Raw genomic sequence first — 62,429 nt, 5'->3', positions numbered from 1 at the left:
ACCGAATAGTCTGGCCTATTCTTGACACATTCTCCTCTGTCCTCATACACCTGACAACATTGAGATTACCGAACAATTCTTCTTCACCCAAGGGGTTAACTACTGCACTGTAATTGTTCAGTGGCTACTTTCTCTTGGTGAGTGTAGAAGAAACTCTTTGGCTAATATCAGCAGCTCTTCTAGGAGAAAGACACTCCAAAATCAAACCATTGTTCTCTAGTCTTGGGTAGTGCCATAACCTCTGTACTATGGTCTTCCACTGTCTCGGATTAGAGTTCTCTTGCTTGAGGGTACACTCAGGTACACTAATAATAATAATAATAATAATAATAATAATAATAATAATAATAATAATAATAATAATAATTTGTAGCCTGGATGAAAATAAGCAAATATTAAGAATGTTTTAGTTTACCATAAACCGTTTTCTTTAATTAGCTTATCAAAGAAAACGTTATAAATGAGTTATCTGCTATGGAATTTTGTATACACCAGCAATCTAGAGATTTTAAACATCAACTATTGTTTGTTTTAACTCTATTACTTTTCAAATGCTACAATCAATTAGATTTTATGTTATCAAAATGGTGACAATCTTAGATTAAATGCTACAAACGTACGTAAATTTCGCTAAAGGCAGTATTGAAAAACCTTGACCCAATGAAAAGATAATAATAGATAATTATGTTTGAATGTAACATTGGTTATATATTAACTAACATTGTAAGTTTCATATGAAAAAAATAACGATAATTAACAAGTTATATTAAAAGGTAAATTGTTCAAGATATCACAGCGTTTATGCAGGATGTTGACATTATTTGACAGCGTTGCCAACGTCGCTTTGTTTTGTTAGCAAGTTTTACTGCTCGTGCTTCCAACCAGTATTCAATTAGGTTTTGTCTCTCAACTGGTGGCGGTAATAACCGGTATTTTATTTATGGAATATACTTAGCATTTACTCGATAGACACTCAGGAGTATGTATTTATTGTATCGGCTAAGTTTTACCGGTAAAAGTAAACATACTATAAGTTTTCATCATAATATATGATACGCTAATCTTTTTTTCTAGTTTCTATCTTCCTGGTTAACGTCTCTTATAGATGTAAGACTCGATTCAAAAGTTCCAAATTATTTATGTATCACAAATTAAAACCAATTGCTCTACTGGGAAAAACAAAAAGCCAATGACTTGACTGACAATAAACAGAAAATACTCGTTAATGCCTTCAAAAGCATAACGGTTTACCCATTGAAAATGCTGATATCTGCCTATGGAACTTGCAACATTCTTAGGGAATCTTGTGCGAGCATGAAGATGACACAATGGGGCCCAATGAGCCAAAACATTGAACTAGTAAACAGATATGTTAATAGGAATGATTTTAATTGCTTAGTGTGTGTGTGTGTGTGTGTTTGTTTGTGTGTGTGTGTGTGTGTGTGTGTGTGTGTGTGTGTGTGTATTCAAAATCTCTATGAATTTATTCTAAAATCCAATTTCTTAGCATCTTTTTGTTCTACACTTACTAACATGTGAAGAATCGATTATTATTATTATTATTATTATTATTATTATTATTATTATTATTATTATTATTATTATTATTATTATTCATTGACTTGTGTATGGTATTGCCAAAATGCCACAAAACGCAAGAGAGGGAGACCAAATTCAAATAGGTAGTTAGTGTTTAATGGTTGTTATGTAGCGAGTTATTAAGACTAGACTTTTCTCGATAGTTAAAGACGTTAGCGAAAACATTGAGCCGGGTTTTTAAACTTTTTAATTCTGACTGCAGCAGTAAGAGGTTAATATTATTTTTTAATGCTGGATTTATCTAACGGCCTTGGAAGTGTTTTATTATTTTATCAGTGAGTATTAATTCATCTTTTCTTGGTGTGTTTGTTAATAATAGACTTAGTTTATTAGTTTTAAATGTTAGAGGAGCATAGTTGAGACTAGTGCAAGTCCATTTGTAAGATAGACAATTTGTATTGCAGAGAATATTTGCCAAAAAGGAAGATTTAATTTGTATGGAGTTTATTTTTACATCATGACACCCTTTGGTACATTTATATATTACTTCCTGGTGTAGCTTAGGCCTACGTGTATAGAACCACCAAATGGAATTTTCCAAATTTTCTCTTGGACTTTAAAGAGTTGATCTGTTGAGTGAAAGCTAAAATGGAGTCACTGAAAATTGGTGCAAGAGTGAGAGAGATTAATGTAAGATTGGAAAGACCCAGGATAGAGATGTGGAAATAACTCATGTAAGTATAATGATTAAATGCAGTATGTGATCACAGGAGGAGAGAATATGTAAATAACATAAAAAAACTGTTTGTGTGTGTGTGTGTGTGTGTGTGTGTGTTTGTGTGTGTGTGCAGAAGGTTAGGTTAAGATCAAGGTATAGTAATGTAGTAGAAGACTGTTGAGCCAACTTCTCTATACGGAAGTGAAGTGTTGAAACTAAATTAGAAAGAAGAAAAGGCAGAAATTGCCGAGATATTTGGAGGAGGTTAAAAGATTATTGTTGGAGAGAAGATGGTTAATATTATTTTAGGACTATTGTTGGTGACGTGAAAAGAATTACAATGATAGATTGATGAATAAATTGTATAATTCATAAGTGTTCTGGGAAAGTAGGAGAGGAAGACTTGAAATAGTTGGAAATAGGGGAAGAGAGAATAGTATCTAGTGCCTTGATATTCAAGAAACACAAGTATTCGAGAGAGAGAGAGAGAGAGAGAGAGAGAGAGAGAGAGAGAGAGAGAGAGAGAGAGAGAGAGAGAGAGAGTACCGCACACTATAGGGTTACTCTCGTACTTCTTGGTCTGAATAATAATCAGTTCATTTCTATAGGCCAGCTTCTGTTTTAGAATAGCCTGCAATTTAGTCTTCAATATATTTCTAGTTAAATCTGCTCTGTTTTGTCATTCTCTATACAAAAATCTCTCATTTTCTAATAAATCTAACATCGATATTTGAAAAAAAAAAAAACCTTTTCGTAGCTTATCTGACGCAAAAATTTACAAGGACCGATTTTTGTTTTAATATGCAGTATATGGTGTTCGTTTTACGTAGGTCCTACTGTTAAAAATTCCAAAAGGTCCATGATTCTTTGTACGCATTTTTTTCTAACTATTTACCCTATCTTTCTGTTAAAAAAAAAAGGAACACGGATATCCAAAACACTGTTTTCTGTTTCAGACCACCGTGGTTTTATTTCGACATAATGAACAGTTTGAGCAAATACATAGATTTCTTTGTAAAGTCATCTCTACGTGGTACAGAACCTCACGGGTGAGTATAGTCTGTGTAGAAGGTTTGTTCTGATTTTCTTCATGTATTATGGTATCTTTTATTTGATTTCAAATGCTGAGCAAGACCCAGGATCTATTATGTGAAATCTACTGAAAGGCAACGAATGTCAGCATATGGAGGTATTTGTTTTGTGGTTTAATTTTAAATGCTACGAGAAAGAGCCGGGGCTTTATTAACCCAGGGTTTTATTATATAAAAGATACTCAAAGAAAATATGCTGTCAGACACTGAATAAAAGAATGGTTGAGCCACATGCCCTAATGGAGTTTCGCTACAGTTGAGCGACCTAGTTCAAAGGTATTTTTTATTTCTATTTTAAAAGCTATGAGCAAGAACCATGAGTTTATAAACTCAGGGTTTTATTATATAGAAAATACCCATACAATGTGCACAATCAGACAACGAATAAAGAAATTACCTACATAAACTATTCAAGTTTCGCTACAGTTGAGCGACTGAGCACAGGGGTATTTTGTTTTGCGGTTAATTTTAAATACTGTGTGCAATACCCAGGATTTTTTTAACAACTTAGGGTTTTATTATATAATAGATATTCTTATAATGTGTATAGTTAGATATTGGATAAGGAAATGACATAAATATAAAGTAATCAAGTATCGCTACACTCGAGCGACCTAGCAATCAAAACTCTCTCAGGTAGCTTGAAGAAGGCTCAATACCGAGGATTTTATTAAATGAGGGTTTTATTACATAATAGATATTCATATAATGTGTATAGTTAGATATTGGATAAGGAAATGACATAAATATAAAGTAATCAAGTCTCGCTACACTCGAGTGACCTAGCAAACAGGACTCGCTCAGGTAACTCGAAGAAGGCTCAATACCGAGGATTTTATTAAATGAGGGTTTTATTACATAATAGATATTCATATAATGTGCACAGTCAGACATTGGCCAAGGAAATTACATAAATATAAAGTAATTAGGTTTCGCTACACTCGAGTGACCTAGCAAATACGACTCGTTCAGGTAGCTTGAAGAAGGCACTGACGCTGGCAAAAACTGCAAGAGCCATTAAGTAATGGTTTTATTACATAATAGATACCCATGCAATGTGGACAGTCAGATATTAGCTAAGGAAATTACATGAATATAAAGTAATCAAGTTTCGCTACACTCGAGCGACCTAGCAAACAGGACTCGCTCAGGTAACTCGAAGAAAGCGCTGACGTTGGCAAAGCTGCAAGAGCCATTTCCGAGGGAGGTCTGGCACATCACATGACCTTCTGTGGCAGGTCCCGTGACCAAACAAACGCTCGCCCGCCACCCACAAACTCCTCTCGCCCATGGACATGATAGAAACCGTCCTCGACAGCAGGTGAGTACTCACCTGAGGCTGGTGATTGCTCCTCCAGGAGGAATTGGAGGCGGAGGTGTTCCTCCCGACGGGGGGAACGTCAAGAGGTAAACATTGCTCCTGACGCAGAGCTTAAAAAGAACGATCCTTAGTAGGAGTTATTTTCGGGAAATGTGTCCTTTTCTTAGTTGTGGTTTAGTAGGATGTTATTAGTCTTGAATAATGATGATGCTATTTAGGTCAAGATCTCTCTTATCTCTTTCATCTATGCCGACGGTGGCGTAGCCTTGTCTAGAGCTAAACTGACGTCATGGATAAGGCTTCGTACCCTAGAGGTATAAACGGGTATAAATCGCTGCTAAACTTTGACTGTGATAAACAAATGTAACTTTTAGAATTTATCCACTATGGGAAATTAACCCTTTCTTTGTAATATCACTCGCAGAAATATTATACAGTAGGAAGCTGGCGAAGGGAACTTCCATCAGGACGAGTAACGAATGAAATATTGAAACCTTTGTAATATATTGGGACAGACTAAAAAATTTCAAAAGTTGTGACTGAAAAACAACACTTAAAGGGAAACAAACACGAGCATCAACTAACTTAAGGTTCTCCACCTAGTGTAAGCTTGGAGCTTTGTCCTTGCCTACCAGAGGACTGCGACCCACCCCTAAGATGGCCATATCCGTAGCCTACCCTAAGACCAAGTCACAACCCTGTGTTTCTTGCCCACGTATTTCACTTATGGCATGGTAGCTCTATATCATATTTCGAAGCCTTTGCATAATAGCGGCCAGTTCCTCCCTCATGCATAGAAAATGGGAATTTTTGAGCATTTGTATATCAGCGGCCAGTTCTTTGGAGCCTTTGTATGTCAGCGGCCAGTTCCTCCTTTGTGGATTAAAAATGGACGTCAACTAACCTACTTTCCCCCCTAACCTAACCTACAAGCCGTGTCCTTACCTATTTACTTAATGGGGGGCTAACACCTCGCTGCGACCCCCCTTACACTACCGTATTCTAAGTTAGCCCTAATCATACATGCAGGTGGCCGCTATCATACATACAACCCAGTTCTTTCAACAAGCATGAAATACAGCCGTGTCGTTACCTACTTACCTAACGGGTGGGGCTAATGCCCCATTGCAACCCCCTTACACTGCTGTATTCTTAGTCAGTCGTCGTCATACATACAGGTGGCCGCTATGATACATACACCCCAGAATTTTCTTCACATTTTATTGTCGTTCGTTAGACATGGGCGCCGTACTACAAAAACTGTCTGTTCTACAAAACCTCTACACAAGAACACCACCTAACCTAACCCACAAGCCATGGCCTTACCTACTTACCAATTCGGTGGGTTAACACCCCTTGCGACTCCCCTAAAGAAAATATATGGTTCAAGTATGTGGCTGGAAATTAAAGAATCATACTTGCCTATAATTTATATCGCGTTCCGCAGATGGTTTTTGGTCTGCCATGGCTCGCTTTGTTAACAAAAATAAACGTAACGTCACTGCTTCTCTGTTCTGGCAGGGGTATGTGGATGACTTGCACAAGCCAATCACGTGGGTCATTATTTAAAGAATTTTTTCGCCTTTCAAATGAGCAACAATAGCTATATGCTGTACTGTACTTAACGGAGAACGGCTACATTATCTATTACCAAAATAGATGAAAATACTTAAATTTTAAATAGATTGTATGTACTACTATCTGATGATGGTAGTCATGTTTGAACTGAAAGGAAGGGTAGGAAAAAAAAGTTGTTGTAGAACAATATTCTCGAACTTGTACGTTAATATTTGGAAGCTCTTAATTAGTTGAAAAATCCTAGTAATGATACATCGTCATCATCATCTCCTCCTACGCCTATTGCCGCAAAGGACCTCGATTTAATTTCACCCGTCTTCTCTATCTCGAGCTTTTAGTTTGATACTTCTCCATTCATCATCTCCGACTTCACGTTTCATAGTCCATAGCCATGTAGGCTTGAGTCTTCCAACTCATCTAGTACCCTGATAATGATTGTTATTCAATAAACAAAATAGTCCCCATGAATCATAGAGAAAAATGCCTTAATAGTCAGAACTCTTCCATTTCCTATAGCAAGTTCCAGTTTCCTTAGAAATTAATTTATCATGTATTAACCCAATTAGATCATTTTTGCCCGGGAACTCTTACTTTTTAAGTTTTAAAAACTTTGACTTGTTAGATGTTGCCGCTGGAAAAAACTAATTTTGAAATGGAAATGGATATAACCTAACCTTACACTTTCCACTTAACCTAACCTAACACCCACTTCCTTACATACCATAAGGTTGACCTTATCTCTATTGTTTTTGTAATCTGCTTCCTTTCTGAAACATGTTTTGTTCCTTCAAGATATAAACCTTCGTCTTATACTATAGAAGATAGTAAACAACAACGCTCCCTTGCCCTGGGCTTGTTCAAGTGTTAATATGCCGCTACTCTTACTCTACGAACTCCCGATAAACCACTAGAAAAGAGTTGGAGTTAAGAGTTCTGGGAGAACAGTACTTGAATTCACCTGGTTAGAATTTTTATTTAGACCATCTTAATCTTATGGATCTAGTTCCTTCCTTACAATTTTTTTTTAATTTGCTCCATTTTCACAAAGTTAATTGAGTATTTTTTTTTTAATGTTAACCTAACGGTGAAGGATTATTAAGTTTATGGACAAGGTAATTCAATTCAGGTTAGGCAGGGATATTTTAAGTGTATTATCAAGCTGTATTAAAAATGTTCGGATTTTTAATTTAGCGTACAACTTTTTATGCTTAGAAGTGTCCTTTTGTAAAGTATTTGAAATTTTGATGTTAGATTTTGCCACCAAAGTTATTAACAGCATTTTATTCCACCTATTATATTAACATGATATTTTGCTGACTTCATTATTCAATTTTTTTACAGTGGGGACAAGGATTGTGAAATTGAGATAGAGGACGACAAGGTGGCACTCAGCCAGCGATTAGCAATTGTAGAGAACGATACTTCTGGCAGAGACTGCCCATCCCCTATTCTAACACAGGCTGGGTTTGCGCTTAAGCCTGAGAGTGAACACACGGGTAAGTTTATTACGTTAATGCCCTCCTTTAGTTGCGATGTAATGATTGTCAGGAAATTTTGACCAATATCCATATTTCTATGTTTCAGGCACTAGATTTTCTCAAGAAAAAGTAAAAATGAGTGATTCTCTCTAGATTTAAATAACTCGCCTTTGAGATGACACTCGCTTAAATCAAGATGTCGGTAATGTGACAATGCTCGGATATATTTCATCATCATCATCATCTCCTTCTACGCCTATTGACACAAAGGGTCTCTTGTTAGATTTCGCCAGTCGTTTCTTTCTTGAGTTTTTAATTCAATATTTCTCCATTCATGATCTCATACTTCCTGCTTCATAGTCCTCAGCCATGTAGGCTTCGATCTTCTAACTCTTCTAGCACCTTGTGGAGCCCAGCTGATATATTTACATTCTCATTTTGTTTTTTGCCATGAGTTGATAAACTATTTAATCAGCTTTCAGTTCTAGAATTTTAAGGGATTGTTTTACGGTCAAGTATTTACTGATGTTTGGTGTTTTGATCATATCTTGTTTGTAGTCATATTAAGAATTTTAGCAGCTTTGAACTTATCCTTGCAAGATCCAGCTGTAAAGGCAAAAATGTGACCCTCATTTTTAATGTGTTAATATGGAGTGAAGCTTGTATGTAGAGAATAGGTGTGAACAAGCTGTTTTTTTTTAGGTGAGTTTTGAGCTTTTAATAAACAAAGAGTAAAGAGAGAAGAATGATGTTTCTGAAAGAACTAGGTAATTTTGTCTTGACAACCATTTGGTTTCTAAGGTTATAATCACATATCCTAACCCTCTTCACCCATACCAATTTCCATCATGGAATCCCCAGAGGTTCAAGCTGATATAGATATTGATAATATCTTGAAGCAGTAGGGATTCATCTAGTGCTGCTTGTACGAACCAAAAAAAGCTCTTTGGTGAACGAGGATGGTGATTTTCAGCCATTTGGCAAGCATCAGCCTGAACTTTGTCGACGGCTAGAGTGAAGTCTGAAACCAGAGAATCAGAGGTGAAGGAAGAATCCTTGGCATCATGTTGGTCAGGAAAATCTACATCCTTGAAATCCGTAGTAAAAACAGTCGCCATCCTCTGTTACCTTGTCATTGTTAAATCCTGATAACAAAGGACTCGGGAGTGGAATATATGGATTTTAAAGAGAAGCTTAAAGTAATTACTCTCCAAAAGCAAAACAAAAAAGGAGAGCGATAACATTTAGACTTCTGTCGACCATGGAACTTCTCCCACTGGGAGGGTGACTACTCCCTACACACGACACAAAGGAACTCCGATAAGCATCTCTGTCTGTGGCATGTAGTACATAACAGATGAGGATCTGTGTCAAGGCGGCTTATGAAGGTCCCACAAGGGTGTCCCTTGGTACTAGGACACGTTCACATAACGCTCGCTTGTTAGGGTGAGCATTGCTTCTACCTTCCTTAATCCTGATGTATTGTAAGAGGAACAGACTGGCCCTGAGGTAATTTTGCTCCCTCTTCCAGGTGAAGTATATGTTCTCATCCTTTCACCAGTATTTTAGGGGTTGGTAAAACAGATATGAGGCCGGTATGAAGGTTTTCTCCTTGAATTGGAAGCAGAAAAGCGGTCTTGGCCGAGATGCAACACTGATTCTATATGCCAGGCAAAGGTGAGATGTTTTGCACACCTTCCCAGTTCCTGCCATGAATAGGAGGAAGGTCCCTCTCAAGAGTAGCTATCCTGTCAGGAGTGAGCAGTGGTTCTCTCCCGCTGATTAATTCCCTCAGGGTTCATCAAGTTGAGTGTGAGCCTGGTGTGACAGTTACTGTTGTAGCACAGGTTGTAGGTGAGCAGTCCCTCATGCACCAGTCGTCATTGCCATAGGCCAGGTAAGGGTAGGGTATACCCCAGGAATCGGTCAGCCTTGCTGTGAGCCCGGTATGGTAGATACTTCTGACATATGGTAATGATATTATTACTAGCTAAGCTAAAACCCTAATTGGAAAACCAGGATGCTATAAGCCGAGGAGCTCCTACAGGGAAAAAAATAGCTCTGAGGAAATATATAAACTATAAGAGAAGTAATGAACAAATAAAATAAAATATATTAGGAACAGTAACATTAAAACAGATCTTTTATATATAGACTATAAAAAGAGAATTATGTCATTCTGTTCAACATAAAAGCCTTTGCTGCAAGTTTGAACCTTAGAAGTTCCACTGATTCAACTACAGTACCTCATAAGGAAGATCATTCCAAAGCTGGAATAAAACTTCTAGAATACTGTGTAGTATTGAGCCATTCATGATGAAGGCATGACTATTAGAATTAACTGCCTACCTAGTTGTTCCTCTCTCAAGGGGATGCTGCATTTACATCCATTACACGGTCTAATTTCTGATGCTTGTGAGTCACATGATTGGGCACCCTTGTTGCAGACATTTACCAAGAAGCAACTCCTCCATCCTCCTGGCAAGGGGTAGTATACGTAGGTGTCTTGCAGGACATTTCTCATGATGCTCGTGGCTTGACGTTGCTGATGTTTCTACCCAGTTAGGAAGGTAGGTTTTCCAGGTCGTAGTACTAGTTTCCTTTTAAGTCAGTACTAGCTGAGGCCCTAACAGCTTCTACATCCCTAAGGAGGTTTTTTGGAGTCACCTTCCTTGCGCTCATACAGAATGAGGTTGAAAAAGCCTTCCTGATTGGTTCTAGGGGTCTGCTGCCAATAAGCAAATATCCCTATTATGAAGGACAAAATATTTGTATACGCATAGGAACAAATAACTAAATACTGTATAAAAGTAATTTTTTGTTATCTGTACTCACTTGAGTCCTGTGAATTAAATTTCCCACCTCATCCATCCCTCTCATCCCTAGAACTACGAAAAGTGGCTATTCCTTACCTCCCCCTCGCACAACAACTTATCAACCAGCTACCTTGTTCACGATTTAATGACTGTTCTAGGGCTGCTGAAAAAAATATCCCTTTAAAAGACTTAAGTTTGTGTAGGTAGGAAAAATACATATTACTGTACTTTAAAAATGTTATATGGAGTGCTTGAAATAAATATACCCTTAGAATAATTTTCTAGATTACATGAAACCCTATTTTGGAATATTAAGAAAGCTGCAAAAAGAAAAGCATAGACAAGACTATACTAAGATTTTCATAATTTAAAAATTTATTTTCTTTCAGGCTCATTATCGTATAGAGTCGTGGAGTTCGGGTCTGACTCGAGTGTAGACGCACTGCCCCAAGAAGGAGTGCAAGGTTCAGTGCCAAGTATTTTGACAACAACACAAATGAACGGTTCCCCTGGCGAACCTGAAACTCGCTTGGCTCTAATAACGTCGAGTGATATGCCAGCTGATGGAAACAGTGCTGTCGTAGTTTCTGGTGGTAAGTCTTCTTTGTTGTGTATGAAATTATTTCTGTGATGGTAAATGTATATATATTCTATGTAAATTGCCAATTGTCTGCATGAGGTGCTGTACAGTATAGCAATGCCCCTGTATACGAAGCTTCGATGAACGAATTTTGGGGGATGCAAATAAAAGCTTCGATGTACAGTCTTGAAAATTTTAAGTTATGAATATTTTGATTAATAATTTGTAGCTTTATAATTTGATTTTAAAGTAATAGATAATATAAAAGTATCATTATTAATGTTATAGATGTTAAACGTGCACAGCCACACTATAAACTGAACAAAAATAGCTATTTTATTACAACAATCGAATCTAATAACAGCTTTTACGCTTATAATAATTCAATCATTGAACAATGGTAAATACAGTAATTGCTGTAATTATTTTAACAAAGTAGAATAATATATTTTTACTTTATAGCACTTTTGGTAAATTGTAATAGATAGAGTTGCAATAGTCAATCCTGGTAATAACACGGTTTATCACAAGTTTCTATACAGAATTTTCGTCTAGGTACTTTTTTTATAAACGCAATACTTCTTAGATGATAACCAGCAGTTTTTATTACATTATTTATTTGGGTATTTAGAGATAGGTTGCAGTCAAGAAATACACCTAGATCTCGAACTCTACTAGATAGCGGCACCGAGTCATTGTTTATGTTCATTTGAATATCACCTAAGTTTCTCACGCTGTTTCTCTTGCCCACCACCACGAATTCTGTTTTGTTCTCATTTGATTTTAGTTGTTTATATGTCATCCATTCTCTAACACTATCAAGGATTCGGTTTAGAGTTTCAGTAGGGTCATCTATATCTTTTATGGAGAAGTAAAATTGTGTGTCATCTGCAAATAGTTTAAACTTCCTTTGTAGTATTTTTGATAGACCAATAGTATAGATGCAGAATAAGATTGGGCCAAGTACATTCCCCTGGGGTACCCCTCTGTTTAAGGGTTCATATGATGAATAGAGTTTCCAATTTGTACACAGTAATTTCTACCAACTAAGCAGTCTTTTAGGTGTTCGAAGGCTTGATCTTCAACACCGATGGACTGTAGATCTTTTAGTAGCAGTTCATGTACCACTGTATCAAAAGCAACACTGAGATCGAGCAGAATTAAGATTCCATATTTTATTTTTCATCCATTATTTCTAGCATATCATTTACAACAGAGCAGATGGCTGTCTCTGTAGATTATAGTTTTCTGTAAGCAGATTGGTTGTCAGGCAAAGCTTCTATTACTTCTAAGTGGCTGACTAGTTGTTCAAGAATTACATAATATTTCAAATGTATAAGTTCATATCAAATACAATTGTTTGTCATCATAGAGTTCATAAGTTCATATCAAATACAATTGTTTGTTTGTCATCATTGAGTAAATACTCTATAGCCCCACCGTATGTGGAACACTTGAATGACCAGCTTTGATATAAACAAGTTTTTGTAACGGTCTGTGGGCAAAAGTTTCGTTATGTAATTACATTTGTTTTGTAGACAAGTACTCTATGAACAAGACTGCCTTGTGATGTGCAGAAATTTCTTAAATTACAGTAATACGATTTCAATGTTTGATATGAGCTGAGATGTGTTTATAAACAATATGATTTTTACATTATCAACCTTTTATGTGTACAATCAGTTTTTAAACTTGGCATGTATATAAAAATATCGGGCATGAGTCCAGGTAACAGTATTTCATTTATTTTCTTAGAGGAGGGGACAGATGGAAGCTGTAAGGTATATTGTAGAAGGTTTTTAAGAAGGAAAGTTAAAATTGACATTGTTAAGGTAATAAACTTCATGTACGGGTATGGTATTATACCAGCAGGAAAGACCAGTTAAAAAGTATAGAGTGGCAGCCTTATCAGATGGCTGCACTATCAGGTAGGGTTATTGCATTCTCAGTGGCCGTTCCGCAATGTAATAATCTCTTCTCAGTGTGCCAAACTGGAAATCTCCACAAACAGGGTGTCATTGATCTAGACAGTCATAACCACAGCGACAACAGCTCGTAGGTGGTACATCGCATGAATTTAAGAAATGATGCGGACGCCCTTCTCGGCTTTGCATGAGACCAGTTAAATCGTTTTAGCGTATTTCTAGTTTTCATTCATTTTTAAATTATCAATTTGTATTAATTTCTAATTGTTCCGTAACTGAAATACAAACCACGCTATTTACATGGGGTAATGAGTTCGGCGTAGCTGAAATGACGAGCCATAAGAATTTTAACGAGGGTTTACTACACCTCCGCTAGTTAGCGGGGGGGGGGGTAGGGAGGGGTAGCTTGCTACCCCTCCCCCCTCACACGCACAGTGAGTGCTTCACTTTACTTTTGGCTCAGAGAGACGACAGACCTGTTTGCGCTCTCCTCCGTTTTTGACTGCCATAATCTGTTTTGCTTTTTCTTTCATTGTGTATTTGAAGTTGGCCTCTATTCTTTCATCATGCGTACATGGCCTGGACAAGCCGGCCGCCCTTGTGGTACCTTTATGTCGGCCTTGGACACCGATCCTCATTCCTTATGCCCTCAGTGTAGGGGCCAACGGTGTGATAGGTCTTAACGTATGTATCGAGTGTAGGGAGTGGTCTACCTCCCAGTGGGAGAGGTTTGCCCGGCGATGCAAGAAGAAGGCTAAAAGGGATATTTCTCCTTCAGAGGCTTCTTTGAAGAGAGAAAATCCCAAGACTTCTTCCGTAGCCCTTTCCTCCTCCGAAGCTCCCACTCGAGCGGTCTCTCCCGAGAGGCCGGCGAGTGGTAGCGTAGACCGTATTGCTGTTGACCGATCCCGGGGTGCGGGAGAGGTAGTTGCCTCCCATAGCGAGGCAGCTGCCCCTCCTCCCCCGGAGGAGGATTTAAATATTGATTTTCCTGTTAATAATAATTATTTATTACAGCTTTGGGCTTCCTTGGGGCTTCAGGGTTCACCCTCCAGGGAAGCCCTGTTTGACATGATCAAACTGGGTGCGGCTGTTAAACAATCGCCGACGACCACAGGGATAGATCCTCTGTCGGTCGTTGACGTTGTTGTAACAAAGGCATCGAGTGGTTCTGCTCAAACTCCTGTGCCTGTTGTTGCTGAGGTAGCTGAAGGCTTAGGTTCCCCCTCCGAACATCCTTCGAGGGAGGAACTAAGTCCTACGGTCTCTTCTGCCGGTGATTCTCCCCCCCGGGGGAGTTCACTAATAGAGACTCCTCTGCGGAGGCCCTACGAAGGTCAGAGTTCTGATCCAACGGCCCCTCGTGGGCGTATAAGGCGGAAGGCTCGTCCTCCCCTTCGCCGTAGAGGCCTTCCTTCTTCTCACAAGGGAGTTAGGAGGCCCCTCTTCGGCTCGTCATCCCCGCAGTCCTCTGCAGAGGAGACAACTCGCCGATCACCGTCCCTGCCAGCTACCACCTTAGACCTCTCCAGTTCGCAATCCCCGTCGGAGGATGGTCGTCCTTCGGGACTTTGTATCCAGTCACCCTCCAGACATGCTGTCCTGCCATCTCCTTTCAAGGAGGATGCGCGCTATGTGCCATCTAAACCTGTCATTGCGCTGGCACCTATCCCTTCGGGGCAAAAGGGCAATGAGCGCAAAACTGCGCATCATACCCTTGCGCGCCAGGTTATACCTGCGCGCCCTCCTGCTGTTGCCGCTGATCCTGATTTAGCGCCACGGCGCTCACCTGCGCGCGCGCAAATGTTCCAGTTACAAGCCAGGGTTCCCCTGCGCGCCCACAACCATCGGGGCGCCCGCGCCCATCAGCTGTTCCTGAGATAGCGCACCTGCGCACACGCGCTCACCTGCCCACACGCGCCCGGCAGTTCCTGACAAACGCGCTGTCCAAGAAGCACCTAAGTTAGCACATAGGCGCTCACAGGTGTCTCTAGACCCCCAACACTCTTATACTACTAAGGGTGATGCGCGCCAATCTCGCGCTTTTCCGGTTACAGCGCAAACGCGCTCGCCAACGCACCAGCGCGCTTCTACATCACAGCGCGCAGTCCAGGAGGTTACCAAGATAGCACACGGGCACTCACGGGTTCCCCTGGACTCTCTGCTAACGGCGCGCAATATAAAAACTGCGCACAATGTTCCAGTAGCGCGCGAGGTTCCAGCTGCGCGCCCAGTTCCAGTTGCGCACGACACACGCCCATCCCAACAGCGCACACCTACATGGTCAGTTCCTGCTGCGTGCCCGGCTATCTCACGATCGCCTAAGGCAACTGCACAACCTGCGCACCTCTCGCCTGCGCGCGAACTCTCCCTCGCGCTAACTCTCCCTCGCGCTAACACCAGGCGGCGCAATCGCGCCCATGCCCGGTCGTGACTGACACGCGCCAGCATGCTACCGCGCACTCGCGCTCATCAGTAGCCCATCTGCCCACTGCGCGCCCTCGCATCCAGCCTTCTACCCCTCCTCATAAGATAGCTCCTGTGTGCCAAATGCCCTCGCCATCTCCTACGCGCACCCACGCGCCCGCACCCTCAACCTCGCACGTGCGCGAATATCCTTCTACGCATGATTCATTTACGCACGATCCAGAGCAGGGCTTTTCACGCGACCACCAGCGTGATCGGCGCAGCGATCCCCAACGCGATCACGCCCGAGTTACATCAGGGGTACAGGCGGGCAGGTCAACATTGCGCTCCCCTCCCCGCAAGCGCAGAACAGCGCGCTCGCCGGAGGAGGGGAGGTTTCCGGACAGGTCTAAGGATCTATCTTTCTTCCTTCATTGCAGATTCTCAACAGGCGAACCCTCATGTGTCGACTCCTCCAAGGGATCGAACGATCCCCTTCCCTCCTGAGGGAGTATCTGACAGCGCGACTGTCAGCCAGCAGCTCTGGTTTGGTACCATTGTCAGAGCGCTTATGCAGGCAATGAAGCCTGTGCTTTCTGACTTGGGTCACAAATCAGTGGCAACTTCCTCCCCCCTGAAGAGGAAGAGAGGAGTCCCAGACGTGGTAACTTCTCCAAGGACTATCCTGTCTCCTCGCAAGTCCTTACGTAAGGCTCCTACCCCACCTCGGACTTTCTCTCCCTTCTCTGTGGATGAGTATTACCCATCCTCAGGAGAGCCGGAAGATCCGGTCCGTTCCCCCATCGCACCAATGGGGGAAACTCCGCCGCTTCCTGAGAAGTCTCCTCGTATAGAGGTGGCGAAGGCCTTACATCCTTCATTGCTGGAGTCCTGCATCCCTCCTAGTAGGGAGCCGAAGGACTCGAAGACTGTTCCCAAGTCTTCCGCAAGGACCCGACAGGAACCAGATAGACCTTTGGAGAACCTCCGCGAGTCTCCCCAGGAAGAGCCTCTGGGGACGGGAGACTTCGCTGCCAGTCCGTCAGGAGGAGAGCACCAGGAATCAGAACATGTGTTCTGGCAAGTCCTGACCCTCATGAGGATCCCAGACCCAGAGATTCCTCCTCGTGAAGGGAAGGATACGGTCCTGGACCAAATCTACGGCACCCAGAAACCCTCTAGGGCCAGTGCAGCTTTGCCCTGGTCTCAGGGGATGAAGAGTGCCAGAGGCAAGGTCGAGGGCCAGCTCTCTGAGCTTGCCTCCTCCAATAGATCCAGTGCCGGTAACAAGCTCCTCCCTCCTCCTCGAGTACATCAGAGGAGGTACTTTGAAATCCTAGAGGAGACTTGTTTGAGTCTTCCAGTACACCATTCGGTGGAAGAACTCACTGGGGGAGTCCCTCTTGAGAGACTCTCCAACCGGCAAGTGTCCTATTCCGCAACTGAGATCCTAAGCCAGGAGAAAGTTGCGAAGTGTGCCATGCAGGCAACTTCGTGGCTGGACATCTGGCTGGGATCTCTGGGCATCCTGGTACGTTCTGAGGACCTGCCCAAAGAAAGTATCAGGAAGGCACTGGAGACATTCTTACTCTCAGGCACGCGAACCATCGAGTTTCTGGCCCATCAAGTCTCGAGCTTATGGGCCAACACGATTCTCAAGCGTCTGGACGCAGTCGCTGAGAGGTTCCACCAGAAGGTTCCCAGTTCTGATGTTAGCAGGCTCAGACACACTTCCGTTCTCGGTAAGAGCTTGTTTGAGCCAAAGGACGTGGAACTAGCCTCTGAGAGGTGGAGGAAATCCAATCAGGATTCCCTTATCCACAAGGCCCTGACATCGAGGCCTTACAAACCTCCTGTAGCTCAGCAACCCCGTCCAGCTAAGGACACTAGGAAGACAACGACAGCGAAGCAGAAGGTGTCTAAGCCCTTTCCTGCCAAGGGCAGAAGGGGCAAGAAGTCCTCCAGGGGAGGAGGCAAATATCCCAGAGGGAACAGCCGAGGCCGTAAACGCTAGGATTGGCAGTCCCCCTGCATTCCACCAGTGGGGGGGATGCCTACAAAGTTGCGCGACAAGGGGGCAGATACCTGGACGATTTCCGTAATCGGTCAGGGATATCGCGTCCCATTCATCTCATGCCCACCTCCCATGACAGTGAATCCAGTGTCATTGAGCTCCCTTACCATGGGATTGGTAAAGGGACAGGCCCTCCAGGCAGAAGTCCAGACCATGTTGAAGAAGGACGCTCTCCAAGAGGTTGTGGACGGGTCCCCAGGCTTCTACAGTCAACTCTTTCTTGTGAGAAAGGCGTCTGGAGGCGGGATACCAGTCATCGACCTCTCGCCACTGAACGGGTTTGTCAAACAGACTCCGTTCAGTATGGAGACGGCAGACACGGTCAGGCTTGCAGTGAGACCACAAGACTTCATGTGCACACTGGACCTGAAGGACGCGTACTTCCAGATCCCAGTCCACCCGTCTTCAAGGAAGTACTTAAGATTTTGCCTAGACGACAAGATCTACCAGTTCAAGGTGCTGTGCTTCGGTCTCTCCACAGCACCCCAAGTGTTCACCAAGGTGTTCACCCTGATTTCATCATGGGCTCACAGGATCGGCATCCGTCTCCTCCGTTATCTGGACGACTGGCTAATCCTAGCAGACTCGAAGGCAACCCTTCTTCGCCACCGAGACAAGCTTCTCGAACTTTGCCAAGATCTAGGGATCATGGTAAACCTCGAGAAGTCCTCTCTGCAGCCCTCTCAGAGACTGGTATACCTTGGCATGGTCATAGACACCAATCTCCACAAAGCCTTCCCATCAGATGACAGGATAGCAAGGCTGAGGAAGGTCGCGAGACCTTTCCTCACACAAGAAGAACTTCCAGCCCAAACGTGGTTACGTCTCCTCAGCCATCTCTCCTCCCTGGCCCGTATGGTTCCCAACAGTCGCCTCAGAATGAGATCTCTCCAGTGGCGACTCAAGTCGCGGTGGAATCAAGGACACGATTCCCCGGACACCCTGATCCCTATGGGACAACCGGAACAGACGGATTTCCAATGGTGGGTGGCAGACGAGAACCTACGAAAGGGAGTGGATCTTCTCGTCCTGCCCCCGGACTTGATGTTGTTTTCGGACGCATCAAAGAAGGGGGGGGGCACGTTCTGAACCACAGGACCTCAGGCCTGTGGTCAGAATCTGAAAAGTACCTTCACATAAACCTGCTAAAAATGAAGGCCGTGTTCCTGGCACTTCAGAAGTTCCACCAAGTCCTGGCAGGCCACTCTGTGGTAGTGATGAGCGACAACACCACAGTGGTGGCTTATATCAACAAGCAGGGAGGTACCTTTTCAGAGCAGCTATCCCATCTTGCAGTAGAGACACTGAGATGGTCCGAAGTCCACTCGATCACACTAGCAGCTCGCTTCATTCCAGGCAAAAGGAATGTGCTCGCCGACAGTCTGAGCAGAGCGACACAGATAGTGAGTACCGAGTGGTCTTTGGATCCTCAAGTAGCCAACAAAGTCCTGACTTTGTGGGGTTCCCCGACTGTGGACCTGTTCACTACAGCGCTGAACTACAAGCTCCCGCTGTACTGCTCCCCAGTCCCGGACCCCAAGGCTCTCTGGCAAGATGCCTTCCAACAACGGTGGGACAACATCGAAGTGTACGCCTTTCCCCCGTTCTGTCTGATGAGGAGAGTACTCAACAAGACCAGAATATCGGTCAACCTTTCAATGACCCTCATAGCTCCGCTATGGCATCACGCAGAATGGTTCCCGGACCTTCTTCAACTCCTTACGGAGCCCCCAAGGGAACTCCCTCCACGTCACGAGCTACTCAAACAACCACATGCCAACATCTTCCACAAAGCCGTAGCTTCGCTTCGACTTCACGCCTGGAGACTATCCAGCATCTCCTCAGAGAGAGAGGATTTTCGCAACAAGTTGTGAACAGGATGTCCAGACACCTGCGCAATTCATCCGCAGGAGTCTACCAGGCGAAGTGGCGAGTTTTCTGTGGTTGGTGTCGTGGAAGGGGTATCTCTCCACTCGATGCCACTATTCCAGCAATAGCGGAGTTCCTCGTGTATTTGCGGGAGGAAATGCGCCTTTCAGTCTCGGCAGTGAAAGGCTATCGCTCAGCCTTAAGTCTTGCCTTCAGGCTCAAAGGATTGGACATTTCTTCCTTGCTGGAACTTTCTCTTCTCATACGAAGCTATGAACTTACCTGCCCTCAGTCGGAAGTGAGACCCCCTCCTTGGAATGTGGTTCGAGTTCTCAGGTCTCTAAAGAGACCTCCCTACGAACCACTACGCCAGGCTTCAGATCGCCACCTTACTTGGAAGACGGTGTTCCTGCAAGCTTTGGCCTCGGCCAAGCGAGTCGGCGAACTACATGGTCTCTCATACGACATCGCCCATTCAAGGGGATGGGGGGAGGTAACGTTCAGGTTCGTCCCTGAGTTTGTTGCCAAGACTCAAAACCCGGGAGTGCCTTACCCTCGATTCGACTCTTTCCAGGTTTCGAGTCTCCGTTTTGTAACAGATGACCCAGACCATCTCCTACTTTGCCCAGTAAGGAGTCTGAGGTTGTATCTTAAGAGAACAGCTGCAGTTCGTCCCCAGGTTCAAGCCCTGTTCGTGAGCACTGGGAAAATGAAGAGAGGGGTCACCAGGAATACCATCTCAGCCTGGATCTGCAAGGTAATACAATTAGCCTTGAATCCTGACCCTTCTCCGTCACGTCGCCCTAGAGCGCTTGATGTCAGGGGCATAGCTACGTCCCTGGCCTTCAAGAAGAATTATTCAGTGACGCATGTCCTGCAAGGTTGGGTGTGGAAGCGTCAGACCACCTTCACAGCCCACTACCTGCAAGACGTGACCCACAGGAGGCTCGATACGTTTTCTATCGGCCCTGTGGTGGCTGCACAACAGCTGGTCTAAACCTCAAGCTCCTTAATGGACAAGTACCAGAAGGTTGAGGGCATTGTTACCCAGTTTTAGTCTACATAAATGAAAAGGTATGTCTGGCCCTTATTCTTTTCTTCCTTGGAGAAAGCAGCCTCTTGGGTTCTCTGTACAGCTGACCTCAAACCACTGCAGGTAAACCATGCTTCCTTGTGTTCCTAGTATTAAGTGTAATACTGTCATGGCCCCATACCCTGACGAGGTGGTATTGGGAGAGTCCTAGCCTAGATTTCCATCTGAGGAACTCCAGGTCAACTTCCTGGGACGAGTCACTTTTCACCTTCGCACACACCTTACGTAGGCTGCAGCAGTTTCACAGCTGCTAGCGAGGAGCAGGGATTCCCTATTGTCTGAGTACGTAGACACTCGAATATGGAATGCCCGGGCAAGCCAAAGCCAGTATGGCAGGGACTTACCACCCTTCCTAAGGGTTAAGTCACATCATGTAAATAGCGTGGTTTGTATTTCAGTTACGGAACAAATGACAAATTCGTAGATAATTTGTATTTTTCCTAACTATACAAACCTTAGCTATTTACACACATTTGCCCGCCAGCCCTGTCCCCCGGGATAAGTCCTACCTCTAAGTAAAGTGAAGCACTCACTGTGTGTGAGGGGGGAGGGGTAGCAAGCTACCCCCCCCGCTAACTAGCGGAGGGGTAGTAAACCCTCGTTAAAATTCTTATGGCTCGTCATTTCAGCTACGCCGAAGTAATTACCCCATGTAAATAGCTAAGGTTTGTATAGTTAGGAAAAATACAAATTATCTACGAATTTGTCATTTTTACGAGTTATAAATTGTTCAATATTTACTATCACAAACCATTAGAAATTAGTGTATTTGTGTATTTATGGATGTGTAGAACACATAGAGTAAATTTCCTTTATTCATTATGGGAAAATTTGTTTTAGGATAAGAGCATTTTAGTTTGTGAGGTTGCTCCCATAACGAATTAAATTCATGAACCAAGGTATCACTATACTGTACTTTAATAGGGAATTATTGTTATAATTATTATTACTTGGTAAGCTACAACCCTAGCTGGGAAAGCAGGATGCTATAAGCTCAGGAGCTCCAACAGGGAAAATAGCCCAGTGAGGAAAGGAAACTAGGAGTAATAAAATATTTCAAGAACAGTAACAACATTAGAATATAAATTATAAAAAATGTTACAAAACAAGAGGAAGAGAAATAGCAGAATAGTGTACCCTCAAGCAAGAGAACTCTAACCCAAGACAGCGGAAGACCATGGTACAGAGGCTATGGCACAACCCAAGATTAAAGATTATTGGATTACTTTTATTCCTGCTGCTTCCTCCGGTGCCTTGGATGACCGCGGAGGTAGCAGCAGTAGGGGATTCAGCATTATGAAGCTTCATCTGTGGTAGATAACGGGGGAGGGTAGGCTGCGGAACCCTAGCAGTACCAGCCGAACTCAGTTGAGTCCCTGGTCAGGCTGGGAGGAATGTAGAGAGGAAAGGTCCCCTTTTTTGTTTCATTTGTTTGATGTTGTCTACCCCCCAAAATTGGGGGAAGTGCCTTGGTATATGTATGTATGTACTTTTATTCTTAAAACTCGTTTGCAGTATTATGATAATTTTGTATGTCAGCCATCATTGGTTGGTTCTTGTTCAGATCTGATTTCATGGAATATGTTCAACAGGTCAATTTTATGTGATCAGCGATGTTCTTACCAACACATCACCCCGTAACCTTGCTCCTAGAACAAGCGAAACTCTGAACCCAAGATTGACTGGATCCACGAGGGAAGAAAAGAGAAGGGTGACCCACAATGAAGTAGAAAGAAGGAGGAGAGATAAAATCAACACCTGGATTTGTCGGCTTGCCAAAATTATACCCGAGTGCCCAGAAGCTCACTCTAAAAGTGCTCAGGTAAGGTGTTGGAGTAGTTTTAGAAGTATTGGCTGGGCTTTCAGAATCTTTATCATGGAGCTAAAACTAGGACCTAAGATGACCTTTCAATTACAGTACGTGCTGTACTTAAGGTATAGGCTGTGAAATACAGGTAAGACTAGTTTTGTTGTATCAAAGCCTCCTGGCTAGTACAGTGGTAACATATTTGCCCAGCATTTGCTTGGTAGCAGATCGATCCCCAATCATGAGTTAAAGATGGTTACTGGGGAGGCCACTGCTGTGGTTGGGCACCACAGTGGTGGGTTGGGCTTGCCCGGCTGATGTTCTGGTGAGCATCTATTCTGATGAAACTGGAACTGATACCAGACACCTTTAACCTTTAATGTATTGGATATTTAATTGACAAGTAAACTGATGCTGGTAAATAAAGATATTTATTTTGAGGGGATAAGATTGATAGTGTATAGTTTAGGAATATTCTTATATAGTATTCCAATGTGTTTCCTACCCCTTATTTTACATGCTATATATTAGAATCTTTAGGTATGATAAATGAAAAGTCAATTCAAGGTTGAAGTAGCTTTTTAATGTGTGTCAACTACAATGATATACAGGCTGTGTCTTATTGTAAGCAGCATCTATAACGTTTAAAACGCTTCCAGAAGACTCAGACGTTAAACTGCCAGCTGTATGTCATTATCATTCTTGCCTATAGGAATTCAAACTTTAGGTATTTTATGGCTGTACTGTATTCCGTTCGAGAAGAATTGATGACACATTACTGAAAGAAGTGAGAAACCATCCACTTGCCTGTCGGTATGTCCTCCCCTTTTCTCCGGGTGTTGCTGTCATCACATCTCCATAACCTGGGAACTTTAACTTTGATTGTTTGAAGCTAATTTAGACATTTATTCGTTATTTTGGTTTATATTTGTATTGTGTGTTTTAAGCTATGAAAAGTGCAATGGAACAACATGGATGGAATTGGTACATTCATATGTGGCACTGCTTTATAGTGTCCGTAACTTATTTTTCCATCGTAGGTATCAGGTTTAATTTATGGATCTTCTCCACTAGATGTGTATGCGTCCTTTACAATTGCTCATCACTAACTTTCCTTTAATGCTTAATGTGGGAGGGTTTTGTAAAAGGCATTATATGACCAACACTTACTCTCCATTTGTGGTTGGTATGCTTTACTGGAAAGGAGACTCAATCTGGTCATTTCTTATGCTTGTTGTGCCGGGAGGGAGGAATATACATTTTCTTTGATTTACAATTGAACTTGATTATCCGTAACCAATTTGGGATATCCAGTGTTCAACACAGACTTCAGCTTGTCTTCAGTGATAGAAGTTACACATCCAGCATGTTAACAATCATCTCTGTAGGGACCATTCCCTGTGGTAATTTGTACCAGCTGAATACCTCCCTTATGACTTCTTGTTAGTATTTTTCAACTGTTTATTATATCTGTTTAGGAAGGGGTGTAATTAACCCCATTTAGGAAGCAAATATTCAATAAGTCTTTCATATATAAACTATAAAAACTTAAAAAACAAGAGGAAGAGGAATAAGATAGAATATTGTGGTTGAGTGTACTCTCAAGCAAAGAAACTATAATCCAAGACAGTGGAAGGCCCTGGTACAGAGGCTATGGCACTAGCCAAGAGTAGAGAACAATGGTTTTATTTTGGAGTGTCCTTCTCTTAGAAGAGCTGCTTACCATAGCTAAAGAGTCTCTTCTACCCTTACCAAGAGGAAAGTAGCCACTGAACTATTGAATTGCAGTAGTTAACCCCTTGAACAAGTAAGAATTGTTTGGTAATCTCAGTGTTTTCAGGTGTATGAGGACAGAGGAGAATATGTAAAGATTAGGCCAGACTATTCGATGTATGTGTAGAAAGGAAAATGAGCCATAACCAGAGAGAAGGATCCAGTGTACTGTCTGGCCATCCGAAGGACCCAATAACTCTATATGCCTAGATTAACTGTTGAACTTTTAAGAACCCACTTTTGGAATGCATTTAGTTTGTATCTAGGGGACTATCTGTTAGTGTTTAATGGGTATATTTTCCTAACTACGAAATAAATAATTATAGATACTAGTTTACTTAGGACAGGCTTCTGTTCAGAGAAACCCATTATAAGGTAATAAATAGAATTATGAGCCCTTGTGCTAGCCTAAGCTTAGCTTAAGTCTAGCCTATTGTAAGTCTCTATAAATAGTGATCAGTCATAGCATATTAAAAGTTTTCTTAATATGTTCCCACACATATACAAACCCTCGTCATTCTGTAGGAGTTTTAATTTCAGCAAAGGTGTCGGTAGTTGCAGGCAAATAGTGGGCGAAGTCTCAACCCCCCTGCCAGCTCACTTAGTACCCACTTTGACTTGAGTCGCCAAATTATACAGACGCATGATCAGTGTTCCAATCCTGGCGTCTTTTTATTTTCTTTTTCTATAATCAGATTATTAGCTTTCTGTGTCTTAGTGATGGGGGAAACCATGTGTAGGCATATGGTCTTGCCCAGAAATTTCCGTCCGTCTGTGCGTAACTTTGTAAGCAAGCTGGTCGTAGATCCCCATTCTTTTTGCCCTTACTGGTGTGTTCGGGACTGCATGGTGTCATTCCCTTGTGAGGAATGTAAAGAGTGGTTGCCATCCCAATGGCAAGAGTATGGCAGGAGGAAGTCCAAGTGATATTATTTGCTCTCGTGGTTTTAATCAAAGTTTAATAAATCTGCTGGACCCCCCCTTCTCCCTGGGTACTCTGTCCTCTGATCCTTTGCTGTTGTCCTCCTGGAAAATATCAATGGAAGATGACTTTATTAATTTAACCCTAGGGCAAACCCAGTGTAAGTTAGCTTTATCTGCTTCCTTTAGAGAAGCGGGTATTCCTTCTCGGGGTGAACCCGAAATGTTAATTTCAGGTGATGATGCAGACAAGGATGACAACTTAAGGATGGTATGACCATCCTTAAGCCTGAAGGGTATTCTCTTGGAGAAAAGACTTCTGCAAGCCCCTGTAATATCTTAGACAAAATCTTCTCCAGACCCCTTCTGCTACACCAATGGAAGAACCCCTTGGCATGGCATCCAGACCAGTTCCCCTGGAGGTGCAGATGATGGACGTCATCACCTCCAGATTTAATATACAGTACCAGGGTAAGGGATGGAAGCGCCTCCCAGCCCATTCCCTTCAACATAGTCATTTACCTGCTTCACTTACCATGCATTCATCTGACTTCGAGCGTTTGCTTGTCTGTGCTCTCCATTTTGCGCACATTCTTCTGACTTCGAGCATTTGCTTGTCTGTGCTCTCCATTTTGCGCACATTCTTCTGACTTCGAGCATTTGCTTGTCTGTGCTCTCCATTTTGCGCACATTCTTCTGACTTCGAGCATTTGCTTGTCTGTGCTCTCCATTTTGCGCACATTCTTCTGACTTCGAGCATTTGCTTGTCTGTGCTCTCCATTTTGCGCACATTCTTCTGACTTCGAGCATTTGCTTGTCTGTGCTCTCCATTTTGCGCACATTCTTCTGACTTCGAGCATTTGCTTGTCTGTGCTCTCCATTTTGCGCACATTCTTCTGACTTCGAGCATTTGCTTGTCTGTGCTCTCCATTTAGCGCACATTCTTCAGACCTTAAGCATTCATGTACTTGTAGGCATGGTGCTGATGGTGAGCACTCACTTGTTGGAGCATAAGCATGTTCATCTGCTGGTGCACGATTGCATGTGCTCTCCATTTAGTGCACATTTTTCAAAACTGGAAAATACTCGTGTTGGCATGCAATGATCTATTTCATGCTTGCTCTCCTGTTGATAAGCATTCATTTGAATATGTACGCTCCCTTATTTATGCACACTTTCACTTGGCTTCCATGCAATCTATGCTCTTGTGCTCACCAATTAAGGAATATTCAGTAGTCCCTGAGGCTTTGTTGCTTGGCTCAAGGACTAAGTTTTATATCCAAATCAATTCATCTGCTTCTACACACGTTCTACCATTAGTAGCAATCTGGGGATATTGATAAATTGGGAAAAGTCTAATCTCACACCCAAGCAGACTTTAAAGTGTCTGGCCAAGCTGAAACACCCCCACAGCATCTGAGTTTTTCCATCAGACAGTATCATTGGCAAGCTTAGAGATAGCATAGCTGTTTTGTGCCATTTCTCGGCTACATTTCCTTGTTTGTATTTCTTCGTCATAGAAGATCATTCCTCACAGGCCCTTCCACCAGAGATCCCTTCAGTTGTGTTTGAAGAATCATTGCTCAGCCGCAGGGATCCCTTGAGCAGATATCCCGTTTCAGTGGGACAGAAGGTACAGGCTGATCTTATCGGGTGTATGGACGAAGAAAACCTCACTGAAGGTGTCACACCAGACTCTTGATCTATGTACCCAAAACTGTTATCAGAGGTGTTGAAGGAGTAGGGCACACATCTGGTCATATTATGAGTTTGTTCAGCGATAGAAAATCATCCGCTATTTTATGGCAATTGCAAGCATTTCTGGTACTGCAAGCATTCCATGAATGTTTGGAGAGTCATTCAGGAGTGTAGATGAACAACACCAGTACCATTGTAACTTATGTCAACAAGCAAGGAAGCATAGTTTCTCTCCTTTGTTAACTGTCAAAACAGGTGCACATATAGTACTTATACATACTGTACGTCTATTCAATCAAAATACAATCTTTGGAAGCCGATTTCTCAAAATATGAAATTTTTAGAGAAAAATTTCATCTACTTTTATGAATATTAACAAGATTTTTGTCATTGAAACATGGATAGGTTATAAAAGTAGAGCTAAGAGAAATTCCAGTGTACAACTTTTTTTTTTTATGTGAAACATTGAGGTAAATAGTTTGAAGTAGGGTTTATTAAATATGGTATATGAAATACAGTTTTTACTCAGCATTTATCAATTTTCCATTGTAGGTTGGGCTTAAATGACGGCCTTCAATTTTGATATATATTAATACCTCGGTATTCATCCATAATTCGTTCCAAAAAGATTGTCACATACAGATTAGTTTGAAAAGCGATTAATTATTATATCCCATTACAAATAATGTACAGTAGAAGTTAATAATGCATTCCAAGCCCCAGTTGATTTGGTAGTAGCATGACATGTTATCCTATAAAAGTGCAATTACAGTATGTAGTTTTTACACAAACAGTAAATATAATAACGCACAAAATTCTCAATAAAAATTACATTAGAAATCATTTTAACATAAGAAAACTTAACTTTTTGGTCGGGATATAACAACGTAAGAGGGTGGCGGTATGGTGAGAAAGGGAGGAGTTATTGCTGAGGGAGGGAATCCCGTAACATAAAATCATATGATAATTGAGGTTTGGGTTTTTTATTTATTCCTTTTCTGTCACTTTAAGGCAGGTTTTTCTTTAATTAAATACTGATCCAATGTTTGCTACGTTTGCTTTTTTTTGCAGAATCTTCCAGTAATAAGACATAAAATTATCATTGAAAATGTTTACAGGCCTATTTGTTATTACGATATCAGGACTCATTTTTTCAACGAAAGCCTGAACTACCCCCCACTTAGCATAGATTTCTAGTGCCTTTTCTCAAATAAATGCCTTGATAATGCTATCACCTCGTAACTGTTTCTCATTTATAAAAAGAAGTAACAACTTCTCCACTACCCTATGTATATGAGGACTTTGCTTTGTCATAGTAGTCATTCTTTTAGCAACATCAGGCCCCTTTATTACTTTGCTTCGTCTAAGTAGTCACGTTTTTGCAACATTAGCTCCCTTTATTACTTTGCTTCGTCAAAGTAGTCACAACCTTTAGCAACATTAGCTCTCTTGATTACTTTGCTTCATCAAAGTAGTCACAACCTTTAGCAACATTAGCTCTCTTGATTACTTTGCTTCATCAAAGTAGTCACAACCTTTAGCAACATTAGCTCTCTTGATTACTTTGCTTCATCAAAGTAGTCACAACCTTTAGCAACATTAGCTCTCTTGATTACTTTGCTTCATCAAAGTAGTCACAACCTTTAGCAACATTAGCTCTCTTGATTACTTTGCTTCATCAAAGTAGTCACAACCTTTAGCAACATTAGCTCCCTTTATTACTTTGCTTCGTCAAAGTAGTCACTCGTTTAACAATATTAGCTCCCTTTATTACTTTTCTTCGTCAAAATAGTCTCTCTTAGCAACATTAGCTCTCTTGATTACTTTGCTTCGTCAAAGTAGTCACGTTTGTGCAACATTAGCTCCCTTTATTACTTTGCTTCATCAAAGTAGTCCCAACCTTTAGCAACATTAGCTTCCTTTAGAACTTTGCTTCGTCAAAGTAATCACTTTAGCAACATGAGCTCCATTCATTATTTATTCTCTAAAATAGTCAATATTGTTGACAGCCGCAGAATATTCGAGAACAAGATGTGAAACATGGATTCCGTATTCGTACTTGGAATTGGTTTCCTTTTCCAGTTTAATGGTTTTTCACACCGTTTCTCTTTTTACTTGACCACTTTCACTCTTATTCTTCTTTGGACCCATGTTCAAGTGCCTATGAATCAAAATATATAAAAAAAGGATGCAAAACAAAGATGTAGCAGTGTGTAACACGAAAAAAGAGGTAGAACATATGTTTATATTCATCTGAAACAGCTGCTAATGCATAACTGATGGCATTCGGCTTGGCAGGCTTTTATTCGTACTGGTCAAGTACTGAATATTTGTTCAGGAATAGGGGTGTTTTTCACTAACTTTTTGGTTGAAAACCAATTTGTTCGAGCTTCAAGACGCTCGAATACCAAAGTTCTACTGTATAGATATACTGTAATATGTAAATATCATCGTGATCATCATCAACCAGTCCACTGCAGGACAAAGGCATCCGACATCTCCTTCCACTCCCATCTGTTTGTTCTTTTTATGCCAGTCTATACCCACAAATTTTTTTGGCTCGTCAATCCATCGTCTTCTCTTCCTTCCTCTGCTTCCTTTGCGGTATTTAGGGACCCATTCTGTTATTCTTAACATCCATCTATTATATGTTCTCATTATATGTCCTGCCCAGGTCCCTTTCTTTTTCTTACATGTTAGAATATCCTCTACTTTAGTTTGGTCTCATATCCATGTTGCTCTTTTTCTGTCTCTTAGTGTTATTCCCTTAATTTTTTCCATAGCTTTTTGAGTTGTAGATAGCTTATGTTCTAAGGATGTAGTAAGACTCCAAGTTTCCAATGCATAAGTTGATACTGGCAAGCCAGTCTAATTAAATACTATTCTATTTAGAGAAAGTGGCCTTTTACTTTTCATAATCTCATTTTGTTTACCAGAAGCTCTCGATTCCTTGCTTATCCTTCTTTTAATTTTGGTCTCATGTCCTGGGGAAACATTTACTGTGTCTGTCTTAAGTACATATATTTATTAACAATCTTTAGAGGTTTATCCATAACCCTTATTTGTTGTCATCATTTTTATGGAACATAATCTTAGTTTTACTCAGATTCATTTCCAGTCTTACATTTCTGCTTTCTATATTTAAATATTTTATCATTTGTAATTCCTCCCATGATTTACTAAACAGAACTGTGTCGTCTGCAAATCTGAAGTTGTTTAGGTATTCCCCATTAATATCAATTCCCAGTTTCTCAATCTAAATTCTTAAAAACTTCTAGGCATGTTTTGAATAATTTAGGAGAGATGTTATCTCCCTGTGTAACTCATTTCTCAGTTTGGATTTTCTCGCTATATGCAGTTTAAGGATTTCTGTACTTTGTGTTTTATTGTAAGACTCATTTATTCCAGGTCTTTGAAGGGCTTTCATTACTGATGAAATTTTGACGGAATCAAAGGCTTTCTCGGTCTATAAATGCTATACAAAGTGCTTTGTTATGTTCTGTTGATTTTTCCATTAGCTGGTTAATTACAGGGATATGGTGATTTGTTGAATACCCGCTTCTAAGTCCTACCTTCTCTCTTGGTTGGTTAAAGTCTAGCTGTCTTTCTACTCAGCCTATGATCTTTGTAATTGTTCTATATATCACAAAGTAAACTTGTTGGGCGATAATTTTTCAGGTCTTTTAAGTTTCCCTTTTTGTGAATTAGTATAATGATAGTTTTTCCAAGCTCATATATATATATATATATATATATATATATATATATATATATATATATATATATACATATATATATATCTATATATATATATATATATACATATACATATATATATATATATATATATATATATATATGATATATATATATATATATATATATATATATGTATATATATATAATATATATATAATTTACTATATATATTATTTATATGTATACAGTATGTATATTTATATTCATACATATGGCCCCTGAAGTGAAGGTCTTTGGTCTTTGATTATTACAGGAATTGAAAAAATATATTCGTCTTCATGTCGGAGAATTTCAAGTGTCACCGTTAGAATAATTCAACCACGAAAATTTGTTAGAAAGGCCTCCGAAGTTAATCTGCCGTCTACAGTAACATGGCATACTTTCAGTCTCTTCTGACATCTCAATAGAGACTTCATTTTTGTTTACATGGTGCTGTAAATTGTAATACCTTGTACGGAAACATTTCTGTGGCTGTGCATCTTCAAAATTCCCTTTTTAATTGAGGTCAGTTGTAGCACAAATGACCACAATAGCATCCCAGATGCTATGTTCATGGTCTAGATTTAGTCTTATTTAACTAACGGGAGGTAAGTAATTGTAATTTTAGTCACATTAAATGATTACTTTATTGAAGGCTTTGGTATTACAGTACAGTATTACACTAATGAGTGTGAAAACATGGTTTTGACATTCCGTACTGAAACATTTTCCCTTTTAGCGAAGAGTTTAAACAAAGCACTTTAAAGGAGTTACCGTATCTAATTGAAGTTGCAAAGGAGATGAGGGAGTTGAAGAATCATGTCCCGCATGTTAGTTTAGTTACATCTTTGGTAAGGATATCGTAATCTTGAGCTGGTTTTGATTTTGCAGAGCAAAGGTGGGATTCTTGCCAAAGCGTGTGACTACATAGCAGAGCTAAGAGAACACAATGAGGAGTTGATGGAGAAAGTGAAAGAAACTCAAAGAAGAGACATGGATTTCGAACTACTAAAGCAAGAAGTGGAAGTTTTGAAAAGTGAAAACGCAGCGTTGAAAAATGAAAACGCTATTGTGCGAGCGCAATTGCAACAGCAGAGATTGCTTGGTGATTTGCCTCCCTAATTGCTCTTATTCTCTCAAATCGATTAAGCCTTTGTGACCCGTGTCTGATATTTTCATCGGACATATTCTTTGAGGGTCCTTTTGTAAATTGTGATATAAATTATGAAAAAAAAAAGAAAAAAAAGACATTGCTGATTCCTGTGTATTTGTGCGAGTGGGGATGTGAGAATGATCATAGTTTGAAAAGGACTAGGTATTCCTTTTTTTTGAAATCTCGGCTGAAATAGGTTTCTTAGTTCTTGATTTGGGCATGTACAAACTCAACAAGCAAAGGCTTGCACGCCCCTTAGTTTGATTATCCTCTAGCGGTCATGAGTAGTTCCAAGAATTATTTGTGTGTATATATATGAAGCTGTTATTAAAGTATATTTTAACTTATGGTTATTAAGAATGACTTTCATAGGCTATAATGTATAAATAAGTAACAAGAAATGGAAATAGCCAAGTGCATCCTTGTTTGTTGTTTCATTTTGATGATATCCTTTATGTAATATAGTTTTATGGCATTTTTATGCTGGTCATTCGATGGTATTTTGATTATCGTCATAAATGATTTTAGTATTCGGACTACATTTGCTGAGTTGTTATATAGTTATATGTAAACAGTCTGTGCCGATTTGATTTATATTTATCATTTGGATTTTATCGTATGTAATATCTTGTGAGATAACATGCCACCATAGTTTTGTCATTGCAAAACATATTGTCTGTCAAGATGTAAAACTCTTAATTCCTTATTAGCACTTCTGTATTATGGAATTCTTTTTCATACTCTGTGCCAGGTCTATGGTATTTATAAATCATACATTTATTTGACACCTTTTTAGGCAATATTGTTTTTAAAGTTGTGTTACTGAACAAAGTATTTTCAGCTAATAAGGGAAATTAACATAGGTATTGTATTTTTATACTGTATAAATTATACAGTTTTACGATGATGTGTTGTTAGAATGACCATATGTATGGTTTATTTAATTACTGTAAGTTATCCAAATTCTATTTATGTTTGGATTGAGGTCAGAAAATTGGAAATGTTTCAAAAGTAGTCATCTTTACTTTATTATTATTATTATTATTATTATTTTTTTTTTTTTTTTTTTTTTTTTTTTTTTTTTTTTTTTTTTTTTTTTTTTTTTGAGAAACTGTCATTTGTAAGGTTTAAAAGGTAAGTATACAGTTTGTTCATTTAGCTTATGCAAGGATTATCCATTGATTTAGTTGTAATTTGTATTATGGACCATATGCATGAAGAAAATCTTACTGGGTGTACTGTAAGAAGCCATAACGTTCAAGAAAAAAGAGACGCGAATCTTTTGTATGATCAAAAGAGCTCAAATTGATAAATAACCATTGAAATTCTCATTATATCTTGTCTTCTTGATTTTCAAAAAAGAATAAAACTGTTATTGTTGAATTCCTTTTATTGTATTGTAACCATATCAATCTTCTATACTGTATATATGATATTTCTTTCATGTTTTTTCTAACATTCCAATTACAGTGCACTTGTAATGCTGTTTCAGAAACATTATAGGATGGTTTGAAAAAACAAGGGGAAAAAAGATTTAATTCTATGAAAAGGATTTTAGCATTGGAAGAAAAATTTTTAAAAATCATGGAGTATAGCCTAAGGACAATACAGCAAGAATAGATAGAAGATGAAAAATGAAGTACAGTACTGGGATGATGATGATGGCTGTATTTTGAAAAACAAGTGGATGAAGATGGTGAAAATGAACTTGGGGAATTTCGGCATAAGAAAGAGGACCCACACAGAATGTAACAGCCGAAGAGGTTACACAGTCCAAGGACCATCTGAAAGAATAAGCGATTTCTTAAAGGCAGCAGTATATCGTATCATCTATGAGCTTGCTAGACTAGTGGAGTAGTAGTCCAACATATGGGATGAGACCTTGAACATTTTATGGAAGTACGAGCTGAGAAACTTGTGAAAAATCAAAATTTGATATAAGTTATTTAGGACTTCTGCCAGAGATCTCAACGACAGGATAAGTGCCACTCATAGAAGAGGAGATCGTACAACAGTTATGATCCTTAAATTGCATTTTACGCTAGTGCTGAAACATGTAGTTAAATAAACATTGCAAAGGCAATAGGTATCAGAAAGACAAAGTTAGTGATGTTGGTCCTACCATAACACTAAATTTAGAGCAGGGGTTTCAGAGGAGTTTGTAGATTTTTGCGTCTGTGAAACGTTATTGCCAAGTCCTTATCTGTAACGTAGAAATGAAGTAAATTATGAAGCTCTGAATGGACGGTGGCCCCTGATAGCTGGCGTATGTAATAATGAAGTGTTTATGGAAAGGAGAGAACATAACCAAAGCTAAAAGTAACTTGAGAAAGATATTGGGGTAAACGCTGTAACTCATGGTGTCATAAGGTGGTCTACATTACAAGATTTACATGCAGCAAGAGATATTAATCCCTGAAATGTCTTAACCAAAGCAAGTTGGACAATGAGAATCCTACTTCTGTATATGTCTTCTCTCTTTGCTTCATCTTGGTAGCTAACCTCTCGACTATTACTTCCTGGTGCAGCTGTTGGTTTTTCCTCTTTTTGCAGCCAGATGCTGAATGGACTCCCAGAGTGGGTCCAGGGCCTGCTCATATTGGTCTAAATTGATAAATGTGAAGATCTTAAGATGGCCCTGGAAATTATGGGAAAAGGTCAGAGATGAAAACCCCTCCAATCTGAGTTACAGTAAAGAAATAAGTCAATATTTTTCCACTAACCTTGTAAAGTGAAGATCCAACGTGAAAATCTTGATGGTACGCCTTGGGGGATAAAGGATATAATGTTCAAAATACTTTTGAAGGAGCTTAAGATCTAATATATTTAAAAAAAAACTAGAAGAGCTAAGAATGTACGACTTAAGAGGTCCCGGTCATGATTTGTAGTTTTTAAAATTTCTTCTTATTTGCCATTCTCCTCTTCCCATTTTCCTACTGCAAATGCTTACTTTCAAAGACAGTCTTCGTGAAGGGTATTTTCAATAACCATTGTCGCTGCGACAATCCTCTGTGCCTACTGTCAACCAGAAGAGTTGCCGCTTCTCCAATCTCTACTGTCTTTAGTTACCCTTGAACCCTGATATCTCTTCCATCCTGGTTATTAGAATGATTTATTGAAGCTGATGCCCCTTGATAAAGAATGACAAATGGCCTCATCACTACTGAGAGAGGATAGTTGGAGGAATCGTTGACAATATCCCGTACATTGGACTTAAATTGGTGAGTATCAAGTCTATTAGTTTTAAAGTATTCTTAATGAGTAGTTTGATTTACTATGTATTCTGTGTCAAATACTGTACAATTGTGCCCCATCTCCTGCTAATCCAATTATCCTGTCAAACACCTTGGGACAAAAAAAGAAAAAAACAGGATTTGTTCCTACACAAATAGAAACCTTCGTCCTTTAATATTCCGATTAAAGGACTCAGATTTGTATAATTAGATGAAATATAAATTAAAAAGTTTTTCATATTAAAAGAATGTGTTATAGTTTTTATTACTACTGTACAATTGTCTTTATTTTCATACAATTAATATTGCGTGCATATTTTTTTGTTGATGGTTTGTGTAGGTTATTGATTAGGTATTAGGAACATAACCTTAGTTTTGCCATAAGGAATTGAGATTGATATACAATGTTTCCCTTCATGATTCCTGTGATTGATTGCAAACCTCACTATAGAAAGGTTCATCTGTACTGTATGTTTGAATAATGGGGTTAAACCTCAAAGTGATTGATTGAGAGAGAGAGTGAGTTTCCAATCCACATATCTATTTATTTTCTTCTATATTTGGACGTATTCTATTAAAGTTTAGCATGTCCATTTCCTTGTCAAGCATGTTCAGTTTAATATTGTGTTCACTGAATTACAATAGTGTGAAATGGTACTAAAGGTTTTGTGCAACACCCCTTTCGGGGCACCAACTACATTATTTTATGCCTTTATTATTTCACTGAAGCTCACCTGCCATCAGTTTAGCTTGCTCAGTACACTGCATGCAGTGTTCCTTTGGTCCCCACTGCACTCGCGTTATAGCATTCGACTTTCCTCTGTTCTTGCCTCTTTCTTTTGCTGTTCAGCCTCTTCCAGCTTTTCCCCCAGTTGCACTTAGGTGTTGAAAAGCCTCACCCTAGAAGCTTGTCCATATTGATGTCTATCATTGAAATTTAAAGTTCCCATTCACTTAGTTTTTTATGCAAAGCCCCACCCATGTGATTTGAAACATAGTTGGCTAGAATGTATAGATTATTCAGAGGAACTTTTGATTGAGTTTGCAAAGTTAGTTTCTATTCGGGTTTTGTGATAGAGATTTTGAAAGAGAAAAAAAGCTACCGATTTAAAGATTAGTATTTAAACAGGGAATGAACACTCAGAATTTAGCTGAGATTAGAGGACTCCAATGTTGACAGTTTCTATGTAACTGTTTTACATTTTCTTTATTGAAATGTTATTAATTCAGTTTTTGTATTGTAAAGTATTAAACTTCTAGTTCATCTACCTGGCTAAGCTACACTATGTTAGACCTTAGACAAACGTATTTAAACAAAGTTTCTAGCCAATGGTGAATCTCATTGGTGATACTTCTCAGATCCTTAAAGAAAAACCATAGTGATAATTCCTTAACTTTAATTTATAAACTTGGCCCAATAATGTTTATTATTCTTTGGATTTCAAGAATTATGACTACCAATAGAATCAAATTCCAAGATAGAAGAACAGTATGGGAACTCAGATCACACATCCTCTCCTTTCATTTAGGAACTGAGAACTTTATCATCAACATTTTTGCAGAACTATTAATAATGTAGTATATCATACCGTCTTTATTTCCAGAAACTCTTGTTAATTCTGTTCTGAAACTTTTCGAAACAAAAGTCCCAAAAAATTTTTGCTGCTCCTTGGTTGGCTCCTAGCACTGCTAATCGGCTTGAACCTCAGTAATTGTAAGTTGCTTATTATCAATATTTTAATTAATTCATATTTTGTTTATAATTACTGTACTGTACAATGATTCTTCATTATCCATTTTGTCAATAGGGTCTCTTCAAACTAGTTATGGTCCTCAGTTTTTGTATATTTTGAAGACTAAAGTCTATGTAGTTGGTAAAATTTCAGGATATTCTACCTTGGCATGGTCACATATACTTTTAGATTCTGTTAGGATCTTACCATTTCATCAGCACTAAAGCATGGTAAATTTTTTATGTGGAAGGTGGATTCCAAGTTGCAGGACTGGTTGAACTTAGAATTTTATAATTTTCTGAATTACTTGACCGGTCCCAGTGTCTGGCCTCTGAAAATATATAATCCAATTCAAAACTTTCATTCTTTATTATTTGGGTGATTATAAAAAAGTCTAGGGTTTAATTGAATAGCAGGATGAGACTTTTGGCTCCATTTTGGCCTCGGTGGGGTTGGTTTACGCATCTTTTGTTTCTTGAAAATACTACACTGCAAGACAATCTTCTTGGTCAGCTTTTTTCTCAGGTGGCTCACATTAGCCCTGTACATTTCACCTAACAGCATGGAGAATGTCCACTGTTTCCTCAGAGAGAAATGGTTTTCTAAGCTAGATAGTACATTAGAGTTTCCAAAACTCAATCATCCAATAATTTGTCATAGACATTTGAATCGCGTAGTTTGATTGTTGCAAACACGGAAAAGTTTTTGTGACTAAAACCAGTTTTGGACATTATCAACTTTTTCCTTTTACTGTTTGAGAAGAAACTTATTTATCAAGAATTTTAGATCAATGTCCAAAAGCATCCTTGGGTATATTGGGTTGGATTTATTATCGCGGATGTTTTAGATCTTTAGCCATTCAAAAACTTCTGATTATCAGATCATATCATTAGAATTTGGATGTGGCATTGCTGCATGTACGTACGGCATTGTATTTGAGTAGTTCCAATTTGGAGTTGAAACACCTGTCCATCAAGGCTCTTATAATAACAAAAAAGCATTTTTTGTTAGCTTTGGATTCAGCTAGACATTACTGTAGTGAATTGCTGGCGCTTTCTGAGAAAGTCGGTTTTTCTGTTGAAAATATATTACCTCTTGCTTTAGTGCAAAAGAATTATTTCAGACAAAAAGTCTTCCTCATTATTTTATCTTTCCTGTTTGGGAGCAATGTGGATAATAATTTATAAAAGTGGTAATATTTGTACAGCATATTGTGCTGCAGCATTGTTTAATGCATCATTTCTCTCTCTCTCTTTTACTTTAAAAGAATGTGCATTAAAATTAAAATTGATGTACAGTACAAGCCCCGTATCAGTTTACGAACAGATTTCCTTCTGTATGCTCTTGTTTTGTGGACAAGTATTAATGAGACGCCAGACATGCAGTGTTTTTTCGTGCTGCATTTTTACCCAATTTTTGTGTTATTTTTAAGAAAAGGCGAAAGCATTTGTCTCTGGGCAGGTTCCTTGTTAAAATTGAATGTAAAAGTGTTAAAAAAGCCAACCAAGTGTCCATAAAGCAAAAATCAAGTTATTTGGTTTGTGATATTAAATGCTGTTCAAGAGATATCTCCAGGTATTTTACCCCAAAGTTCTCATTGAGGGAGATTCTCCCTCCCAGCAGTAAAACCCACTCGTCCTCTCTCGTCTAATGCACCCCAGCCAAAACTCGTCATAATTTGTCAATATTTCTATATTTTATTGAGAATTAATTTGTATTCAATTCTGATGTTAGGTGTCATAATTTTTTTCTTCAAATAGCATAAAAATTCTATAATAATTAGTGTACTCTGTATATATTTATGAACATATGGAAAAAATTGAGTGAATTCCTATTATTTTTTATGGGAAAAATTGTTTTGGTTTACAAGCATTTTTGGTTGCGAGCTTGCTCCTGGAAAATATTAAACTTGTATACCGAGGTACCACTCTATGTACAGTACTATACAATGTAGGTATGTGGAAGGATAGCAGGTTGTATTAGCTATTCTATCTAATTTCTCTTCCTCTTGTTTTGTTAAAGTATTTATAGTTTATTTAAGAAATATTTATTTTATTGTTATTAATGTTAAAATATTTTATTTTTCCTTGTTTCCTTTCCTCACTGGGCTATTTTCCCTGGTGGGGCCCCTGGGCTTATAGCATCCTGCTTTCCCAATTAGGGTTATAGCTTAGCAATTAATGATAATAATATTATTATAGGGAGCGTACAAGGCATTTCATATTCATAAAACCCAACCCGTGTTGAAAGTCAACTTCCGTCAGGTCTCTTGGAATCGATTAATGAGATAGGGCAGGGTATAACTGATGTATACATACATACATACTGTATTTGTTTTCTAGACTTGCTTATCTTCCAAGTGTTAACAATCTGCTTTATTTCATTCAGATATAATTTTAGTCTTTATTACTGAATTAATTGTCTTTCGTGCTATAGTTGCACCTTGCTATATGTTAATTGTTTCTGGATGCAATGAGATTTGGTTGTTGTTACAAATATTTTTTTATTTGAAACAGTAATAATAAGTTTTATGATATAGCAGCTAATACACATTGTTTAAAGTTTTTGTGGTTTCCTTCATTATGACTCAACTTTCTTATTAATTTCTACCAGATATTTTTTTATGTCCTTGTGATGAGGTTCCTGACCACCTTCTAGCAACTGTCGCATGTGATGTCTAAGCCTGGACCTTCAACTACCTGTTTTTTGACCACTTTTCTTTCACCTCCAACCTTGCCCTTTTTGACTGGCCTGCTTCCAGTTGTTTGTGATCAGCTTACCTGCTCATCTCTGCTTACTGCTGTACTTGCGTACTCTTCTTCACACGCTGACTGGTATTTTACTATGCCTTGCACTCTTCCCATAACCCATACTGCTTGGAATGGAACATCCACGATAGTTCGAGTGATTACTGTACAATTTTTATTGTACCAACCAGTCAAGGTTTGAGTTTCTGTTTTAAAACATTTTAATAGAAGTCTTGTAAAGTAATACTGCTAATGTCTTTGCCAGTATTTTCAAAGTACAGGTAATAGTTTGTTATGTAGTATTTGTGTTCTGTGATTAAGTTATCCAGATTTTTAGTACTATTGGTTCATTGGCACCACTTTCTCCATGGCACTAATTAGACTAGCGAATGGGTTTGTGACAGCTCTATAAAATAGCTTATTTGTTCCTACATAGGTACAAACCTTCATCTTTTAATACGAGTATGAATTCAACGAAGCTTTTAACATGTCTGTTAATATAACGAAGTGTCTGTAATTACAAGCGTGTAGCAGGGAAACCCGGCCTCCTTGCCAGGTCACCAAGTAGCCACGTAGACTTTAGCCGCTGAGTTGTATTCTTTGCGCAATTAAACCTGGCTATTACCTTTCTATTTTCAGTGTGATTGCTAACTTTTTAGGATGGAGAAATCACATGTTGGCATGTGATCTTACTATGGCATTCCTAGCCATAGGGGTGTAACATTCATGAGCAGGACCTCATTGAATCCCCATTCATTGTGCTCTTCTTGGAGAGGCCATGACTATAAGGAGTTATCCCCTACAAGGAATGTAAATCACAGTCATCGTCATTGCAATGTCTTGAGTATGTCAAGAGAAGGAAAAAGAAGGCTAAGAGAGACTTTTTCAAGGTCTTCCCCTCTCCTTTCTCTAGTACGTAGGCTTCCGAACCCTCTTTGGGGTGACGGTGAAGAATGGCGAATTGAAACTAATTTTAGTTCAAGCTCCGAGGGAGGTGACCCTACCTTCTTCCCTAGAGAGACAGGTTGCCCCCACTTAGTTTGGAGTGAGCTTGATTTTTACATTTCAGATAATGACCCGGCGAAACACTACGCCCTCTTTGGGTTGGAGGGTATCCTATCAGTGGAAAAGATTATGCTAGCCTTAGCTACTGTTAAGCCTAGAGCTTTCTCAGTCGTGGCGCCACCCCTTCCCCTACAACCCTCGCAGAGGAGAAAGGCTAACATGGCCTTGAAAGGTGCAGTTCATTATAGATCTTCACCTTCCACTGTTACTTTGCCTTCAGCTGAAGATGCACTTTTGACAAGTAAGAGTAGTTAGGGCCTTTGGCCTTTCTTTCCACCTAGTCCAATACCTTCAGCCTTGGCCTCGACTTAGTCGATTAGTTCACCCCTCCTTGAAGCTGAGAATAGTGAGAACCCGTAGTACTCCTCAAGGTGATCTACTCCAATAAAGGTTCCTTCACCCTTCTCTGAAGATTTTCTTTCTACAGTCATAATTCCAAGATGAGATGTTCTGTGTGCATATGCACCGTTGCTGGCAAGCTGTCACCTTCGAGTGTGCATTCTCCTGATAAAGATCTACCTTTGAAGTGCCCCTCTCCTTGGATCGTGCTATTAGGCATTCACATCTTGACATAGTTGTGTCAAAGCAATTGCACTCCTATAGAATCCTCTGCTCTTATTAGTTCAAATTCTGCTAGATGCTTCTGCTTTCCATTGAGTGCTCACTCGTTAGTTCTATATCTAATGTGCCCTTTCCCCTAAGGGAACACGTTCATGTTTAACCAATGGAATGCTCTCGAATAAGTTTCAATGGTTACACTAATGGATTTCATACCTGATAGTGCGTAGGCACACTCATCAATTCACAGCCACGGTCGCCTAAACCCATCTGCGTACTCTTGCCTTAAAATACTACTTGCTGTCTCCTGATAGTTCTCGGGTATACTCACCTGTTAGCAATCCCACAGTCTGATAACCTCACTTTCATTCAAGTACACGTGGCTCTTTAGTTTATGAGCCCGCATCTTATAATGAGTGAGTTTTGCCTTGGGAAGGCTCTTCAGTAGAAACACTTAAATTCTGGCACACAAGTGCCCACCTCTGGACATTGTTCCTTATGCTGTAGAGATGGGTGCAATTGTTCATGTGCGACCATCAGTAGAACTTTGTAAGCAGAACTTTATATTTAAAGTTCTATGCATGTGTTCTCTAACTGAAAGTGTGCTCTTCTTTGCACACAGTATTATTCAAGTGTACATGGTCTTTAATTACCGCTCCCTTGTCTGAAGCTTGATCCATTGCCTGTAGGTAGACATGCCGTTCTTGACACGCATAGTCACCTATGAGAGTGCATAGTCCAAGGTGGTCCTAGGGTTAGACACGCACAGTCACCTATGAGAGTGCATTCCAAGGTGGTCCTAGGGCCTTCTAGGGAGATATCATTTGAACAAATCTCAAAAGGCTGCAGTGTTACCACTGACTAAATCAGCAGTTTGCAAGCACTCCACTTACAGCACTCGCTCATTGGTTCTGGTACATACAGTACGCACGCCCAGACAATGTACGCACTGTGATTAGCAAATGCTCCTCTTCATGTGTACCCCACAAGCAAACATGATCTTCAGTTCATGCACACACGTGCCCCTCACCCAATGAGCACTCGACATAGGGTTTTTCCCACTCATAGTGAGAATTTTCTGGATCAGAAACCCTCTTCCATAAAGGTTAGCAAGCACACTCCTGCCCACAGGCATCATACAACAGAGGTGCCGATGCCCTTTGGAGTATGCCCTAGAATAGTAAGCACTCTCACTACAAGTATATCACATGCAAGGGAATGCTCCCCAAGGCAACCCCAAACACATTTAGGTACCTAGCCTTTGGGTAGAACAGTCCACAGACCTGACACACTCATCACCAAGAACACATGCTTATCACGGCTCATGTTCCTCGGGGGAAGATCCCAAGACAACGAAGTAGACTAACAGTCAAGTTCTCGCACGATCAGTCTCCATCTAGCATGTGCTCTCATCCTCATAGGTGGTCTCTGATATGTACTACATCTCCCAAGATATCTCCAACCCAGAACAAGAGGGAGTGAGCTAAGGCAAGGAACTCTCCTCTAAACAAGGTAACTTATGCCAAGAACGACTCTGTACAAAAGCAATCCTAACGTGATCGGGTAAGCCATTCAGAGGTACAGTCCTTTAGGACTGTTACCCATGTAGTGTGTGGAAACGCAGGATTTACACCTCAAGGCGCAGTTCAATCCTTTCTACCTCAGTTTACTACTGTCCACACTCGGTCCTTGAACCAAATAGAATCCTGAGAAGTAGTCTTTTTGACTACACCTCACCACATAGGAGGGAAGAAACATCAGAAGCAACAGATGCATGCACCGCTCTGGCAGAAATGAAAAATCCTGAGGCATTGTACTTTCAAGAAGGTATTGGTCCTAATCAGGCCAATGTGGCAATAGGAGCACCAGTAAAAGGAGGGAATATATCAATTCATCAGCTGTTTGGAAGCACCTCAAGGCTACGTTTACCCTGCCTGGAACTCATTGCTGGAACCGGCCAGAGGCTGTAATCAGTGCAAACGACCAAGTCTCTGGACGGATATATTCACTCCAAACCCAGAAGCCAATCTACCTGGGTCATCAGTCTGTAAAACCATTGGACCAACAATGCTTAAAAGAAGGGATATCGTGGGGGCAAAATATGGCAGAGAGAAGCCATAGCTATAAGAAATGCACCAACCAACAAGACCCAGGCACTCTTTCCTCCTGAGGAAGTTTAAGCCACGGTGGAGAAAGAACAGGCTGTCGCCTTGAAGTCAGACATTGCTAAACCAACCTTAAAAACCAGATCGGTAACACCACTGAAATGGGCTGTGAAAAAGGCTCCAACGCTTAAGGTTAGGTCTTCTACACCAGCACCATTCTCCTCTAGGAGACTTTTGGATCTTAGCCCCTTTCATTCCCAGTTAAGTTAACCTAGAAGAGGAAGAGGCTAGAGAGGAGCAAGAGGTTATTAGGAAGGCAATCTTCTTCACCTGCCACAGGTCAGGGTATTGCTTGTTGAGCTAGTGCCAGTACCACAGAACATCGGACCTAAAGGAAGTTTCTAAGCTACATCCTCGAAATGGAGTTTACAAGTTTCTATTTTGGACTGTATACCACCCCTGTGTGTTTCAAGTGTCAACTCTTGCTGGGATCACAACAGAGCTGTTCGTCGTCTCGGATACCTGGACGACAGGCTGATCCAATCTCCCTTTTGGAATCTGCTCCTCCAACAGACACACTAACTTGTTTCTTTGTCATGGATCTGGAAGCATGATCAATTTACAGGCCCAAAGACAAAGCTAGGATCATTTGCCTGGGCATGATGTTAAAAGACCATTGCATTGTGGAATGGTTAACCTTTCAAAGTTTTAGTTAAGACTCGGGAGAGAAGCACAACCCTTCCTTCACAAGACACAGCTTCCCACACTTTAGTATTAATAAGCTTTGGTCCACCTGTCTAACTTGGTTATACATACCTTTGTTTTATAAATAGGGAGAAAGAAACTCTGTGTAGGAACAAATGAGTTTAGAAAGTAATTTGTATTTTTCCACCTTGCCAATTCTTGGCAGGTTCTCAAATAAAGCTAACCAGTGAGGATTTCACGCCATTGCAGAGCCTGTAACTACAGACACTAAATAGTAACTTCTTAACAGCTGAATTTCCAGCTTCCCTGAAATCATACCCTTAAAATGAAGAGTTGTAAAGTTTATAATTTCAAAAACGTAAGAAATTGATAACATTTCTAGTTGAATGTCACATCCATCATATGTCAGACTGATCTTTAACCTCATGGAAAAGTGGTAAAACGCTAGACATCTTTAGGGACTAGTTAAAAAATACAATCTTTCAAGGACTTTTTTTTATTGGCAGAAAAACATACAAAATATTGTATAATTCAAACCACAACATATAAGATTTTAAAATCAGTTTCATTCACTCTCATGCTTCTTACACAATGTAATATAGGAATGCTCACACTAGCTTATATACATACATACACTTGAAATTGCACAACTATTTTTATACAAATACCTTACTTATAAAATGCAGCATGACAAACCCTATGGATTCCACAGTAACCCACATGTACTGTCTCCTGAAAACCCTATGGTTGTAAGCTATGAAATTTGGGAAAAAATTGTGTATATCCTACAGTTGTTGACAAAAATTAACAAAAGAATTCCATTAATATAATTAGCCTAAATACTTATTGCCTCGTTAAGGTCCGAATTGTACCTTAAAAGATTGTTCAAGGGTAAATCCATAGTACATATTTTAATTTGCAATATTTGTACCTTTTTTTAATGGACCACAATTGTTCAGCTTCCTGAGTGTTAATGGTTGTGCTGAAGAAGTCCATTATCTGCACTTTGTATAACTATTTACTTCATTACTGGCAACATTTAACATTGATAAAATTACAATGTTAAATGATTCCTATCCATTTCAATTTAATATTTATATTGTCTATTCATATTTATTAAAAATGATCCTGATAGTATCACATAAAACAAACTTAAACTATATACAGTACATGCTAATGAGGCTTGTGACCACTAAGTCAGGCATCAAGAATCTCCGATTTACCTCTGCGTCTGTGAAACATTAACACTATTAATTTATCCTTTTCATTTTAGTATCTCATTGCATTTGTTACCCAATGCATTACTGTACTAGAGTGACTATGCAGAGGTTAAAATAGTATTGTCCCTTTCTACCATAATTGGTCCTAAACAAAGTTAGTTTGTTTTCCCTCTATACCTTGCAAAAATTATCCATTGCATGAAGCTCATATCTATGGTCATTATTTATGAGCAAATTAAACATTATAAGAACTAGTGAAACTTCAAATTTGCTTATTTTGATTATGTGATGTAATATTAAACAGTAGCTAGAAAAGGCCACGGTTTGGGTATACTGTACAGTACTTCTTTTTTCAAGGTATACATAGCTTTTTGAAAAACCAAAATTTAAGCCATTCGAATGAATTACATTTCATCCCAGTAAACAACACTGATATTTCCTACAATTAATAAGTACTTTTCCTGCTTCTTAAAGGATAAATATTTAATTCTGCTACATTGTTAGTTAAAAAACACTAATGCAAAAAGAAAAAATAATGAAGTCCAAGACACCTGCACTATCAAAAATGGTAGTTGAAAAAAAACAAAAAAAAACCTACATATGAAAATTTTAACTATAATACATCTATCATATATAGGCACATCCTTCAGTGGTATTAACCTGATTTAACATTAAACTAATTAGAAGCCACAAAATTTGAATCCCTTACCAACTAATTTGCAATGAAATAAATCCCAAACATATGTCCTATTATACTTAAGGTCATATATTTTACAATTTCATTTGACATAACAGCGATGTTAACAAATATTCAATAATTGGGGTCTGAAAACTATAGGATTCAATACATACGGACATAACGTCATAATGGCCGACTAGGGCTGGTTTTGTGAAGAAATAATGGCCAACAGTGAAATTATAAGGATGTGGTTTATCTGAAGACTGGGATTATTACCCCCTGCTGTATACAGCAATAGTCCTGGATATCGGATATTAGGTACCGAATGTTCTGGAAAAGAAAACATGAGTATTAAATATTGTACTGGGTTTGTGTATTTTTATGGTTCTTGTTCAATTTTTAATAACTGTATAATATCTTTGCCATGTTTTGATATGTCTTGAATTAATAATTTCCACATTCACAAACAAAATTACAAATGTTTTAACTTTTGTTTTTCCTAAATTTGTAATACAAACTTGAAGTCCTTTTAACGATGGAAATAGCAGAAGCTGGAACACTAGTTAAAACTTAGCGAGTTATCAACCGGCCAGGTAACCATTCGTCGATAAGCCAGTTAGAAAGTGGCAGTCCTAGGACTTGTGGGAAGGTTTGTGTTAGCATTCAAATTTGAGGGAAAGACTGGTTCGTATGGTTAGGTAAAGTACAAATACTTTTTTAATGTCCTTTGTTCCTACACAATACAAATCTTTGTCCTTTAATATCAGAGAGTTGTCCTTAGGTGGGCGGAAGTGCCCATTTCAACTGGCTGGAAACTTAACCTGAGAACTCAAAACTCTTGCGTCTGTGATGTTTGCAGCAGAGTTAAGAGTTCCTTGCACCTCCTTTACCAGTGGTAGTTTACCAGCAGGTTCATGGCCCTGCGTCGGGGGTTGTTTCAGAGCTGAAAATCTGTGTCATAGACCTGGTATAAAGAATGATTAACTGCTGAAACAAGTGTTGGGCCTAGTACGTGCCACTCGCCACTCCCTCATCACAGGAGTGTGGGGAAAACTCCTCCGTACTCAAGTACAAAGGTTACCGCAAGCTGAATGGGGCATACCTGCATCAAGATGTAGTTAAGCTGGCATGGTTTCAAAGCTGTACCACCAAGAGGGAAAAATCATTCAGGCTTTCCTTTTCTACCAGACTTATGTCACTTTTGCCTTGATCCAATGGGCAAATGGTGCTGTGAAAGGAGCAAAGTTAGCTTATCCCAAATCGCTGTGTGGCTACAACAGGACCTTTGGAAGAAATCTGTGGGTTATATCCCACAGGAAGAGGACAGTTAACATGGCATGACATTAGCCTTTAATTGTCCACGTCAAGTTTCAATCTGGCGAGAGATGTTTGTTACAAAGACAGTGGGATTTCTGCTTCGTCAGAATTAGACAAATAGTGGAAATCTACAGCAGAAACTAACGATGCCTCTACCAAACAGATGGGAATATGGCTCATTAAACCAGATCATGTCTATTGAAGAATAGGTAGCACATTGCATGCATTGATAAAACCACTTCTAATCCAGTCATCAAGAAAATGCAACGTTAGGTCTGGTCAGATGCAAGATAGGCGAGGCCTGAGAATACCAGGTGAAGTCGTCGTTAATTTTAGTCATTGTGCTACGGTTAACCCTTTGTTAAATGTCCTCTGCTTTGTATCAAACAATGAATTTCCAACATTAAATGGGACTATGTCTACTTTTGCAGCTGAAAAAGATAGCACGAGTTAGGTGAAGCCAACCCAGGCCAGAATTTTAACAATTAAACTTACAGCTTCTTGGAATGGATCCCAGGTGAAGCCAACCCAGGCCAGAATTTTAACAATTAAACTTACAGCTTCTTGGAATGGATCCCTTAGCTACCATCAGATTACATTTTTGTAACTGTCTTTTGACAGACGCGTTGCTGCTGGCGTGGGTCATCTAGCGAGGTACGATAGAGCTAGGAGAGGTGTCTGGAAAGACTACTGCTGTAGGTGGCACTTAAAACATTAGCAGAAGCACGACTGAAATACAATTTAGTGACGAGACTGCTGCAAGATTAACTCCTCGTACTGCTGTGGGATCCTTATCAAGAAGTTAACTGAAGGTCTGATGAAGACTGCTCCACAATTTGTGCCCCTATCGTCTAGAAAGCATGTTAGGAGAGATGAGACTGCAGCAAGATTAACTCCTCGTAATGGTGTGTGATGCTGGCAAGAGGTTTCCCAAAGGTCTGATGAAAGACTGCGCCACAATTTGTGCCCCCTATCGTCTGGAATCCATGTTAGGAGACATGAGACTGCTTCATGATTAACTCCTCATATTGTCTGGCAAGAAGTCTCCTGAAGGTCTGATGAAGACTGCTCCACAATTTGTGCAACCTATCATCTGGAATCCATGTTAGGAGAGATGAGACTGCTTCATGATTAACTCCTCATATTGGTGTGTGATGCTGGCAAGAAGTCTCCTGAAGGTCCGATGAAGACTGCTCCACAATTTGTGCCCCTATCGTCTGGAATCCATGTTAGGAGAGATGAGACTGCTTCATGATTAACTCCTCATATTGGTGTGAGTCTCCTGAAGGTCTGATGAAGACTGCTCCACAATTTGTGCCCCCTATCATCTAAAATGCATGTTAGGAGAGATGAGACAGCTTCAAGATTAACTCCTCGTATTGGTGTGTGATGCTGGCAAGAAGTCTCCTGAAGGTCTGATGAAGACTGCTCCACAATTTGTGCCCCCTATCGTCTGGAATCCATGTTAGGAGAGATGAGACTGCTTCATGATTAACTCCTCATATTGGTGTGTGATCCTGGCAAGAAGTCTCCTGGAGGTCTGACGAAGACTGCTCCACAATTTGTGCCCCCTATCATCTGGAATCCATGTTAGGAGAGATGAGACTGCTTCATGATTAACTCCTCATATTGATGTGTGATGCTGGCAAGAAGTCTCCTGAAGGTCTGATGAAGACTGCTCCACAATTTGTGCAACCTATCATCTGGAATCCATGTTAGGAGAGATGAGACTGCTTCATGATTAACTCCTCATATTGGTGTGTGATGCTGGCAAGAAGTCTCCTGAAGGTCTGATGAAGACTGCTCCACAATTTGTGCCCCTATCGTCTGGTATCCATGTTAGGAGAGATGAGACTGCTTCATGATTAACTCCTCATATTGGTGTGAGTCTCCTGAAGGTCTGATGAAGACTGCTCCACAATTTGTGCCCACTATCATCTAAAATGCATGTTAGGAGAGATGAGACTGCTTCATGATTAACTCCTCATATTGGTGTGTGATGCTGGCAAGAAGTCTCCTGAAGGTCTGATGAAGACTGCTCCACAATTTGTGCCCCTATCGTCTGGAATCCATGTTAGGAGAGATGAGACTGCTTCATGATTAACTCCTCATATTGGTGTGAGTCTCCTGAAGGTCTGATGAAGACTGCTCCACAATTTGTGCCCCCTATCATCTAAAATGCATGTTAGGAGAGATGAGACAGCTTCAAGATTAACTCCTCGTATTGGTGTGTGATGCTGGCAAGAAGTCTCCTGAAGGTCTGATGAAGACTGCTCCACAATTTGTGCCCCTATCGTCTGGAATCCATGTTAGGAGAGATGAGACTGCTTCATGATTAACTCCTCATATTGGTGTGAGTCTCCTGAAGGTCTGATGAAGACTGCTCCACAATTTGTGCCCCCTATCATCTAAAATGCATGTTAGGAGAGATGAGACAGCTTCAAGATTAACTCCTCGTATTGGTGTGTGATGCTGGCAAGAAGTCTCCTGAAGGTCTGATGAAGACTGCTCCACAATTTGTGCCCCCTATCGTCTGGAATCCATGTTAGGAGAGATGAGACTGCTTCATGATTAACTCCTCATATTGGTGTGAGTCTCCTGAAGGTCTGATGAAGACTGCTCCACAATTTGTGCCCCCTATCATCTAAAATGCATGTTAGGAGAGATGAGACAGCTTCAAGATTAACTCCTCGTATTGGTGTGTGATGCTGGCAAGAAGTCTCCTGAAGGTCTGATGAAGACTGCTCCACAATTTGTGCCCCCTATCGTCTGGAATCCATGTTAGGAGAGATGAGACTGCTTCATGATTAACTCCTCATATTGGTGTGTGATCCTGGCAAGAAGTCTCCTGAAGGTCTGACGAAGACTGTTCCACAATTTGTGCCCCCTATCATCTGGAATCCATGTTAGGAGAGATGAGACTGCTTCATGATTAACTCCTCATATTGGTGTGTGATCCTGGCAAGAAGTCTCCTGAAGGTCTGACGAAGACTGTTCCACAATTTGTGCCCCCTATCATCTGGAATCCATGTTAGGAGAGATGAGACTGCTTCATGATTAACTCCTCATATTGATGTGTGATGCTGACAAGAAGTCTCCTGAAGGTCTGATGAAGACTGCTCCACAATTTGTGCAACCTATCATCTGGAATCCATGTTAGGAGAGATGAGACTGCTTCATGATTAACTCCTCATATTGGTGTGTGATCCTGGCAAGAAGTCTCCTGAAGGTCTGACGAAGACTGTTCCACAATTTGTGCCCCCTATCATCTGGAATCCATGTTAGGAGAGATGAGACAGCTTCAAGATTAACTCCTCGTATTGGTGTGTGATGCTGGCAAGAAGTCTCCTGAAGGTCTGATGAAGACTGCTCCACAATTTGTGCAACCTATCATCTGGAATCCATGTTAGGAGAGATGAGACTGCTTCATGATTAACTCCTCATATTGGTGTGTGATCCTGGCAAGAAGTCTCCTGAAGGTCTGACGAAGACTGTTCCACAATTTGTGCCCCCTATCATCTGGAATCCATGTTAGGAGAGATGAGACAGCTTCAAGATTAACTCCTCGTATTGGTGTGTGATGCTGGCAAGAAGTCTCCTGAAGGTCTGATGAAGACTGCTCCACAATTTGTGCCCCTATCGTCTGGAATCCATGTTAGGAGAGATGAGACTGCTTCATGATTAACTCCTCATATTGGTGTGAGTCTCCTGAAGGTCTGATGAAGACTGCTCCACAATTTGTGCCCCCTATCATCTAAAATGCATGTTAGGAGAGATGAGACAGCTTCAAGATTAACTCCTCGTATTGGTGTGTGATGCTGGCAAGAAGTCTCCTGAAGGTCTGATGAAGACTGCTCCACAATTTGTGCCCCTATCGTCTGGAATCCATGGTAGGAGAGATGAGACAGCTCCAAGATTAACTCCTCATATTGGTGTGTGATGCTGGCAAGAAGTATCCTGAAGGTCTGATGACGACTGCTCCACAATTTGTGCCCCTATCGTCTGGAATCCATGGTAGGAGAGATGAGACAGCTCCAAGATTAACTCCTCATATTGGTGTGTGATGCTGGCAAGAAGTATCCTGAATGTCTGATGACGACTGCTCCACAATTTGTGCCCCTATCGTCTGGAATCCGTACTGGTGTGTGATGCTGGTAAGAGGTTTCCCGAAGGTCTGATGAAAGACTGCTCCATAATTTGTGCCCCCTAGCATCTTCCAAAGAAACGGGATGAGACAAGGATGACCTCTACAAGAGAAAGCTTTGAAATCGGCACTAGAGGAAGATCCTTCACTGGAGAACAAGAACTGAAGGGCACCTGGAAGCAATTCACTCCGCAGTGGCTGGAAACCAACCAGGCCACTCCAAAAACACGTGGGGTAACCAAGTTTGTAGGAGGGACTGGAACCACTAACAAACTGATCCAAGAGGGATCACAGGGCACTTCTCTTGGGGAGGGGGGGAAACACCAACAGAAGATAATCCTTGTAGCTTACTGAAAGTCTCTTAGTTCAGATGGTCCAAGTAGACCAAGATAAAAAATGCCAGATGTCCAAGATCCTCCTCCGAGGAAGGAAGACCAGAATATGTTGTCAGGCAACCTTGAGAGCATGCCCTAAGGGGCTAGTACTCCACAGGAGGACCTCTTGAGGGTAAAGACTGGCTATGCAGCCGACAAGGTCCTCGTTATAATCCGCAGGCTCTACAAGTTCCGTGAAGATTTGTGTGGAGATCCTCTGAAGAAGGATCAGGGCAATGCTGACAAGCAACCTTGTGAGGACATTTCTAAAAGCTAAGTGCTAGGTCCTGGGCAAAACCTGGGACTGCAGCAGAGGTAGTACTAAAAGTTGCTTGCAGGATTTAGAAATTACACTTACAATCAGGATGAAGGATGCCAGGGGCTTCAATGATCCTTCCCCAAAGAATAATTACCAAAACAAGGTTGACAAGCAACCTTCCGAGCATGCTCCAAAGAGCTAGTGTGCTGGATAAGCTCCTGAAGGGCAACACCTAGTGAGGTGGACTTACAATACATACTTGGCTGTAGGAAGGGCAAAGTCTGCGATCCCTAATGTCCTTTGGCAGGAGGACTGATAACTCCTGTAAACTACACCTCCCGCGTAATCATGCAGAGAAACCTATAAAATCCAAAAGCAACTCCAGGTTGGATAATCTGTGCTTCAAGATCATCTGCTTCGAATCTACCATATTGTAAACACCATCTTAGCCAGAGAAAGACACCCTTCAGGAGGAAACCTTTTTTATCCCTATGTTCGTAAGTGGATAAAGAAACTATTCTCTCCTAACTGGCCTCTGGAGGAGACTACTCAAAAAGGCAAAGAGGTTAAAAGAAATCTCAAATATATATTATTAATAAAATACCAGCCAAACAACAGACCTAGTTCGAAATGCAACAATCTTACTGCATAAGCAGGATGCTATAAGCCCAATGGCTCCAACAGGGAAAAAAAGCCCAGTGAGTAAAGGAAATAAACTTTAAAAATTAGTAATAAAGCAATCAAAATATTTTTAGAACAGTAGCAAAATTTAAATATATGTTTCATATATAAACTATAAAAATTAACCCTGGATAGGTACGGTGGGTCGTTTGCGACCCCGAGCGTAAAAAAAAAACAGGTTTTTCTCACGTGACTCACCCCTGTGACTGAATTTGTGGGTGATCGACCTGCAGGAGGTGTCTCCCCTACACGCTCTAGTAGTGTCCAGATGTGCATTGCTGTAGCTGTACTCCTTCCCCGATTTCTGAGACGCGTCGGGGTCGTTCGCGTCCGAGTTTACCCTTCTGAGGTAGTTTGCATAATTATCAAAGTTATTACGTATTATGAAATTGTCGTAGAATTGTGCAACTTGTATAGGTTATCAGTTGTGGAAAGTCTTGGTGGATTGTTTGGCTACCATGTGCATGTTTTTTTTTTTTAGTTAAAATGTCGTTCATCACCACGAGGACCATTTTACCGCGAGTGCCCCTTTTTCATTTTTTTTCATTTTTTTGCCAAGTCATTTTTCCGTAAGATATTGCCAAATAGTGTCGTAAAACTTTTGCTTGTTTAGTGTTGGAAAGTGTGTCTAGATGATCTGGCTACCCATGCATGACTTTGTTTTTGTCAGATACGACGTAGTTATTGGTATATTGGGTATTTAACTGTGGTTACCAATTTCTGTTTTTTTTTCAATATTTGTAAAAATTAGTACGTAGTAAGGAATTGCCGTATATTATTCATTTTTTTTTCATGTTTATGTGTTAGAAAGTGTGCCTTGATGGTTGGGCTAACACGTGCATGTCTTTTTTTTTATCTGAGATGTCGTATATTAGAATGTCGGGCATTTTACCGCGAGTGTCCCTTTTTAATTTTTTTGCCAAGTCATTTTTCCGTAAGATATTGCGAAATAGTGTCGTAAAACTTTTGCTTTTTTAATGTTGGAAAGTGTGTCTAGATGATCTGGCTACCCATGCGTGATTTTGTTTTTGTCAGATACGACGTAGTTATTGGTATATTGGGTATTTAACTGCGGTTGCCAATTTCTGTTTTTTTTTCAATATTTGTAAAAATTTACTACGTAGTAAGGAATTGCCGTATATTATTGATTTTTTTTTCATGTTTATGTGGTAGAAAGTGTGCCTTGATGGTTGGGCTAACACGTGCATGTCTTTTTTTTTATCTGAGATGCCGTATATTAGAATGTTGGGCATTTTTCCGCGAGTGCCCCTTTTTATTTGTTTTGCATTTTTTTGCTTAGTCATGTTACCGTAAGGAATTGGCAAGTAGTGTCGCAAAACTTATATTTTTATAGTGTTGGAAAGTGTTTCTAGATGATCTGGCTACCCATGCCTATTTTTTTTTTAGCCAGATATGGCGTATATATAAGTATGTGTTCGATTTTCCTGTGATTGCCATTTTTTCGTTTTTTCCCATTTCTTTCAAAATTACTACGTACTAAGGAACTATCACAGAGTAATATTTCATTTATATGTTTATTTGTCGGAAAATATGCCTTGATGGTTTGCCTAGCACGTGGCTGAAATTTTTTTTTTCTGAAATGCCGTATATTAGAATGGCCATTTTTCCACGAGTGCCCCTTTTTATTTGTTTTGCATTTTTTTGCTTAGTCATGTTACCGTAAGGAATTGGCAAGTAGTGTCGCAAAACTTATATTTTTATAGTGTTGGAAAGTGTTTCTAGATGATCTGGCTACCCATGCCTATCTTTTTTTTAGCCAGATATGGCGTATATATAGGTATGTGTTCGATTTTCCGGTGATTGCCATTTTTTCGTTTTTTCCCAATTCTTTCAAAATTACTACGTACTAAGGAACTATCACAAAGTAATGATTCCTCTAGATGTTTATTTGTCGGAAAATTTTGTTTACTTTTTTTTTTGATTGAATATCATCAAATTTTTTTAGCTAAAATATTGTTTTACATTTTTTTTTTCGATTTTATTTCCCTTCAAAAAAAATTTTTTGGGTCAGAATTTTAATTTTATAGTCGTAAAATAATCGACAATTATCCAGCAACCCACCATACAATTTTTATGCATATCCAATAATAATTAGATTAGTAAATAACACCTTGAAATTGACATACCCTTCCTACATTTCAAGTGGCAGATTAGGGAGTCTGAGTCAGTGTGGTTGGCGGCCATTTTGTGGACATATCCGAAGCGTAAGCTGCCCTATCTTTATATATTCTTGTTCCCTATAGAATTTGTGATATTTTGGTATATTTTTACCTGCATAAATATCATATTATATATTAAATATATGTATTTTTTTACGAAATTTCCAAGTACTCAAAAAATTACCTTTAGATATGGCCCCTGATATAAATGTAATTTACAAAATAATGAAGATTTTTTTACATATTTCTATTTTAGGATAACATATGTTTATTCCCTAAAAATATTAGCCACTTCCTATTTCATTTGGGTACCCAAAAAAATTCATGAAATTTGGACAATTTTTTTTGGCCAAAAAAAGTTACCCTTTTTTTCTCATTTCAGATCTTCACCTCCATGGGTCTGACTTCATCCAAAATACATCAAGATGTGTCCTAAACATTCAAGAATCAATTCCTAAAAGGATTTGTGTATATATGTATAAACTTTTTTTTTATGAATTTTTATGTCAGGTCTTTTTTTTTTCTACTTAATTTTTTAAAATATTTATAATAAATAGTTTTTCTGCAGATGAGTAGTATTTATCTTTACAGTTGTTTTAAGCATTCATTGAAGTTTTTTTTGGCAAAAGAAAAAAGGAGGTTACTGCAAAAACTGATTTTTCAAGATTTTTTTTTGGCGTCGGGGTCGTTCGCGTCCGAGTATACCCTTAAAGGGGTGTCCGAGGACCGTACCTATCCAGGGTTAAAACAAAATACAGAAAGTATATAAACTATAAAAACTATTAAAAAAAATACAGAAAGAGGAAGATAAATAAGGTAGAATAGTGTACTCTCAAGCAAGATAACTCCTAAAACAGTGGGAGAGCATAGTACAGAAGCCATTGCATTAAACAAGATTAAAGCACAAAAGTTTGAGTTGGGAGCCTCCTAGAAGAGCTGCTTACCGCAGCTTAAGTCTCTCTATCTTTACCAAGAGGGAAGTAGTCACTGATCAATTACAGTGTAGTAGTTAACTCCTTGACCAAAGAAGATATGTTAGGTAATCTCAGTGATGGCAGGTGTATTAGGATAGAGGAGAATGTGGAAAGAATAGTCCAGACTATTTGATGAATGTGTAGGCAAAGGAAAAATAAGCTTTAGCCAGAGATAAGAGTCCAGTTTAGTACTGTCTAGCCAGTCAAGGATCCAATAACTAGTCATATCATCTAAAGAGGATCATTTGTTCTTCAGAACTGCTTCCCTAGAAGGATGACCAACAACAATAGGGGAACGAATCCCTGTCTAACCAAAGGACAACAATACAGTGTCGCTGAAGCGACTTTACCGTCCATCACATCCACCACAGGAAAGGATAGAAGAGGTGAAGATCACGTCATTCTGTAAATCATAAAAACAATCATGCTGAAAACTGAGAAATAAAAAATTAAAGTTACAGAAAGCTTCTCAACAACATCTGTCCTCACTGATGGTCAATTTCTCAGAGTTGTCAGTGAGCCCACAGGGGTCTATTCCTTCCTCACTGCTAGTAGGTAATAACCCGGTTAGTTGTTGCAGTTTTTATCTCAATTTATAAAGGATGGTGGTTTGTATTGTGTAGGAACAATAAAAAATAAACTTATTAATTAAAATTGCAAATTTATTTGCCATCTATGACAAAAAAATATCACTGATTACATAAAACACAAAATTTTACAATAATCAAAAAGTTTTAACAGTATAGTAGCTTTTAAAAGTATTTGTTTTTTGCAGATATTTAATTTCAGCCAATATGATTATCCAAGATAGCACAATTTTTTTTTCTGTGGTTTCCATGTAGAACACTTTACTAATTTATATTTGTACACATGTAAGAGCAAAAATTGAATATTTGAATGTTATTTTCTTATGTTACATAACTGGAAAATAAGCTCCATGAAATTTTAGCTTTACTTTTTCTTACTATACTGCACCTATTTTTACAATTCTACATTAATTTCTTTAAAGCTACATTACAAAATTTTATCTGATGGTACAATACTCATAATGCATATTCAAGGTGCCAAGTGCCTTTCGTGCAACGCTCATGCTCTGCAGCTGTAAGAGAAGATAATAAAACAAGAAGTTAAAGGAAGAAGAAGACTAGCATACACAATGAATTCCCAAGAGACAGGAATTCCAAATGCTGCCTACCTCTCTCAGTTCCTGAAGAAGATGGCAGCTAAGAGGGCGAGGATTGCCTTGGTAGAGGGCGTGGGCGTGTAGGTAGCAGAATAGCTGAGGGAGCCACACGCGGGCGGGCACACGGGCGTGGTAGTCTCTACAATGACCAGAAATAATACAGTCACAAGGGGCAAGGCAATTGGCAATCAAGGAGCAGCAGCAGCAAAGACTTGGGTTAAAATTTCTTATACCATGGATGTAATTCCCCTGACATTGCCATTACATTTTCAAACAAGTGAAAAAATAGAAACTCTGGCCTCGGTGCCAAATTAACAGTAGGGTCGTGTACAGTATTGTGTATGCAGTGTATATTTGTATAAAAATATTGGATTAATTTCCATCAAATTGATGGAAATGCACACCAGATAGTGATATATCAAGTGTACATTTCTCTCAAAATTTTACTATTTCAATAAACAATATTTCACACAGATTGCAGACCTACATCCTTTTGATTGGATCATTTTAACAGCCATGCTTTTTAATGAATATTCTGTATTTGTAACATGCTGTTTACAATAATTCTGAAAGTTGCTGTTAAAACTAAACTGATTTTGAATTTCCATTAATATTTAAGCAAATTTAAGGCCTACAAAATGGCTTATTTTTCTTTCCAACCTGATCATCACTTATACTTTGCTCATTCAGTTCAAGCACTGACAAATTTTTGTATGCTAAACTTTAATTATACCTGCAGTTTTAAAATAAATATTTTAAACTAATTTTGAATATGGAAGCTTAATATTCCCTGTGTAAGATAAGTTACCAGGTTTGGCAAGATTAGCTTTTAAATCAAGACATTCCTCTTACAGGAAAGAAAATGGTTACTTCTGGAAACTGAAAATTTTAAAATTAAGCAATTTGGAAATTGGAAAATGGGAGCAAACTTCATTAGTTCAATGTTGGCAGTAGTATGCAGACTTGAAATGCATACGACCTAATACTCTCGATGTGGTTACCACAGCATACCATAAACAGCTTAATGACAGAACATGAAAATGCAATTTAAGATTTGGAGGCAAAGAGTAGAGAATTATTTCCATTCAAAAGAAAGAATACCCTCATATGATTAAGTTAAGACAGTGCAATAGAATGCTAAATTGAAATTACTGTACAGAACAGCATTTCAAGGCTTATATGTAGTTTAATTAATTCATGCAGCAATTATTCCCTATTTTTGTCAAAGACATGCATTTCCTACAGAAATGTTAAACAATTTGATTCCTTTCATAATTACTGTAACTTGCTTTCTAGGATGATGCATTCTAGATATCAAATGTCAATGTCTAGATTAACTGTAATAGCTTAATACAACTAACGTAATACACGTACACTAGTTTCAATTCATAATTTCAAAACAATCAAGGTAGAGTATTATGAAAAAGCATACAGTACAAATATTTCTGTAAAATTAATTCTGCTGGTGGCCCCCCCCCCCCAAAAAAAAATTTAGTTTTACAATTCCTCCGTTGGCCCATTGGTACCCCTCTTTATTTGAATTAGAATAAGAGTACGAAACTCAACCTCTCAGCAATTTAAACCATATATTTGCACTCGCTGACGATGTCAGGCAAACTCATTGTAGTTCTACAACCTAACATCAAATGAATTTAAAGCATTTTTTAAAAAAAACTTCCTCACTTTAACACCTATAGGAAGGACATATTATACAGAAGAAAAATTCAGTAAAGCAAAATTGCTTTAATTTAATTTTTTTTTTTAAAGAAAATTTTGCTGTTTCAGTACTGTTTTTTCTCAACAGTTCCAGTAGTTATATTTTTAAAACTTGAATGCAACTATTATCCTGCTACCAATTCAATATTTAATTCAGATTGCAACTATTATCCTGCTACCAATTCAATATTTAATTCAGATGTTCAGAACTTTTGGCCTTTATTCCTTAAGCAGTCTTCTATGACTGAATTGAAAATACTAAGCTGTAGCATGCAATTTCTTAAATTTTTCTAAGAAAGGTGCCATCTACCTTTAGAAATTTCCCTTCTTTAAGATGTGCAGTTTGCAGGAGAAATTTTCATCGCTATGAAAGTAAAGATGCATATTAGATTACCTTGACTAATAATGGTGATGACAATGACATGAATTACTAGAGATGAAACTTTAATTATGAGATATCTTACCAATGAGAGTGACAGTAGCATCAGATTGACCCAATTTGTTGGTAGCCATACATGTGTAATTTCCAAATTGTCGTTTCTCGATGGTAAGAACCCTGAGTGTGGTATCTGTAAATTCGTCGGCAGTAGCAAACTGTGATACTCTGAAATATTGCAAGTAAAACAAGGTTAGTATGAAGAGTTTTATCTGACTCAATGAAATTAGAAAATTCCTATAAAGAAAATGTCTTTAGTTGCATACTCTTACTTTTGATCAAAATTCACTGACAGAAGGCTATGATGGTTGTACAACACAAGATACTGTAGAAGCATTTAGTTTAACTAGTTTTTCCCTAAATATATATAATCCTTCAGTAGAGTTAAGATTCATAAAATATGAACAATTGCCCTACTAGGCCATTACTTTAGAAGTGAAAGTCCTTCAAGATACTGAAACATATATGAAATGCCCAAATAAACTTCTTGCACTACTGTAAACTGTATACCATGATTAAGTGGCCTTGGATACACTAGTATTGTATAGTCTATTAAAGCTTTTACTCTATATAAAAATTTTATATCTTAAAATAATGTAGGTAAAAATATCTACAGTAGTCAATTAAATTATAAGAAATTTGTTTAGAAATTAGGAGATTCATAAGATACAAAAAGAATGGTAGTATATATAATGTAAAGAAGGCTAGGGAAGCTCAATCGAGATACTACAGCCACATAATAAGAGAGGTTCGACCCACCAAGAGCTAAGAACATGCCAGGGATGGGAATTGTGTTGGATGTGGAGAAGAGGATTATGGATATAATGGGAGGGGGAAAAAAGATGCAACATATGAATGGAAAAAGTGGACAGTGGCCAACAATGCAACATGGAGGCATTAACCAGTTAGAAAGACTGAAAATTTATTGCAATAAGATAAGTGTGTGTTTTCATAAACCTTCAGAAACAAAGAATATTGCTGGGCTTTACCTATAATGCTGATTGTTTACTAAAGCTTCCTGCTTGTGGATCCATGTGATGGCTGCTGGAGGATAAGCTTCAACGTGGCACTCGAGATCCATGTCATATTGGAGAGCCTAAGACAGGGGGTTATTATATTATTAAATTTCATTAGAAGCCATTTTCAAGAGCAGGGATGAAAAAAAAGAAAGAAAAAAATTATCGACAAGGTTAAAATATAACTTTAGTCCATTTCTTTTATCGAGGCAGATTTGCACCGACTCGCAGCGGTGCCCTTTTAGCTCGAAAAGTTTCCTGATCGTTGATTGGTTAGAATTATCTCGTCCAACCAATAAGCGATCAGGAAACTGTGGATTTATGGAAACTTTGGCCCTATGGTTTGACAGGTCAGGGATGCCATTTTGCACTAAGTGCAACCAGAGGAACATCCACTGCATCACGAAGTTAGTAGTCAAAAGAATTAAGACAGCCGGACAGAATTAGGAAATAAGCAGGTAAGGGTCATAATTATGGGATGCTGCAAAGACTCAAATTAATGCTTAAAGTGCACCAGATGAGGTTCATTGTAAGCACTAGTCCCATATGGGAATCTTTCCCAAAGTCCTGAAGGGTGTGACACTACCAGTGAACCTCTTCGCTCCACTGTAAGCTTTACTCAGGTCTTTGCAGTATCCTTTAAAGGCCCTAGCTGAACTCATTTATCCTTCCATAATTCTTCTCCCAATTTCTTCCATTATGTCCAGTCACTAATTTTTACTTTGAAATGTCACAGTGAACCCCCTAATCCCAGCCATGGGCATTTTGACACACAAAAAATTTAATCTATCGTACTATTATAATTAAAATGTTTGATAGGACATAAAATTAAATAAAAAAAATCAAATATGCATATTTCACAATTATGGAAAACAATTCAGGAGTAAACATAATATTAAAGGTAAAGTATGTAATTCAAATGCACTTTCTAAAGGTAGTCCAACATTCACGAGATATCCTTTACCTGATATACTCTGGGACGAATAGCTGAAACAACTGGTGCAAACTCCACTTCAACGTTGATGTTCCTGCGAGCACCTCTTCCTACTTGGTTTTCTGCAATACAGTAGTAAGTACCTCTATCCTCCTTGCGGACATTAGCAATCTGAAGGACGTTGCCCCTGTTGAAAAGGCATTACATGGTGAGCAATAAAAATATTGATAAAGGATAGAAGTTTTTGATGGTATACAGTACCTTATAACAAGATCAGCAATTACAAAATTTTAGTACAGTAACCAAATGCTTTCAAAATGTTCAGAATACTGTAAATATTTTAATGCTAAGGCCACTTATTTGGAAAGTACTAATTATACAGGGTTTTATTCATTATGTACCACTAAATTAGAAGTAACATTTGTAATTCAAGAAAAGAACTGTTGACATGTAAACCACATATTGGAATTCTACACTGGTAAATATCTCAATACACGGTTTAAAAATAAACTTCAACCACATTGCTTTACCATGCAAACCATACTTTAATCATCGAACTAAAAAGAATTAGTTAATAAATATTTTGTTTACATGTCTTACAGCCCCACTGGGCAATATTAACCAAGTTACTTTGTGATTACAAAACAAATTTTTGGGATTAAAGTGCTGTTTGGTCTCCAAGGGCTTTCCTGTTTAAGACTAAAAGGGGGACTCCAATTGTCACACTGGATTTCATGTTCTAGACTTCCAAAAATATGATTCCCTGCTTTAACATTTAACAGGAAAATCCTTGAAGACCATACAGCACTTCTACAAAAAAGTTTTTCCCATTGTCAAAGCTCCCTAATTAAAATGGGCTAGCTAACTATATACTTTACTTTGTTACCTTTTTTTATAAGAAACTTTAACATTACTTTCTTGCTCAACTGAGGAAATCTGCCAGGGAAAATGTTCTATATGAAGGATTGAAGTTTATATAAAAGACTGGTAGGCGAAAGGAAGCTTATTAATTCCAGAGTCACTGTGTGTACAACAGTGCTCTTATATAAAAACTATTGGCCCTGACCTAAACAATATCAGTACTGAATGACCTACCAGGCCTTAAAACCAAATTCCTCATTTTAATTACAAACTGTATTGAACAGCTAAGCTGTATGTAAATAAAGACTTCAAAAGTTTCCAAAGTCAAGATATTCACTTTTAAGACTTCATGAAAGAGTATCAAAACTTTATGATAAATTCCTTTCTAAAGTAGAAGAGCAAAATTTATTTTTCTGCTACTGTACAAGGCAGCAGTTAGTTGCAAAATTCCTATAATCACGTACAGTAGTTTTATTTGCTGCTTTTTTCCCCAGACTGTTTTGCATACAGAGTTACAAAATTACCTGTAGATGGATCCTCCAGTGGGGAGAATGGCATTGTTTTCTCTTCTCCAGGAGATATCTGGGATGGGCATACCACCAGCATAGCAGGATAGCTCTACACTTTCCCCTTCACTGGCTACAACAGACCTGAAAAAAAAATATATATATAAGTATTGTATAGGATATAGGACTATTTAGGCGACATTTCTAAATTTATTATACAGTACT

At 39.2% G+C, this 62,429-nt stretch overlaps 2 protein-coding genes across 3 annotated transcripts in view; one reads left to right on the top strand and one right to left on the bottom strand.

The window, feature by feature from the left end:
• Positions 1-1,755: 1,755 nt before the first annotated feature.
• Positions 1,756-32,003, top strand: LOC137647169 (upstream stimulatory factor 1-like). Of its 2 annotated transcripts, XM_068380451.1 has the most exons (6): positions 1,756-1,874; positions 3,214-3,306; positions 7,589-7,743; positions 10,931-11,134; positions 22,081-22,310; positions 31,317-32,003. In XM_068380451.1, exons 1-6 carry the CDS (start codon positions 1,828-1,830, stop codon positions 31,545-31,547), a joined length of 960 nt encoding a protein of 319 aa, XP_068236552.1. In that variant the 5' UTR covers positions 1,756-1,827; the 3' UTR covers positions 31,548-32,003. The 2 variants fall into 2 exon arrangements, with proteins under 2 accessions (XP_068236552.1, XP_068236553.1); XM_068380452.1 differs by lacking the exons at positions 1,756-1,874; positions 3,214-3,306 and adding an exon at positions 4,518-4,669.
• A 12,201-nt stretch (positions 32,004-44,204) lies between these two features.
• LOC137647168 (lachesin-like) overlaps positions 44,205-62,429 on the bottom strand; it is a 199,561-nt gene continuing 181,336 nt past the window's right edge. Inside the window, exons 4-9 of the mRNA XM_068380450.1 lie at positions 62,223-62,348; positions 60,868-61,024; positions 59,877-59,983; positions 58,916-59,055; positions 56,748-56,874; positions 44,205-45,953 (exon numbers count right to left, since the gene is read on the bottom strand). Coding sequence (XP_068236551.1) covers positions 56,753-56,874; positions 58,916-59,055; positions 59,877-59,983; positions 60,868-61,024; positions 62,223-62,348 — 652 coding nt within the window. The 3' untranslated portion in view covers positions 44,205-45,953; positions 56,748-56,752. The remainder of the gene's footprint in view (positions 45,954-56,747; positions 56,875-58,915; positions 59,056-59,876; positions 59,984-60,867; positions 61,025-62,222; positions 62,349-62,429) is intronic.

The sequence above is a fragment of the Palaemon carinicauda genome, chromosome 9 (assembly GCF_036898095.1).
Source record: "Palaemon carinicauda isolate YSFRI2023 chromosome 9, ASM3689809v2, whole genome shotgun sequence".
NCBI lineage: Eukaryota > Metazoa > Arthropoda > Malacostraca > Decapoda > Palaemonidae > Palaemon > Palaemon carinicauda.
Note: the sequence above shows the minus strand (reverse complement) of the source record. Positions and strands in the feature narration are given on the sequence as shown.

Excerpts from the sequence above, each read along its gene's own strand:
- LOC137647169 (XM_068380451.1), top strand. The coding sequence starts at position 1,828 with ATGCTGGATTTATCTAACGGCCTTGGAAGTGTTTTATTATTTTATCA. Across the intron at positions 1,875-3,213 it reads AGTGTTTTATTATTTTATCA|ACCACCGTGGTTTTATTTCG; the intron begins GTGAGTATTAAT and ends TTTCTGTTTCAG. Across the intron at positions 3,307-7,588 it reads CGTGGTACAGAACCTCACGG|TGGGGACAAGGATTGTGAAA; the intron begins GTGAGTATAGTC and ends ATTTTTTTACAG.